This window comes from Lipophrys pholis (genome assembly GCF_963383615.2).
Source record: "Lipophrys pholis genome assembly, chromosome: 8".
NCBI lineage: Eukaryota > Metazoa > Chordata > Actinopteri > Blenniiformes > Blenniidae > Lipophrys > Lipophrys pholis.
Window position 1 is genome coordinate 29,030,651 of NC_137630.1, and position 72,089 is coordinate 29,102,739.

Consider the following 72,089-nt stretch of genomic DNA (forward strand, 5'->3'; position numbering starts at 1 on the left):
GTGTTTTTCTGCGCACAATCCCGCCCGGGCTCGTGCCTGAGCGCATCCGTCGAGGCGCACACGCACACCGGGGTTCGGGAGGCTGCAGGCCTAAATGACCTTTACGATTTTTTTTTAATATATATATATATATAAATATTTTTTTTTTTACGAAACGCAGCCGCCGACACTCCCTCACATTCTGCCGAGAGTCATCAATTATGCAGGGAACCCGCTCGCGCTGAGGTTGGGGGGGGGTTGGGGGGGGGGGGGGGGGGGGGGGTGAAGATAGCAGCAACAATATGGCGACAACCGCAGTTTCTCCCCGATCTTTTCCACATCTGCAGTCCTGCCGCGGCTCCCCGGATTCCCTGTGAGGCTTGTCAGGGTGAGTACCCCCCCCCCCCCGTTCGCCGTCGTTCGGGGCGAAGCGTGCATGGTGTCTGTGGGCGAGGGCAGCTTTTCTGTCGGTCGGTTCCCTTGCGGGAGCCTGAATGTCGCAGAGCCGCGCAGCTTTTTCTTTTTTTTTTTTTTTGGAGAGGTTGGACGTTGGAGGCAGTCTGCGCGCTCTGAGCAACCTCCCGCTCGGACCACAGGAAGGAAAACAGCGTTTTGTCAATCGTTTGGTGACGATCGAAAAGGATTTATTGGATTCCGTAGAGGGTTTTTTTTTTTTGGGGGGGGGGAGTGATTTTTTTTTTCTTCCCCCTGTTGAGAGAGAAAGAGGAGAAATGCCTTGTCGGTCAGGCTTCAGGTAGGGCGCAGTCCAACCGCTCCAGCCTCAATAAAACACAGAATTTAGACATTTCCCTCGAAATATGAGCCGTGTTTTTAATATCTGACGCCTTGTGGACGACATGATGATGATGCTTATGAATCAACATAAGGCTTCAGGGAAGGAGCTGATGCTATGTAAGTAGCCTGGTCTTCTTCCGATCATCTACGGCCAGCAAATGGAGATTCATTTCATTTTTTGGCAGCTCCCAGCCGGTCGTGCTTCTTGTGTTTCTCCTCATGTTTGTGACCGTGTGGTGTTTTTAGCTTTACACTCGGTGGGGGCTATCTGGTGCACAGATAGAGTTCTTATTGATTTGGCTTGTCGACATGGCTTCGCGGGTGTGGTGCGGATCCTTCCAAGACAACGCGCAAAAAAACGCACAGAATCCGGCAAACTCGGCATCCTGCACTGTAGATTAAAAGGGGGCGACACGCTATATTGATTCATCATGATGAAATATCGACATGACACGCGTGACTTTGACGAATCCGCGATTGCGTTTACCTCGGCGTGACATTTTCTACATGTAAAACCTCCCACTGCAGCAGGATGGCTTTGGCCACTTCTCTGCGCAATATAACCCCCAGCTCCTCTGCCAGGCTCCCCGGGTCTGATCTGTTGAATGAAATATAAAGAGAAAATGCACATATGATGTCGTCTGGAGGCCCTCGTCTTTAAAACAACAGCTTCGGTAAACAAGTTTCCATTTCTCACTGCGTCTGTGAGAACGGGCGAGAAGGTGCCAGAATGTGCTTGTTGATGCCAGAATGTGCCTGGATGGGAGCAGTGTGCGGCCCAGGAGAGTGGAGGCGCAACAAGACGGGTGTTTTTGGTCGTCATGACTTGATAACAGTGGCGAGAATTTTAGGGATGAAGCTGGGGCCTGAAGGCGTCGAGAGGCGAAGCGCGCACCGGGAAGGCCTGCACGGTGGAGAGAGAGCTGAACGGTTTTTCCAGACAGATCGGTGATGACCCCCCCCCCCCCCCCCCCCCGTCCTCCTCCTCCTCCTCCCTCCTTCCTTGCACCCTCCCCTGCGTGCGTGCACTCACGCGTCCGTGCACACGTACATACGTGTTTGTGTGTGTGTACGTGTGTGCGTAATTGCGCGCCCGTGCGGTGCTGAAGCGGACAGCGCCAGCAGAGCAGCAGAAGGCTCCGAGCCTGCGAGGTTCCGGGGTCCATTTTAAAAACAGACGCCTCTGCTCAGAGGCTGCATGTTTCCCCGGCGTTTTCTCTCAACAACACAGAGATCGAAGGCTCCTCTGTGCGACTTCGGCTTTTTTACACGTCGAGCATTTTTAATTGGAGGCGGTTACGCAAGGAGGGGAGCGAGGAAGTGACCGGCCCGGTGATTCAGATGGGGCCGATTTGTCCTGCTTATGCTGCACACACCTTTTCTCTCCACCAAACCAGAGGGTTCTGTTATACTGCTCTTCCCAAGTCAAATGATTTCATTCATTTTTCAGGTGTGGCCTCCTCTCCTCTCCTCTCCTCTCCTCTCCTCTCCTCTCCTCTCCTCTCCTCTCCTCTTCCTCTTCCTCTCCTTCTACTCTGCCTCCCATTAGAGCTTTGACACCGATGTCCTGCAGCTCCAACAGTTGTCGTGTAACCTTTACCCATGGAAGTGTGCTGGAGAGGCTTTACTGAGTCATGCAGCCATTAGATGTTCCGGGTTTCCTGTCAGCCCGTCTGCAGCTATTCAAAAAATCATAAGGAGTGGAATCCCTAAATGGGTTGCTTGTGTTGTGTGCCAGAGGTTTCATGCTCATCTTCTGGATCGCTGTGAATTAGAGACACGCTGATGTTACTTGGGCACAAATGTCTTGTCGACATATCAGTGACTGTATAAATGTGTGTAGGCAAAGTTTCATAGCTTAGCAAATACAAAAAGAGTGTACTGAATACATGATATTCTGGTATTCTCCATTCTATTACAACTCGTGAAATATGTCGATTTGTAATGCCAATATGCTTTCAATGTGAAACAAGGCACGTGCTTTATCATCTGTTTACATTTTGAAAAAGACAAACCAGCAGTTGTGAAGCTTGAAGCCATCAACATCACCTTTAATTGATAAGGATGCACCAATATGACAGATTTGGCTGATACCGATATTAACCAATATGATGTATATTATATATGAAAAGGCATCATGCATAATCATACTTTGTAGATAATTAATAATATATGGAACTGTTGAGATGTTTTGCTCTGTTTTTGGGACAATTTGTGTATGGAATATGTACACACCGATATTCACATCAGCTCATATCAGTTTATCTGGCCGATTAACGATTAAACAAAAGAGTCAAATCGTCCGATTCCGATATAGAAGCCAATATTTCATGCATCCCTACAAATAAAGGCTGTGGACTCGTCTCAGGTTCAAATTGTTATTACGTCTGGTGAAGCTAAACCATGGTGGACACACCCTCTCTCACCAACATATTAAAGCAGGAGCCTTAAAGAAAGTAAAAGACAGTTTCTCGTTTCTGCTTTAGATCCTCTAGTGTCGTTAATACAGTTTGTTTTAGCTTGTGCCATTTTAATGTTGATGACTTCAAAGCATTCACTGCTTTTAAAGACTCCATCTGTCAATCCGTGATGAAGAAATATACATTATTGAACACGTTATGGTCTTAAGTGGTAACTTCATAACTAGTCTCTTTATTCATGTTGACTAGATCCAGAGAGTAGATCAGGGGTGTTAAACATGAAGCCAAAAATAAGCCGCAAGAGCCTCCAGTCACTGAAAACAATATTCAGTGGTTCTAGAAGTTGTTTATGTTGACGTTTCACTGTATTTTTCACCAGAAAGTATCATTTAAATTGTATTTATAGAAAAATTGTAGCAAATTATGGTACTAATTGTTTAGTTTTGGGACAAAGAAAACCTCAATTTAAAGCTTGTTGTTGCACTGTTTTACCCGTCGAGATGAAATCGGCCCCTGAACTTGAATAAGCCCGACACTACTGCTGTAGAGGAATGCTGACTGAAAAATATGAATTCCTGCTTGTGTTGTGTAATGAACCGATGATATACAGTAGTGATCCACGCATAAACTTTTTTTAATGAAGTTTAAAATTCTCATGTTTTGCTCCCGGCTGCATGTTCAGATGCCAGGAAGCGTTTTGACCTGGAGCAGAGCTGCGACGGCGTATCGCCACTGTCTGTGTTCTGCTCCATTTGATGCTTTTACTTTTTCAGGAAGAAAAAGAAATGTAATTTTCCGATGTGAATTTAGCAAACGATCAGTGTGGCCGTGTGCAGAACGTGATCCTGTGTACTGACTGTGACCCTCCCGCCTGTTGCAGAGCTGCTGCCGTGGATGGTACCAACCTAGAGTCCAAGTAGCTGCAGGATGAAAACATGGCTTTACCCCTTCTTGCACCGCCAGGACCTGATAGCTTCAAGAAGTTTACTGTGGAATCTTTGGTGGTCCTTGAGCAGCGCATCCAAGAGGAGAAGAACAAGAAGCCGCCGAAGCAGGACAGCAGCTACCGAGACGACGATGACGAGAACAAACCCAAACCCAACAGCGACCTGGAGGCTGGGAAGAGTCTGCCCTACATCTACGGGGACACCCCTAAAGGAATGGTGGCGATACCACTGGAGGACCTGGACCCATACTACGTGAATTCTCAGAAAGTGAGTCTGGGAAGAGTCTGTGGCATCAAGCGAGGCAGAGGATGTTTCTGATGTTTGGTTTCTCTCTGGCACAATCGAACCCCCCCCCCAAAAAAAAAAAAGATTCCAATGAGGCCATTTTTCACCGGCTCACATCTTGTGATTCATCAGGATTTAAAACCTCTAAATGGAAAGAAATGTGTAAATGTTATGACTGAATATATGAAGAAGTCTCTTATTCTGACGTCCAAATTGTCCAGACAGCCGCTTGCCCTCACTATGAGCCTCAATCTTCTTATTTTAAATTCATTTTCAGCTTAAAAGTCTGGAATCGATTTGTTGCAACCAATAATGATTTTGTCCATTTTGAATAGAATAAAGCCAAAAATGTGATAAGATAGCGACGGATTTTATTTTTAGAATCACAATTGAGAGTGCTGCAGACTTTGTGTCCTCAGTAAATTAATATGACGACCATATGGCTGCAGTTCTAGTTGTAAGAATGTTTCAGATTATCAGTAAATGGTTCAAATATCCTATTACACTTTTGGCAAGTTACTACCTTATCGGTTTCATCACATTCAAAATGACTAAAACCTTTGCAGTATTGGTTGTTAGAGGATTTCAGTATTTTGATTGAATCTGGAAAAGTGCCGCAAAACACAAAATTGAGGACATTGAATTGATGTCTTATTCGAAGTTTGGCCGATTATCCGAGTGATACCCGGAGCCGAAGCGCTTCACGTCGCCGCCTGTGACTTACAGGTGCGCTTTGTTTACGCCTCCTTTAATCTCATAATTGAGGCTGCAGAGTTGTAATTACGTCCTTCCCTCCCGGACGACCTTCGGGGAGGGCGAGCGCCGGGCTCTCCAGCCGCCGAGGGGCTCGTGTTCGTACCCCCGCTGGGCCGGCAGGGCTTTGGGGAAAAGGTCAGGGACAGTAGCCATTGAAGGGATGTTGTTCACACATGGCAGACTTCCCTAATTGTTCAAAAATTAATCTGAGGAGGAGGAGGAGGGGACAGCTCGTCTTGGAGGCGACACGTGTCTCTCTGGGGTTCCTGTCATGTCTGACGCCGCCAGGTGACCTTGAAAGTCTCTCGGCACCGTCGGCTCAACTGTTGCTCCACAGGAAGGTCCGCAACGTAACGTGTACTCGCCTGAGAACGTGTGCCGCAAACGTTCTGCTTCAGAATCGACGTCAAATCTGTGGACACGCAACAATCTTCTTTGTTGTTCTAAAATGGCTGTGCTCTCGCCCGAGTATTAATCGAGATGCAAAGTGGGCTGTGGCGTGTTTTATCACCGGACCGAGCGGCGATCCTGAAACCTTCTACCATGGAAACAATGTTTGTTGTCTATTTTTAAACAAAGAATTATGTAACGGAAGTGGCATTTTTATCTGGAATGCTCTCCTTCCAGTGTGATACTCGTGTAAATGAAGCCGTACTTGTGTAACACCGTGCGAGTTAAACCTTCGAACACACCAAACTCTACCTGGAGGAGACGAAACAAGACGCTAATCGTGTGTGTGTGTGTGTGTGTGTGTGTGCGTGCGTGCGTGCGTGCGTGCGTGCGTGCGTGCGTGCGTGCGTGCGTGCGTGCGTGCGTGCGTGCGTGCGTGCGTGCGTGCGTGCGTGTGTGTGTGCGCGCGCGTGCGATCATCTCCGTCTGTCCTCGTCTTCTACCTCTCCGTCTCCACACGGTGCGAGCTGACTGTTACGTAACCCACCAGTCCAGCGCTCAAGGATTCAGACACGATTCAGATGACACGTGACAAACATGACCAAAAATCTGCGGTACTGTTGATTTAGTTTATTTTAAGCTGATTGTCACACACTTCACTAGTGTTTTCCTTCCATTACGTTTCAGTCACGGATGCATGCGAGTCGTGTTTGGCTCCTTTGTGCTCTTCGCTCTCGGCCTTCACCACCAGCAGGCCCGTCGGCTTCGGCCAAAAAACAAATTCTAATTACGTCCCTCAATCTCGCCTCGTCCTGACGCCGATCGCTGCCGTGACGTCAGATCAGGCGGTGACCTTGATGGCGGAACCGTCGCTCTGTGTGTCTTTGTCACGGAGGGGCCGGTTGGGGATGTGTCCTCTGCAGGAAGGAGGAAAGGGGGGAGTGGGTGTGAGGAAGGCTGTTCGTCTTCTTCATGACAAGTCCTCCAGCTGAGACGAGGGGCTGGCGGGCTGATGACGCAGCGTCCAGCCCCCCACCCCACCCCTCGCCGCCGTGCTGCCGGCTGGAGCCGGGCTGTGCCGGGTCAGGCTCGGCTACGCTGTGACAGGCCAGGGGAAGACGGTGTTTTAAGGAGAGGGGGATGAGGGGATGAGTAAAGGAGGGGGGGATGAAGTGGACGACGTGTGCACGGATGCATGAGCACACTGGCTCTCCTTCTGGCTGCAGCCAGAATCACTGAGACGTGTTTGTCTGAGGACGGCACGGAGAGGGAAACTAAAACATTCAAAAACAAGGTGACAGAGCCTCTTTCTCAGGCTTTTATCAACCCTGATATGGAAATACTTTTTTTTTTTTTTTTTTTTACACATTTTATTGAGTATTAGAAGACATCCGCCCCCGACTGATTCTGGACTAATATTTACAGTGAAATCATCGCAGATGTCACAGGATTACAAAGTGTGTGTGTGCGTGTGTGTGTGTGTGTGTGTGTGTGTGTGTGTGTGTGTGTGTGTCATGGTGCCATAAAACGCCATCCGTTTTGGGGGGTAGGATGGATGCAGATGCTGCAGCCGACCCCCTCCGGCCCCTCCCCTCCTCCACAGCCTGCTCCTGCCTGCCTACCCCCCCACCCCCCAACCCCCACCCCCCATTCTCCAGCTTCCCCTCTCCTCCCGCTCAGCTCTGGACTATGAAATTTTCAGTAGCTTTGCAGCAGTTTAGTCATGCGTTACAGAAAAAAGACTTCCCACATCCACAGCAGCCGTGAGGCTGGACGACAATGTCTGTTACTCATTTCCGTGCCTCCAAACGTCGCCCGGTGGGCGGTGGCATGTCGGTCGTACGTTTCCCCTCTGCCTGCCAGACGTCACACCGGCCGCGTTATTTCCAGTGATTTCTTTCTTTCTTTCTTTCTTTCTTTTTTTCCCCCTCTGCCTCACTGACCTATTGACGGAGCAGAGTGACGATCATCAATCACGTTTATCGGCGCTGACTCGTCTTCAAGTCTCACGAACTTAAAGACACGCGCCTCCTTCCCGCTGGAGGTGCTTAGATTACATGCAGTCATGGGACCATGAGGATTTTCTCCTCCTCCTCCTCCTCCTCCTCCTCCTCCTCTGCAGGGCTTAATGTAGTGAGGGATGCCTTGTTAAAAGCACAAGGGCCCATATCACTTGTGCAAATGCACAGTTTCATTAAAGTTTCATGCAAATAGCCATGTTTTATTTAAACAATTATGAGGTTGCCCACAGAAAGTGGCTTGCCGGCTCCTTTTGGTTTTTCCCTCTTCTCGAAAGCTGCTACAGCGAGAGACGCCAACCTCAGAAACATCCCGCCGGCTGTTTACCAACTATGCGTGCCACGAAAACAAAGAGTCGACCAGATCATCGGTAAACGAGCGTCGTTGCTCTTTCGCACGCGGCGACGGCTCACGATGATGTTCTGACCCCTTTCTGTGTATTTACACTCTGTGTGACTGTTAATTAATCCTGCTTTCTCTTTTCTGTCTTTTCTCTTCTCTCCACAGACATTTATAGTGCTAAATAGAGGGAAGACAATCTTCCGTTTTAGTGCCACACCTGCCTTGTACTTCATAAGTCCTTTTAATCCGGTTAGGCGAGTAGCTATTAAAATTTTGATACATTCATATCCTTTGAAACGGTGTCTTGACAGAAGCGACAAAGGGTTTTTCTGTTTGTGTGTATTATTCATGGCGACGTGTTCCGTCTCCCCGCCGTTGATGCCTTCACATGGCAGAACGTACAGTGCGGCGTGCGGTGGCCATTTTATCGGCGAGAGGAGAGGCTGAAATGATGAGTCACCCGCAACAGATAAGCCACGTTGGATCGCCACAACGAGCCGCGACTTGATTGAAGACAATCAGTAAATTTAAATAATTTTACGCAGATTTCACAGCTCAAACCAATAACCGTGATGTTTGAAGCAAACGCGTTTTGGGCTTTTTTTCTTTCAAGATTTGCCGCCTGCGTTACCCATAATGCAACTTCAGTTGATTCCATTAAACACAAGCTTTCCTCTCAGATGATTTATCTGGTCTGTTGATCGATGATTACATTACAAAAAAAATTAGAAAACGGAATATTATCTCATTGAAAACTGTGAAACTTCTATTTGTATAAGATTTGATGAATGTAAATTAAATATTTGTAGTTTTTAGGATTAAAGTAATGAAAATCAGAAAATCTCAACATATTCTCTCATATGTTCTCTATATTTGAGTATAAACTGATTGAGATTATCTCAGTTTGGCTCGACTGCCTGGAACGAGTTGGACATTTGGAAGAAAGATAATTTTGCTTTTTGTGATAAATCAACTCCAAACTACACTCAGTTTTAAATGTGACTGAAGTGAAAAGACTTAAAATGTTTATCTGCATGCACTGTACTGCTTTTGGAAGCTAAATAAATAAAATAGAATTCTAGTACCGTAATTTCCGGACTAGAAGCTTCTTGTTTTTTATTGATGGATTTTTATGGGTTAATCACCGTCATGCTATGGGCGATGCATTCAGGTGCATCACGTAACTTCCAGCTTTCTTTTTTTTTTCTTTTTAAATTTCACAAAAATATAGGTTCTTCATCGGAAGTGTCTCATTAATTCTAATAATTAAAATTAGAACAAAATCAGTGAAATAATAACATAGAAATTAGTCGGCACGTTAAGATTTTTTAAGTAAAACTGTTCCAGATACAGATTTTGATCAAATAGATAAAAATCTTATCGTGGGGTATTCTTTCAACTCAATTTAATTTATTTTCCATAATAAAAAAAAAGAAAAAATCGTGATCTCATTACACTTTACATTTAAATAAATGATAAACTGCACAACAATTCCTGGTGAGACAAAACCTAAACTGCAGTTGAAAGCTCTTTCAAACTAAAAGTAAAAGGGAAGTCTTTGTGTTTTTAGTTGACTTGCTCTGCTGACTTCCTCCCACGGCGCCACATTCCAGAACATTCCTCTGAAGGTAATCCTGAGGTTTTCCCGGTTTCCTCTCCGCTGAAAGCGCTGCAGCATTGAAATGTCCCACAGTTCTGGTCGTGCCATTGTAGTCCCACTAAATATACACCGCTTGAATATTTCATGGCTACAATAATGGGCTCTGTGGCGGCGGCCGCACATAACTACCCTCTGTTAAGTGCTCTGGTTTCATGGTATCGACTCTTTGCTGTGAAGACTCGTAGGTTCATTTAAAAGCTTTAGATTGTTTGAGATATGACAATTGTTTTTTGTTTATTTTTCTTCTGCAGTCGTTGTTTTCCTTAACCTGCTCCTCACTCTTTTCAGCATGATCATTATGTGTACTATTTTGACCAACTGTATATTCATGACCTTTAGTGATCCTCCCGAGTGGTCAAAACAAGTAGAGTAAGTACAGATTTCATTTATTCTCTCACTGTTGTGATGCGTCTCATCAGTCGTTTTAACGTCCCGTTTGGCTTTAATGACAAACTTTAACTCTTTTGTTCTTCATTAAACACCAACTAATAAACCATCGTTATTGTTATTATTATTTTGCTGTGAATCACATCTTAAATAAGACAAATTATTTATGAAAATTGCGTCATTTAAAAAGAAAATAATTACTCCAGGACAATATTTTAATCAGATTAATTGACACAATTAACTTTTGTCGGGTGTTATGAATTTGAAAGTATCTTCAGATACAGTTAAATTCAAAACATATTTAATGTTTTCAACATTTCTAGGTCAAAAGATTAATGGAAAAAAGAAAAAAAAAGAATTGGTGGGTTTGTTTGTCTCGTGATCAGTCGTCTCTGATCCAGTTTTTGTTCATTTGCTGAACTTAAATTTGATTTAAATCTCCTTCAAAACAACCATCAAGTCAAAAGTTAAGGTCTCAGTGTCTTAACCTTCTGACTGTGTATTTATATTTATTAACAGCTCCTTATGTTGTTCCAACTACAGCTTGTGTTTTATTTTTTCATAAAATTATGCACTTTTTTTGTGGCTGGAAATGTAATTCGATTAATATTCCTCAATGTCTGCACACAGAAATGACATTTCACAATAAGTGAGTGCGTTGGGTTTGTCCGTCCTAAATCTCCTTTGTCCTCCACGCCGACCGCTTCATTTTATTTTCTAAGCTAATGAGGATGCAGACGGAGCTTTGATCCGGCGCCGGTGAACTGATTCTGTCAACGCTTTCTTTCTTTTTTAGGTACACGTTCACAGGAATTTATACATTTGAGTCTCTTGTAAAAATCACTGCGCGAGGATTCTGTATAGACGGGTTTACATTCCTACGAGACCCATGGAACTGGCTGGATTTCATGGTCATTTCGATGGCGTAAGTATCCTCCTTGTTATCATCACTCACTATTGAAACGGATGAGATGATACTGTCACTGTGGGTTTTTTTTAGCTGACGTGTGACTTAATGATTTATCTTTCCGTCTTTTCTTTGCGTCTGATAACTCATCTTCCCGTTTCCTCCATTGATCTGAGACTTCTCTGCTCCTTCTCTTTGGGAATCGAAGGTCTCCATCCGACACTCTGCGGCCTCCCCGATAAACAAAACGCCCTCACTCTTCAGCGCCCATTCATCATCAAATCCACCTCCCTCTTCTTGTTTAACTCTGCTCTTCATTCACCTTTTCTCTTACAATCCCCCCCCCCCCATCAATTCGAGATGTTATACCACAGAATTATTATTACACTGCGCGAGTGCTTCTATACCCTCAAATCGACAAACGGCTTCCTGTGTGTGAACTGATCTTTTCAGCCTCTCTCCGCATGTAAATAACGAGCTTTTGTAACTGTGGTTTGATCCTGCAGGTATATAACAGAGTTTGTAAACCTAGGCAATGTCTCAGCTCTGCGCACGTTCAGGGTGTTGAGGGCATTGAAAACTATTTCTGTAATTCCAGGTAAGCCAGGATGGGGCGGGGAGGGGGCGGGGCTGGGAGGGAAGGGGGCGGGGTCGGTGTTAGGTGTGTCGTGTCTTTCTTTCCTTTTACCTTCCACCCTTCTCCTCAGTGGACAGGCTCTGTGAGTGGCGTCGTTTTCCTCCTGGTTCGGTGGTGTCGTGCTCTTTGGCGTGTGTGGTTTTTGTCATCGTGTTTGTTCTTGTGTGTGATCCTTCCCCTATTTCAGATATATAACAGAGTTTGTGGACCTGGGCAATGTATCTGCGCTGAGAACATTCAGAGTTCTCCGAGCATTGAAAACTATCTCTGTCATTCCAGGTGAGACTCAGTTTAAACACTAAGGCTGATCCTCTCACCTTTTCTTTTCTACTCACTATTATTATGATTACAATTATGATTTTAAGCAACAACAACAACAACAACAGCAACGGAAAAAAAAGAAAAAAATTGGAGACAACCATTTTTTGATTTATTTTTCCTCCAAAATTATCAAAAATGGTACTAATACATTTTTGATAGGCTTTGCAGTCTCCTCTAGGGCGTACCAAAGTGTCTGCACTCTCTTCTGCCCCAGTAACACACTCATTAGGAGGATTTATCCCAGGCAGCTCCCAGAAGACGAGCAAATACCCTTTTCTGTAGCCGAGAAATCAGGCGATTGTCGTTAGAATTCACCAGACGTAAACGGACTGCTCAAATTTCCCTTCATTCCTCCTCTTAGAATATCAGTGTTTAGTTTAACGTATAAAAAAAACTGGCAATTGAATTGGAAAGAAAAGATTCCTGTAACGGGAATCCCAAACGAACCTCGTGAACGTTGTAACGACGAGAGAAAGGGCATAGCTGGTAGCCACATCCCACAGAATACACCCATTATTTATGCATGAAGACTGCCAAGCCTAGTTTGTGAACATATCTCTTATGCTGCATGATGCTTTTCGGTCACTTGCTTTTAAGATATTAGCCTACCAAGAGCTTGGCTGACAAATGGCATTGAAAGTTTGATTTGCCCTCTTTTTTTGTTTTTTTTGTTTTTTTTGTGTTGTTTTTTTTTCTTTCTTTCTTTATTTTTTTTTAACTTTCTTGAATGATACACCACGCAGAAAAAAGAAACGGTGTGTGTGCACATTTGGGGGAACAGACGGGACGACCTTCCGGCGTTTCTGACTGACGCTGATCGCACACGGTCCACCTGCTGATAGACAGAGTTTGAACATAGTTACTCAGAACAGATGCTGTTAATGGAAAAAATGTAAGTTCATCGCTGAACGAGAAGGAATCAGACTTTATAGTTTATGTGGCTCACCGGAAGATGAGGAAAGTGATGCTACTTCCGTGTCAGTACATGACGTTATTGCACTGAATTGTCTACTTATAGTTTAGATTCAAGATTCAGGAAACTTTATTTATCCACTTGGGGCAATTTAAAACAGCACACACTGAGTAGTAAAGTAAAAAACAACCATAAAAACTTAGTAGACACCATAGTATAGAAGAAAGAACCCATAAACCCCATCCTAAATATCATAAATACAGTGACTATATACATAAACAGATCGTTTGTTTTACTGATGTTCAATTAAAATAAGTAAATTCAAGCTTAATTAACGTCTTGTTACTTCAGGACCTCCGTCGCTTCCTGAACCGTCACAAAGTTCTTCAGAAACCTCTATAAATAACAGCTCTGGGCCTGCTAATGTGCAGCACTGTTGGCTTGTAATTTGACACCAGCCTCGGTGCCTCATCAGTCGCTGCTGTCCAGAGAGGCACAGCTGAACTGAATGTGAGCGGTATATGAGAATACTATCTTTAATTGCAATACATTCATTGTATCAAGTTGAAATCTGGTTTCATGAGATATGAAATCCAATAATATGTTTGTTTTTCTGAACGGGCTCGTGGGATGCTAAGAATGGGGGTCTTTCTAGACTATTTAAACCAGCGGTGTCAAACATAAGGCCAGTGGGCCAGAACCGGTGTGCAAGAGGCTCCACTCTGTCCAAACCACCAAGATAATGGTAAAAATCTCAAAGAAAATATAGATTTATTAACAAATTTCTTACTACTAGCGGACACAACACAACCCTGAGGCCCGAGCTGAGATGTTGACGTGAAGGCTCAAAGCCATGCTGTCAGGGTGAGGTTGTAAAAACACCCAAAATACGAGTTTTCTACCTATCCAGGTCAGAAAACCAGCAACATGTCTAATGCAGTTTAAAACGGATGCAAAAGCAAAACCGAGTAATACAAGAGCAATCAGAGCCTATAAAAGCTTAGAAAATGAATCCTGATCCAGAATCCGGATCCGGATCATCTCCACAATTTTATGGAATCCTTCCACGGCCTAATATCAATCTGTGGTGAAAATATCGACAATATCCGTGCAGTAGTTTTGATGTAGTCTTGCTAACAGACATATAAACAGATAAATATACTCCGATGATGAAACCTCCTTAGAAACTCACTGGATGATAATCTAGATCACCAACAAGACTCAAGGTTAAACCGGGCTGGTTTTGTTTCCTCCTGTTGCCGGTGGTTTAGTTAGATATTCGGCGTACCGACACGAAAGCAGCATCGATCTCATCTTAACACTTTGCCACAACTTAATCTTTGAAATTCTGAATTTAAATGAAAAATAAATAAATAAAGATCTTGTACTGATATTTTGTAGTCCAGCTAATGTTATATTTCACTCGATGGGATCTTCTCATGCAATTCTACTTGAGAAGATCTCACTTATAACAATAATGGACCAGTTTGAATCGGTCAGCCTAAATGTAAAGTGTGTTTTTATAACACTGGAGGTGCAGATGGTAAAACCAACTGCACCTGTAGAGGCTGAACAGAAAACGGATCAGGGGGGGGTCCCGGTCTATGTTTTGAGTTCCCGGGCCGGACCCGTGTGACCGCTGCGCCGGGACGGGAAGGTAAAGCGATGAGACAGACTGCAGGGTGGAGGTATGGGGAGTCGCTGCTTTTCCTAATGACACCTCACACAAGACAGTTCAAGAAAGTGCCGCCGCCGGCGCTGGCATTGAATTGCTCCTGTTCAGCCTTGGAGTTTAAATGACCTGCATGCGGTTTCCAGCCCCTGCCTGTGCCTCTGTCCCTCCTCTTGGCCCCTCGTTGTGCTGCTGTGCTCTCCTCCTGATGGACTTCCTCTCACTTTTCCACAGCCTTCCCCCTCGATTTCACTGCCTCCACTATCGAAAAGCCAAATTTATCCCGCTGGCACGCGCTCCTGATTGGGCTTTCTGTCGCAGTGTTTGGATGAGTCTGAAAAAGAGTGGGAAGGCTTCTGAATATTTCTCGTTTGTTGTTTCTAGAAATGTTATGTACGTCAATTTTTGTCCAAGATATATTACTACTCAGAGCTAAAAACTTTTGTTCAATTCGAAAGGAATTCTCCTAAAGTCTCCCATTAATTGGGTTGATAAGTTCATTTTAAAACATTATTGTTTAGGTTGGTAATTCACTTTTTTTTTTAAGGATAATGGTTAAAACAAATTGAGTAAATTCACATTAAAATGCAGATTTAGAATGAAAATTTCTCATAAATAGTAATAATAAAGTAATTTTTAGTAGGAGTAGAAACTCCAGGAGCGTCAGCAGCTCCTGCATCACCTGTGTGGTTTCTGTACGCATGTGTGTGTGCGTGTGTGTGTGTGTGTGTGTGTGCGTGCGCGTGTGTGTGTGCCTGCTTGCGTGTGTGTGTGTGTGTGTGGCTACCCTCCAGGCCTGAAGACCATTGTGGGCGCCCTGATCCAGTCAGTGAAGAAGCTTTCGGACGTGATGATCCTGACCGTCTTCTGCCTCAGCGTCTTCGCCCTCATCGGCCTCCAGCTCTTCATGGGCAACCTGCGCCACAAGTGTGTCATCTGGCCAGTCAACTCCACGGAGAGTTACCTGGCCAACGGCAGCAAGGGCTTCGACTGGGACGACTACATCATGAACAAGAGTAAGTGGCGGCGGAGGCGTAATGGACGGTGACCTGGCGGCGGTTCAGCCGCATGAGTCAGCCCATATGCCGGATCCAGGAAACAATATGTCGCTTTGGCTTCGGCTTCACTTGCAGGGGACTCGTCTTAAATGAGCTGAAAACGAACTCGGGGATTTGTGTGAATGGATTTACAGACAGTTAGTGCGGCTCACTGCCTAAAACTCCCCAACTCTGGTCGCCACGTTTTGGTTGAAAAGTCACCAAATACATAAAAGTCAACTTTGAATATAATATAATACATTATAGTTAGATTTTTTTTTACGTTTCCCTCCTCAGCCAATTTCTACTTCCTGCCCGGTCAGTTGGACGCTCTGCTCTGCGGGAACAGCTCAGACTCTGGGTGAGTCCATTCGCTCGTCTCCCGTACCGTCCTGCCAGGACCTCGTGTGTCTCTGCTGGTCGGATAGTGCCCTGTCATGACTCATCCTCTGCCTCTCCCTCCCTCCTCCCCTTCAGCCGCTGCCCGGAGGGCTACACATGCATGAAAGCTGGGATTAATCCAAACTACGGCTACACCAGCTTCGACAGCTTCGGCTGGGCCTTCCTGGCTCTCTTCAGGCTCATGACGCAGGACTTCTGGGAGAATCTCTACATGCTGGTAAAGCAGATCCCTCAACAAGTTTTCCAGCTTTTTGTTTTCATGATTAAACCCACTGACTCATCAAGTTAACCACCTTTACAAATATAACGTCCATCCATCTCAAAACCACTTTATGTAACTCACACAGAGAAACAAACACTCACATTCAACCCTTTAATCGTGCACTTTCCCAGAGAGGAAGAACAGCACTATACGTACAAGATGAGATAAGCTACGCACTCCTGAATACATCTGCATTAAATACATTCAATTAAAATCATGTACAAGGGCGGAGAACAGCCGAATGAAGCTGTAAACAAATAAAATATCCAAATATATCTGCACACTTGGATACTTTTTACTTTATGTGTCGTTTTCTCTTAATATAATATAAATTTCTACGACGTTAGTGTTTTGATAACACAAATCAGAGTCAATAGTAGAAGTTTCCGTGACTTTTTAAGGTCTAATTTGCTGCTATTGCTGAAGAAAACATCATGAGTACAACATTAACCGACAAGCTGTTTCCCAGATGAAGAAAATGTCTATATTTTCACAAAACCAAACAGTTATTACCAAAATCATGACAATCTCAACATAAAGCCAATTTTAATGAGACTTTTTCGTGCAAAATACAACGAAATGTCCCCCCATAAAAACTTCTATAGCTGTTGCATTGTGGGTGTTTCTACAAACTCACCCTGACAGCATGGCTTTGAGGTTAGTTTGATAGAAAGAGACATCCAGGTGTTGTTTTGTCTGCTACTCTTAAGGATTTTGTTAAAAAAAAAAACTATATTTTCTTTGAAACGTTTACAATTTGCTTGGTGGCCTTTGTGGACCGGATCGGAGCTTCTTGTGGGCCGGTTTTCAAACACACGGGCCTTATGTTTAACACCCCCTGATCCAAGCTCAACCTTTTTCACCTTTTTCTTTTGCTTTATTTTTAGTATGTGAGTTCACTTTAAATTCTTAAAAATATCAGCGAAACTGAAAGAAGAAAAGAAAAATGAAAAGTTTCACCAGTAAAACCGAATTCAGTTTTAAAATTCCCAAAAGGACTTTGCAGATTGCAGAAACTGAAATAATTGTCTTTTCACCGACAATGTCAGATTTTGTATTTGGGGGGGGAAAAAGGTGGATGTTTTAAATTTCGGAGCGCAGCTCCGTGTTGTTCTGGTCTGGACGCTGCGGTCCGGCCGCTTCCATCCCGTCTGCCTGACAAGCTGCTCCGCTCTGAAATGGAGGAGACACTCGTGCCTCCACCTCGCACGGCGGCCGAGTGGAAGGAAGGAAGCATGAAATATTAACAGCTCAGGATTACAGTACGGCCACTGAGGGAGATGAGATCTGATGGGAGCGTCGCAGCACGTATTCATATTCTGCTTCTTTTCGTCTTCCGACCGCACACGTCTCCTCTCCCGTGGTGCCTCGTGTATTTGTGACTGTTTATCGACGCAAAGTGAAATAAGAACTTTTCCTCTCTGTCGTATCATCAGTTAAACTATCTCTAAGCACACGGACATCGTACAGCATCGTAATTAGAGTCTGGAGTTCTGACTGTAAATGTTATGTTGCATACTCGTCTCGGCACTACATGTAAGTGGATTCATGATTTATGTGTGAGGGAATTTCACTTTTCTATGTGAGGCAGTCTTCAGGATGAAGATCCTGAATGTGGCAGCATCACTGGAGAAATCGGGTTTCATTACGAAGCGGTCAGACTTTTCCAGACTTTTCCTTTTGAGATTAATTCAGGGGTGGATTACAAACCTTCTGTAAGCTACAACCAGTTTATTTGTTGGGGTCTTGCAGCTCTGAGTCTTCTTATATTCAAATACTTGGTTGTTTGAGGATCTTTCAAGACAATTTAAAATGGTCAGAATTAAAGTCAGAATTTAAAACAAAACAAAACTTAAACTTTCATCTGTTTACCGCAGATGTTTCCTCCTGTATTCTCGAACTTATCAGTGAGCGAGGAATGTAAAAGTTTAAGGTTCCCCCGAGATCTGTTCTATTAATTTCTTTAAAATCTACATCCTTATATTTGCTTTATTTCAAGTTGTGCACATGACAAAATACAAAGTGCATTATTGCGACTGAATGAAATAAGAATAAAGCAAAACAAACAAACAAATAAATTAAATAATAAGAATAAGTAAATGAACAAATGAATAAATGGCAGACAATTCTGAGAAAGTTCTTTCTTTTTCAGTCCGGTCGACACCAAAAGACAAATAATCTTGGGTTCAGGAATATACAACTTAAAAACCATGAGTGACTTTGATATGTTTTCTTATACATTTTCTTATTTTTACCATATTTTATCTTAAAAAGTTGACAATAGACACAAGCAATTGTGACGTACCACTTATGTATTTATATATAAAAGAATAGCTTCAACAGCCTGTTTTCTTTTCCCTTTATATAATAATCCCAACATGAAAACTGGACAATCACATGTGAAGAAATTCATAGGTTTGAGAGCAAGTCCGTGGAAATAGCCGACATTAAACTCAAAACTAAATGAATGTTGATGTTTTTAGACTTTTATGTGGCCTAAAAACCTTCATTGTTGAGGAGACTCATGTCGGTATAGAAATCTTCTCCACACTGAGGACAGGTTGACCTCCTCCTACTCGTACGGACTCGCACACTGATTATTAATGTTTACCTCCTACAACCTCACCTCCACCCGTCTGAACTGTTCCTTTAATGAAAGAGTGACGGGATTATTTTCTCTCCACGTCACTCTGTGTCCTCTCCGTCAGCGATGAGCTTGATTCTGGCGTCCAGGTGAAGGACGAGAGGTCATAAGTGTCTCCTCCGTTGTTTTCTTCTTCCTCCCCTCTCCTGACAGACCCTGAGAGCTGCAGGAAAGACCTACATGATCTTCTTCGTCTTGGTGATCTTTGTGGGTTCCTTCTACTTGGTGAATCTGATCCTGGCTGTGGTGGCTATGGCGTACGAGGAGCAGAACCAGGCCACCATGGAGGAGGCCCTTCAGAAGGAGGAGGAGTTCAAGGCCATGCTGGAGCAGCTCAAGAGGCAGCAGGAGGATGCGCAGGTCAGTTTTATGTAAGACGGGAGGATGAACTTATTCCCGAATCGCATCTCGACATGCTTCTAACTTGACCCGCGTTGCCTTCGCCCCGGAGTAGACCGCCGCCATGGCGACCTCTGCGGGCACGGTGTCGGAGGACGCGGTCGAGGACGACGGAGGAGGCCGTCTGTCCTGCAGCTCGTCCGAGATGTCGAAGCTCAGCTCAAAGAGCGCCAAAGAGCGGCGGAACCGAAAGAAGAAGTGGCGTCAGAAAGAGCAGGAGAAGGAGAAAGGAGACAGTGAGAAGTTCGTCAAGTCGGAGTCGGATGACGGCAGCAAACGGAGCCGCTTCCGCTTCCCTGATAACCGCCTGGGTCGAAAGTCTTCCATCATGAACCAGGTGAGGAGAAACGGCACCACTTGTTTGTTTTAAATGTTTGAATGAAGTGAAAAGACGTATTCTTCATCTTATCTGCAGATTTTAATTCCTGCCTCTGAAATCTGGTGATTTGAATTTGGAATTCAAGTCAAAAGTTAAACTTCTAAGTTAAACATATCCAAGTTTTTTATCAGCGCAGTACCCGCAGTACATGCAGACTCCACACTGAAAGGCCCTGGCTGGATTTCAACCAGGACGTTCTCACTGTGAGGCAAGAGTACGAACCACTGCACCACTGTGAACACTAAGGAGCGCATAGTGGCCGGAGATTTAAGAGCACATGTCCAGCTGCTGAATTATTCACAGTGATTACATTGATGTTAAAACCTCACTTGGAGCTTATGAAGTGTTTACAGTACCGTGCTCACAAAGAGAGACAACGATGGCCGAGCTGCATGTTTCCTCCGCTGCACATGCAGAGGTGTCGTCTGTACCTCGTGTGTGTGTGTGTGTGTGTGTGTGCGTGTGTGTGTGTGTGCGTGCGTGCGTGCGTGCGTGCGTGCGTGCGTGCGTGCGTGCGTGCGTGCGTGCGACCTTCACAGTGTAAGAAATCTATGACCTAATTATGCACGACTCTCCTCTTCATAAAGTCACATGATTGCTCCTCCTCTTCGGGGACAAAGTCCCCCGGCTGCATCCAGTTTTCTGACAGATGTTTTCTTTCATCTTGACCTCCAGAACTGATGACAGACATCATCAGGATGATGCTGCAAATCAGTTGTAATTCATCTGTCTCTCTCTCTCTCTCTCTCTCTCTCTCTCTGCTCTCTCTCTCTCTCTCACACCTTGTCCTCCACCTGCCTCCTCGCCTCCAGTCCCTCCTGAGCATCCCGGGCTCGCCCTTCCTCTCCCGCCACAACAGCAAAAGCAGCATCTTCAGTTTCAAGGGGCGCGGTAAGGACGTGGGCTCGGAGAACGAGTTTGCGGATGACGAGCACAGCACCGTGGAGGAGTGCGAGGAGCGCCGCGGCTCGCTCTTCAGCCCGTACCGGCGGAGCAGCTACAGCGGCTTCCACGGGAAGAGGAACAGCACGGTGGATTGCAACGGCGTGGTGTCGCTCATCGGCCCCGGGCCCGGTGGACGCCTTCTGCCTGAGGTGAAAATAGATAAGGCAGCTACTGACGACAGTGTAAGGAAGTCAATGAGTAGACCTATCTAGGCATGGCCCCCCCCCTTCTCGTCCGTTACGTTTCTTTCTGGCTCTCTATCCTCTGTCATCTTTGCAAGTCCGTATGTATCTCTTGGCTAAGCGCTCGCGCCTCCCCTCCCCCAGCCCCCGCAGTGTATGCTGCCCTCCGACAGTAGGAACAGGATGGAAATATGAGACATAATCAGGGCAAAATATACTGGAGCCAGCCCGGCACTTCATAGGTTAGTGATACTGGGTCTGTTAGTGACTTCCAGATGATCCTGTTGTTTAAACTGAATGATGTATTCAATGTTTTGACTGTAAAAATCTATTTCCTTCATACATGTTATTGTACTCACAGCTAAAATTATAGCAATCACCTGCTTCCCTATTGGCCCATACTTCAGAGCTTGGTTATGAATTTCTAAGTGTGACGGCACCAAGTTTTTGTTGTTTGGAAGAGTTTTTGTCAACAAGCTCTCTCTAATGATGTTGATGTCTTCCTCCAGGCGTTCAGGTCCTCTGCTCGCCTGTGTGGGTAGAGCTACAGTAGGAGGCGGAGGAAACAGAGGGAACCAGCACTGTAGAGCCTCAGACATTTCTATCCGCTTTCTCAGTTCCCCGATAATAGCCTTCGTTAGGAGACACACACATACACATATTCGCACAAACCAACCTATCAGGCCTTTTTTAACAAACGCCTAAAGAAACAAAGGAGGGCTGCTGTCCTTGTCTGTCTTTACCTCTCTGTTTTTCCAAACTCTCCCTGGTCAACCTTAGCCGATTAGTCGTGTCTCATTCTAGTTAGCATGGTAGATTAGTAGTGCAAAGTAGACCGAGCATGACGTAGACTAGCAGAACAATGGCTATGATGTCTGTAATCTCCTCTCCTTCCTTTTGACTTGGAGCATGCCTGTGCATGACAACTGGATGGATCTGAACTACCTGCCTTCATATGATCTCTTTACAATGCTCTTGACTTGATGGTTGCAATATAAATTGTATGGTTTCAAAGTAGGAAGATACACTAAAGCGACAAATTTGCAAGTGACATCAAAATGGCCATATTTGGGAGACATTTTGTAAACTAGCCTGATAATTATATTGCAATGGCAGCAAAGCCTCCATTACTGCATGACAGGACTGAACGTGCACTCATGCAGAAGCAGTTCTCGCTGCACACTTATCTCACATTCCATTTCTTATCTAATTGGGATGAGCTAATTACATTCAAACACAATTAGGTCAAGTAGCCCTAGAACCACTGCTCCCACTTTGGCTGAGACCTGCATGCATTTACAGCATACACACATCTTACTTGAAACCAGCATTGAGATAGAAACGAATGAAACACCCCCCCTCCCACTCACCCCCACCCCTTTAGCAAATCTCAACCTCGACTACTTTCTCTTCCCAATTCTGTTGTGCACTTCCCTCTGCCGGCCACGGTGGTGATGTGGGATGGTGTTCATGTCCTCTCCATGGGTGCTTGATTCTTCCTCTCCTCCTGACAGCCGACTACTGAGGTTGAGGTGAAGAAGAAGCTGTCGGGCTCCCTGATGGTGTCTGTGGACCAGCTCAATACCTCCTTTGGGCGGAAAGAGCGGGCCAACAGTGTCATGAGCGTCATTACCAACACACTAGTGGAGGGTACTGCCACTTTAACCCAGCTATTTAACCTGCTCTCTCATTATTCTTTAACTAGGGCTGCTCTCATTGATTACTTTGACATGAATTTCCTGCTTATCTGCTTTGCATATCCAAAAGTACCAGATACATACAATGCATACAATTTTTTCCTATCATATTTTATCATTGCATGCAGTTTGCTCGAGCAACGCCACTATGTTTGGTATTAATGTTTGATTCGCGCTATGTCTTCAGAGCTGGAGGAGTCTCAGCGCAAGTGTCCGCCATGCTGGTATAAGTTTTCTAACACATTCCTGATCTGGGAGTGCAGCCCCACGTGGATTAAAATCAAGGAAATAATGAACATGATAGTCATGGACCCCTTCGTGGACTTGGCCATCACCATCTGTATTGTTCTCAACACCCTCTTCATGGCCATGGAGCACTACCCCATGACCACGGACTTTGAGGATATGCTGTCTGTAGGCAATCTGGTGAGTGTCTTTTTTATTTTTATCCGCTTTGCTCGTAAAGAATCATCACTTCTCTCAGCAGCTCCTGCAGAGGTGTTATTTTTGGGACTGTAATTGGCAGCGCTTTCATTGCCTGTTCGGAGTTAAAAGGGAAAAAGAAAATGCTGTCAGACCCTCCCCTGCTGTTTCCTTGTTGCCATGGATGTCTCAATTCCCCACACACACATGCATACACATGCTCCCTGTCTTCCTCTCCTACCGCTCTTTCCCTCTTCTCTCTTCTGGTTGAGCGGAGCTGCTGTTTGTTTCAGTGGGACCGGCCTGCCGCTCCGCTGGTTGTTTGACTGGTGGGAGGCCTGCATTAATATTTCATGGAGCCTGATCGATGAACAGCTCTAAAATGGTGCCTGAATCATGGCCCAGAAAACCCAACCTGGCTAGTTTCATCTTAAGTCTCTGTTTTCTGTTTGCTTTTTTTTTCATTAAGGAATGTGAGTAAATCTTAGCACGGTTTTAATTCTTAGTATCATGGACATGTACACTTTGTTCAAGCCTCCAGTGAGGAACTGGGCTAAACCATCCAAGTCTAATCATACTGAGCAATCCCTTATTGTATGTATGTATTTGTGTGCATGTATATGTGCTTGGATAGGAATGTATACCTGAAGCACTGAATCATGTTATTCACCATGTCTGCTCCAGAATGGAATTTCAGGAAAAACCAAAGGGCGGTGCAGGTGAAACACTGTAGGTCACCTTGATGCAAAATGAGTCATGTTGTTACGCACGTACGCACACACAAACACACAAACACACACGTTATGCATTTATTCATTATGTGGTCTCAGTGATTGAGGGAAGCCCTCAGTAATTGATTAGAGTTACAAGACCGCAGAAGTGCCATTTCATCCTGACTGACTAAGACATGCACACAAACACACACACACACACACATTTCTACTGCAGTTACCATAGTCATCATTTACAATATAATGAGGTTTTCATTATCGTCTGTCTGCAAATTGACAAAAAGAGCACCACAATTCTTAATTTTCATGAAAAGAATGTTGTTAAAGCAATTGGCTTTTGTTGACATTTGTTGTCTTTCCTCCTTCCAGGTGTTCACGGGGATCTTTGCAGGAGAGATGCTTTTCAAGCTGGTGGCAATGGATCCGTACTACTATTTCCAGGAGGCCTGGAACTGTTTCGACGGCTTCATTGTAACGCTGAGTCTGGTGGAGTTGGCTCTGGCTGACGTTGAAGGCCTCTCCGTGCTGCGGTCATTCCGATTGGTAAATACACGTTTGTTCAGTTACAGATACAGTAGGCTGGAGCAAGTTACCATTTGTACATTCAAAGTATTCACATCCATCTGTCCATTCATCCATTCAGAAGAACGGCTCCCATATTCTTTTCCTTAAAGCCTGCAGGTCCTCCACTCCGGTGTCATTAAAGTGAAACCAAATATTGATGGACGCACCAATTTAAGGAACATAGAGATGCAGGAACTTAAAAAAAAAAAATTATAGAAAGTGTCTTATTAGATGTATGACTTCATTTTAATAACTTCAGAGCAGGTAAAGCCTGGGACACCACTGTTTTTAACCGTCCATTTATCAACCCATCTGTCTCCGCTCAGTCATTTTGACTAAAACTCGTCCGTGAATCTCATTTCCTCCATTTCACTCCAGCTGAGAGTCTTTAAGCTGGCCAAGTCCTGGCCCACCCTCAACATGCTGATCAAGATCATCGGTAACTCGGTGGGAGCTTTGGGTAACCTGACTCTGGTGCTGGCCATCATCGTCTTCATCTTTGCCGTGGTGGGCATGCAGTTGTTTGGAAAGAGCTACAAAGACTGTGTGTGTAAGATCGCCGCCGACTGCGAACTCCCCCGCTGGCACATGAACGACTTCTTCCACTCCTTCCTCATCGTCTTCCGGGTGCTGTGCGGCGAGTGGATAGAGACCATGTGGGACTGCATGGAGGTGGCGGGCCAGGGCATGTGCCTCATCGTCTTCATGATGGTCATGGTCATCGGTAACCTGGTGGTGAGTGTCCAACGCTCTTAGAGTCACTGTTCACTCTGCGTGTGAGGAAACATTTGCACATCCAGTAACCGTTTTCCTTGTTTTGTGTGTGAAGGTGTTGAACCTGTTCCTTGCCTTGCTGCTGAGCTCATTCAGTGCTGACAACTTGGCTGCAACGGACGACGACGGCGAACCCAACAATCTGCAGATTTCCGTCAAGCGCATAAAGATAGGCATCGCCTGGATAAAAGCGAAGGTTCGGATTCTGGTGGCCAGTCTGCTGAAGAAACCGCCCATGGAGGACGAGCAGAAGCCTTTAGATGACATGTACGACAAGAAGCTGAACTGCATCGCTAATCACGCCGGGGTGGACATCAACCGCGACCTGGACTACGCCAAGAACGGCAATGGAACCACCAGCGGCATCGGCAGCAGTGTGGGGAAGTACATGATCGACGAGGACCACATGTCGTTCATCCACAACCCCAACCTGACGGTTTGCGTCCCAATTGCTGTGGGAGAGTCCGACTTCGAGAATCTCAACACGGAGGACTTCAGCAGCGAGTCGGAAAACGAGAACAGCAAAGAGGTCAGTGAGACGAGTTGACATGCTTCTCGTAAGTGACAGTACACGTTTCTTCCTTACTTGTGAATAATAAATCTACCCGTGTTGTTGTGTCGTCAGTAATCCTCAGATACTCTGTTAAGTCCTGGGCGTGGCTGGTATTTCTGCTCTGCTCAGGCACTAACATAACTCCATTATTTAATAAAGCCATCTAGAGATTCAGGCGGACAGTGAGGGCGAGTGGATCTCTGGCGATGCATTTGGATGAAATCCATTTAAAACACTCTCAGAACAGATCATCTTACATGTGATATTTTATTTGAAATGATGAGATGTTAGAAGCGCGTCTATGGTCAGAAACGTTCTGTATCTTTTAAACATCGAGTTAATTCTGTTTGGGGAAAAAAGAAAAGTTACTAAAGACATCGGCTCTTGGCTCCGCAATTAAATCTGCAATTTTTCACTCAAGCTGTGATTAACAGTTTGTGCATCTGTGTGCAGTCATGCCTCCGTGCACTTCAGTGCTTGCTCACACATTTGTTCGCCTGCAGCTGGACGACACCAGCTCTTCGGAGGGCAGCACCATCGACATCAAGCCAGACGTGGAGGAGGTGGTGGTGGTGGAGACGGTGGAGGAGTACATGGAGCCGGAGGCATGCTGGACAGATGGTGAGACTGGTGACACCTCTGCTCCCATTACCTGCGTTCCCCCGGGCTGGGTAGGAATCAGAGGGCAGCAGGGTGAAGGACACTTTGATTATGAAGGCTCACTCAGCCATGGTGGCTCCATTTATCAAGTCTGTTCGTCTGATGCTGACACTAAGACACTGACAGCGCAGTGACAGATAACTTTTTTTTAATGTTTTTTAAATATTAATAGAAAGAAACAAGTAACTTTCTGTTTCATGCCTCTTATAAATATACAGTATGTGCCTTTGCAATGTGATTAGCTTTGCATAGCTTACGTCTGCGTTGCTTTCAGAATAATCAAACCTTTAACTAAACCTTCAGCCTGGTTCTGCTCTGATGAGCTTCTCCTGAAGCAGAAAAGCTGGTTTAAATCTTTTGAAGCCATTAAGTCTTCCAACTCAAATAAACTCACAGGAGTATTTTATCTCATCTTCTCCTGCGTCCGCTTCATTAAATGTCATCTCTTCCCCTTGTGCGTCCTCAGCTTGTGTCGCCAAATACAAGTGCTGCGATGTGAACATCACGATGGGGAAGGGCAAGAACTGGTGGTTCCTGAGAAAAACCTGCTACCTGATCGTAGAGCATAACTGGTTTGAGACCCTCATCATCTTCATGATTCTCCTCAGCAGCGGTGCCCTGGTAAGGAGGACCGACGGAAACAGCAACTGACCATGAAGTGCTTTAAAATCTTCATTTTGAGGATTAGAATTCATACTTACTACCAGGATGTAGAGGCGTTATGGCTTGTCAAGTTGCTTCAGATTTGGTTCCTTTTACTGACTGGACAGGAGCAGAGGAGGGAACAGAAGTGAAAAGTGTAGGTTGATTAATGGACTGTACCATTCATCAAACCAGGGGACTTTTTGTGTAGGGGGCTGCTTCTCCAATGAAAACTAACGAAACTAAACCGCCATAAGTGCAAAGACTGCTTCAAATCCACCGCGTCACTCGTGAAGTTCGTTGTAATATTTGACGCAGGACAGATTTTTTTCCCCCCGCCTTCCTATAAATCACCGTCTGTCATCAGCTCTCTACGGCGCCTTCGCGCTGTGTACGATTTCATTAGCAGAGCCGTAAATCGTCACATGTAATATTTCTGCCTTTGCCGTCTCCCCGCAGGCCTTTGAGGACGTGTACATTGAGCAGAGGAAGACCGTCCGGATCATTCTGGAGTACGCCGACAGGGTTTTCACCTACATCTTCATCCTGGAGATGTTGCTTAAGTGGGTCGCCTACGGCTTCGTCAAGTATTTCACCAACGCCTGGTGTTGGCTGGATTTCTTCATTGTGGATGTAAGTCCGCCTCCTGCTTCTTTCAGTGTGTGTCCCAGACAGGATTTGTCACTTGTTTCTGAACCACACCCAGTCCAACAGCGGCACATGCAGATTTATAGCCTCTCCAATGCTAATTTTTGCAGCGTTTCCTGCTGCAGTTACGTTGGTTATTTGGCTTCATTAGATCGACACAAACATTGTATTCACCATTCTGAATAATGATTTTAAGTTCATGTGTTGCTCTCGGCTGTCTGTCGGGTGTGGTTAAGTTTGAAAGGTCAGGTCATGAATTAAAAATGTGCTTGCATTAGGTGAGCGCGCATGTTGTCTACAAATTAAAAAGCTTCATTTTATTAGTACCTTTTTCGGGACGGTGTTTTACAAGACTGTATCGCAGTCTGTCCATCTCAAGTGCACACATGCCTCAGTTACCTTTTACAAGGGTTAGGGTTAGGGTTAGGGTTAGGGATTTCTTCTTCTCTGAGAGGCTTGAATATGTAAGACAAAGATCAACCTCTGATAGAAACCATATGTCTGTTTCCTTATTTGCACATTTCTGCCAATGTTGGAGATACATTTATTTATTTTTAACGCAGCACAGATCTAAATACGAATTAGAATAAATGCACCTATTTCTTAATGAAGCAACCATATTCAAGTAGTGCTCAGAGCGACGTGTCAGCGATGTTTCTGTAAAGCTGTCTCTGCCTGTGTTTCTGACCTGTACGACGTTTGATTAGTGCCTTTGTCCTCTCTCTCTGTGTACTGCTCTGCTCCTCGTGTCAGTCAAGTCTGAAAGTCCAGATCAGGGATTCACGACTCTATTCTCCGGCAGCCACACATGTCTGTCTTCGGTGTTGTGGAGATATCTGTTCCAAATTGATCAGATATCGTCGCCATGTGGGAGAAATAAAGGAAAGGGGGGGGAGTCTAAATTCCCAGTGCTTCTGAAGTATGCTTGCATGCTGAAGCAGTGAGCTGCACTTACGAATAGAAGACGAGTGAATCCTGACTTCGGACTTTCTCCTTGAACTAACCACCTCTCCGCAGTGTCCAACACCTCAGCCAACACCCGTGAATGGACTCCTATCAATGGCCAGAGGCTGCCATGTTGGTTCATTATGAACTCCGGTTCTTCTGACCCCCTGCAGCAAACGCGCAGCACAAACTTCACAACACGTAGACTCTAGTACAACATCTCACACTCCACATTCATGCATTTTGAAGAATTTTTTTCAAAATTACCAGCAAAAAAACCCTGCAGTAGCTATTTTGTACACGCAGAACACGATCAAGCTCTTATGTGTTGACGCCACACGACACTGTGCCGATTCTGGTCATTGCCACTGCAGACTCCCTCCCTGTGCTGTAGCCACACACTCGGGGCAGTGCGAGGTGCCTTGTCTCCCGAGTTGTTGACCACGTTAGAAAAAGTGACGTTCCCTCCTCCCTTCTTTCCTCGTCCTCCTTTTCATGTCCTCTTGGAAGTGTAACCTCGGGAATGTGGTGATTTTGTGCTGGGATGTAATGATGGTGGGTGACAGGCGGCTGGCGGTAAGTTTGGTCTTCACTAGCGCTCCCCCTCAAAAAAAAAGACAAAAAAAAAAAAAGCCAACCCGTGCTTGATGAGTCTGGGCTGTGTTGTGGCCTGACCGCAGTCCTGTGATGTGGGAATGAAAATCATTGCCTCGGACTCAAACCAGGGGCGGGGGCACCATCATTAGACCGGCCTGTATTTTTCTATGCGTGTGAATGTGCTTGACTCTTTGTGTGAATGTGTTCCTCCTCATTTCCCGTTATTGTATTATTCAGTTTCCATTTGATTTGTATGTTTCTGATTTTTTCATTGTACAAATGTATTATTTTATGAGTTTATTATATCGGGTTAGAAATGCTTTGTTGAATATCAGTTCACATCTTTATCATCACATGATACATGAGGGAGTATAATTAGACTTCAGGAATTACAGTCTTTCTACTTTATGTATTCTCTCAGTTTATTTAATGACAGAACAGCCTGGGGAGGTAATTCTCGGCTGACAGATGTGTGAACAGGAGGCTGATAGGTGTCACACTCCACTCATCTTTCTTTTTCACTCAGGTTGTTATCATTGTTTTTGTTGTGTTTCTTCCCTTTGTTTTTAGTTGCTTTTATTTTCTGTTGCGTTTGTGCTGTCGTCATCATGGGATCACAGCCCCAGATGTCATTGGCCTTGCCTTGCAGAGCTCTGTGAGAAGGACGTTGAGACACTGAGGTCGCAGCCACACGGCTGGCCCGGCGGGGGGGGCCAGGCACCCCAAAAGGGGCCCTCCAAGGGGTCAGGCTGAAGGTGACAATTACCCCAAACACTGTAGATTAGATCAAGGCAAAATCTTCATTTTACTGTCTTCCCATCAGGATGGAGGGCCAAGCCTAATAATTTCTAATAAAAAAATAAATCACGTCCCAGACCAGGCGGTCCTTGGCTCAGTGTTTGAACAGTTTCCAGCATTGATGTGTGTTTACATGCTGACACCCTTCCTGCTGTCCTCTCTTTTGTTTTGTGCTCCTCAATCTTGAGATGGCTCGAATGCGTTCCCTCAGTCAGTCAGTCAAAATGAAGATTTTGCCTCTTTTAAAAAAAAAAAAAAAAACAACAACAACCTCCTTCCGTGACTTTGGTAAGCTTTGAATGTTGTGTCCTTTCTGCGGTGAGTTTGACCGGTTGGTGTCGGTGGCTGGTTGGAGGTGCTTTCACATGTGTTTATCGTTGATATTTGACCTTATTTGTGAGGAACTGGTGCTCCTTCTGTTGCCGTCCTCCCGGCTTCCAAACCAAGAAAACACTGCAGTTAGAGAAAACAATCTGTTTACAATCAATACTTTCTTCATGCAAAAAAAAAAAAAAAGACTATTACCTCTATTTCAATTGGTTGGACTGAAGTCCTGATGTCGTTACAGCCGATTCAACCTGCGTTTGTACTTCCTTTGCAGCCCGTAATGGCCATTCAGGTCACTGTTAGGTGACTTCATCAGACCGGGTCTATCATGCACTTTTCACCACAGCCTGAACAGCATTAGTGCTTCTTATTGACCACACTTCCCACTGACCATTTCCCCCTTGGTTAACAGTGCAACACCGTGTTCAGATTACATGAGCTTCACCGCCCGGAGTGATTACAAAGCCATAACCGCAACCACTTTGTCTAAACTTGCGCATTGATTCAAGTTTATCAAGTGAATATAAATGGATGTAGACGCAGGTTTCCTGAGGAAGTTTGACTGCAGAGATCTGACGGTGGCTGCTGCCGGACACGACCGGGGCTGGACCAGTTCCTCTCAGGTTGTGTGCCGTTACCGTTGTTAACTGTGTGTAACTCGACTGTACTCTGTGTAATTTTGTCCTTTCAGTGCCATCCAGTGCTAATAACTATATCCAGTGTGCCCCTTAACCTCCATCCCCGTTTCCCGTGTGTGTTTCATGTGACTGTGGCTCTCCTTTATGACTCTCAATGATTTGATGTCTGAGAACGAGAAATGGCAAAAATGACACACCTGTACATGTTTACTTGTATTCTTTCTCTTAGGTTCCGTTAGTTTGTCTGTCTTAGATTAAATGGGATTTTATGCCTCAGCCCGAGAGCGACAAGGAGAGACAATGTTAGAGGGGCAAGGGTAAGGCTCTCAAGTCTGTTGGGTTTTTATCAGCTTCTACAGGGTAACCTCTCTTCTACCCTCCCTCCCCGAAACCCCCTCCTCTGCTCTTCCAGTCCCTTTGCTTGTATCTTTACTAAATCATGTAGCACTCTTTTCTGCCTAATTTACCCTCTATTTGAGTCTTATGTCTCTCTCTCTCTCTCTCTCTCTCGCTCTCTCTCTCTCTCTCTCTCTATATATATATATATATATATATATATATATATATATATATATCTCTCTTTCTTTCTCTCTCTCTCTCTCTCTCTCAATCACAAATTTCTTTACAGGTACAAAGGACTTTTCACATCTCGTCAACTGCCCCAAATAACAGACAAACAATCCCTATGGCCTATTGCTACTAAAAAAAAAAAAAAAAAAAAAAAAACTACACACATAAAACCTATACTAAACATTGACCTTCTCTCTCAGTGTATATACATGTATAAATGCAATATTATACATGTATATACATGCATAGATTTATGTGTGTATGTCAAGCGACTCTCCGCCTATACCAGGGCCGTCTCTCTTCCCTAGTGGATATTCTCACTTCTAACAGTTTGGAACCTCTTTTGCTTCTCTGTTTTTGTGTAGGTGTCTATAGTCAGCCTTGTAGCTAATGCGCTGGGCTACTCCGATCTAGGGCCCATTAAATCACTCAGGACACTAAGGGCCTTGAGACCCCTCAGAGCCTTGTCACGTTTTGAAGGGATGAGGGTAAGATCCAAAGCTAAGCAGCTGATCCTTCCGCATGCCCATTCAACAGTTTAAAGCATGCTAGAACTGATCTAAAAACAAACTAAGAGGACAAAAAACAACAACCACAACAAAACCTCCCAAATCTATTGGGGGAATGGTTTTTAACGGTAAAATGAAAGCCAAAAAGTCACCTTTCCATGCGCAATCCTGTACCATGCCTTTGTTAGAGCGAAAGAATAAGTCATGATGCAGCTGGGAGAGTAAAGTAACAAACAAGTTGTGTTGCCAGCAGAGTAAAAACAAAAAAAAAGACATTTCAATTGAATTTCACTAAAAGAATCAAAACTCAAATTCATTTTGTTTGATGATAAATTTTACCCAAAGAGTAACAGAAGTAAAAAAAAAATTTTCACAAAGCTGCCTCATCACACAAGTGACAAACTTCCAAGTTTTGATTACTTCCTTTTACTTTGTTTCTTCTTGATTGGCCAAATTGAATGTGGAATTGGTCAAAGTCAACCCTAACATACATGCCATCTCAACGACCCGTTCATTTGGCCTGATTCTCAACCACTGCTTTCGATTGAGACCACCCCCCCCCCCCCCCCCCCCCCCCATCCTCCCCTCCACATACCCCCTCCACTGCTCCCATGAGCCCCCCCCCCCAGTTGCATTTGGCATCGAGAACAACCAGCAGGAGCCGAACCTGTCCCACTAAAACTGTTGACGGCTGCTAAACACCCGCCGGGACGAGTCACATGTATTTTTAAGAAATGACTCGTGGGACAGTCCCTCTGGACGTTTCAGCCGTCTGATTGGTCGTGACTGTGACTGGTGGTCGTGATAGGTTGCACCTGGTTGTTGTCACCCTGTAGCCCCTCCCCCGTCCCTCTCTCTTCCCTGATGTCATTCTTCTTTACCTCTCACTCTCCATCTTTATTCCACTCTTTATTCTGAACTTTTCCTCTTCACTTCAGACTCCCCCCCCCCCCCCCCCCCCCCCCCCCCCCCTCCACCCTTCACTCCATGTCGACCCGGTTCGGCTGGGCCGGACCGCTCTCCTGCTTGTCCAGGATCTTTCGGCATCAGGGACTGAAACAGAAACCACACACTCACAGTGCTGTGGCTTTGGGAGGAAAGTATTTGTTAAGCTTCTGCCAGCGTCACTTAGGTCTTCCAGGTTTCCGTCCTGGAGCCAGCTTCTTCATGAAAACTCATCATGATACTGTAATTAGTAAATGCATCATAAAAAAAAGAAAGTTTTGTTGCTCTCTTCTGGGAAATGCCGGCAGAAGCTTAGTAAATACGCCAGGCTGCCATTTCACACGAGGCATTATTGCCATTTCACCCGGCTTCCTGTTGCCTTCCACTCCCACAGGAAGTGAAACTGGGAGGCAACAATGGGCCCAGTTCAACTCTCACTTTGAGTTCTGGGTGGGCGGCGGCCCGTAGGTTTGACCTGCACCTCAGAGTTCGGACAACACTCTCAACCCTACACAGACAATGTGTCGCTCCTCGTTAGCACGTCCCAAAAATGACAGATCGGCAGGAGGAGAGGATGAATTGACTTTCATTTAATCACATGTTGAAAATTGGACTCAGTGATTCATCGCAGATATCCAGCGACTAAAATACGATGCTGTTGCACATTGAGCAGACATCAGTGTTTTTTTAGGCCCTGGAGTGTCTCCATGCTTGTTTTCATGGAGGTTTCACTGAAGCATTAAAGGCTCGCACAAACATTTTTGGGGCAAAAAGTTGTTGTCATTTTTGGGGTTGGACACCATGGCACATTTGCTTTAAGTAGAGCTTATTAATGCCAATACCGCTGCCCCCATGAATGAACTCATTCAGCGGGTGTGAGTGGTAAGAGAGGCGAGGGTGGCCCAGCAACGCAAAAGGGAAACAAAATGAGGAATTTGATCCTGCTGTATCAATTTTTTTTTTTTAACAACAATGTCAATGTTCATCAATTGAGTTACCATTTTGTTTGAACTGGAAATGCAAATTCGAGGTCAAAGCAATATGTAAATGAATAGGGAAGTACCTGAATGGAGAGATGACACCAATGAGAAAGAGATTCTGGAGAGTTAGAATGATGAGAAGTTTTGCATCCTCACCGGTTGAGTTTTACGGCCCGAAACCTTCGCAAACTCCCAAACGCAACTCAACAGCGCCGAACGAGCAGTGCAGCTTCAATTGGACACATTGCACTGCTTAACATGCAATGAACGTGGGCTGTTCTGACTTTCTACTTTGCTCTCTCTTTCTCTTAATGCTGCTTCGTAATCTCAGTCTTAGTTTTTGCAAGCAATGCATTGTACAGGAATGACTTCATCTTTAGCCGTTTTGTTTTTTTTCCCCCCTGCAGTTTCAGAAAATCCCCCTTTTTTTTTTCCTGACGAACCTGCTGAAGTTTTAAGATACACTAAAGAATTTTTCTAAAACTCATAATAATTTGGAATTGATATTTTTAACTATTTTGGGTGTTTGTTTGTTTTTTTAAAATGTATTTTAGAATTAACTTTTGAACCCCCCCGTGACCAAGCTGACACACAACCTCATCTCAGTCACACTGGATGTAAACAGTAGTCAGACACCCAAACAGTCACGTCAGTATCAGAACGGCTCGTCAGACGCAGAGTCGAGCAAAGCTTCAGCCACGATCTCCTTAGCCGCTATCTCTCTATCCACACATTTCTCTATTTATTTATGTATTGATTTGAGCGGTTCTTCAGATTGCACAATGCCATGTAACACGCATGTATTATAATTGCCGATGCACATTATGCATTTTTGAAAGCCATTTTCCCTCTTTCTGAGAATGCTTTCCGCACAGCATGGCCTAAATATTTCTCTTTAAACACTGAATTTTATGAAAGTGGATAAATTTCAACTCGAATCAAGCGACGAGTCATTTTCTCAGCGAGTGCACCGACACCACTGTGGGAGAAAGAAATTTAAATACGATTTGCAATTCTCTCTCCATATAAAGAATCCAAAGTTTTTTTTTATTCTTTTTTAAATCGAGAGATTTGAACATTTTCTACTCCACATGTGATTTATTTTTCTTTCTTTTTTTTTTTTTCTCCCTGATTCCCTGTCTTAAAAGCGCCGGCCTGTGAGGGTCGTGCACACGCTGAGAGAATCCTGCTCCAGAGCGCCTCCCCTGTCTGTTTGTAACGAGGAGGGAATATGGCTCCATTAAACGAGTCTGCCAAAGACATGCATGCTCAGCTGTCTGCCTGAGAGCTGCTGGTCGGCCTGCATAACACTGGTAGTGAGCGGTTCACTATGTGCTGAGCTTATTACTGGCAATGATAAACCTGTGGGGAATCAGGGGGGTTGTTAGATTCTGGGGTGGTGGAGGAATTAATCTTTTTTTTTTTTTAAATGTTTTACTGGGGATAATTATGGCAAAGAGTTTAGCTGTAGTAGAAATAATGACTGTCTGGGGTGGTAATAGTTGTCACTTCATATTGGTATGGCAAACACTGAGAGGGATTTTTTATTTTTTTTTAAACCTGAACTTATTATTTTCACTATTTGTAGGGTACCAACATTATGATATACATTTTAGTTTAATAATATTAATGCACCACTATGTCCTGTATAAGTGCAAAACTGCCCAAAATCAAACATATTCCATCAATTTAACTATGACTTAGAGCAACATTTAGCATTTATCCAGTCATTAACTTTCTATTGCAGATTTAGAAAATAAAAAAAAACCATATCAAAGATTCCATAGCCTGATAGTTATGTTATATAAATAGTGGATAGCGCTCACACCTCATAGCAAGAATGTTGTGGGTTCAAACCTGGGTACTCCGGTTCCCTCCCACAGTTTAGAACCCCGGAATGTGAATGTGAGCATGTGAGATCGTGTCTGTCTGTCCTGTAATGACCTGCTGACCCGTCAGGGTGTAACTGCCCGTCATCCTTGACCCTGGATATTGCAGGGGACAACATTAGGGTGGAGTTTGAGTCTGACGGAGCAATTGTGTGTTTTAGTTTGCACATTTTCAGCAACGCACAGTTGGTTTTGCTTTAAACTGTAAACATGTGAAAAAGATTTAAACACAGTAAGAAGTAGTTTGTGTTTCCGATCAGTGACAAACGTGTTTTTGCTGGATAAAAGTTCAATAGCATTTAATTGGCTTTATTGAAACACATACATCAGGTTTGGTAAACGATGCTGCTTCTGTTTATGTTGCCAAACTTTCCATTTTACCAAACCTTATGTTTGTTTATCAAAACAGATCAGATTTAATGAGAAAAAACAAAGTCAATGGGATGCATATATTGTACATTCGACATCCTGGACATGTGACTCGTATGGATTTATAAATGGGTCATCATCTGGCATGAGGGGAAATAGCGTGTGTGTGTGTGTGTGTGTGTGTGTGTGTGTGTGTGTGTGTGTGTGTGTGTCTGCCTGCTGCATGCGTCGACAGATCAAAGAGCATCTCAGTCACATCAGTGCGGCTGTAATTAGACTGATCCGGCGCTCCTTCCCGTTAATTGCCCACACTGCAGTATGAACTTCACAGTGGAGTGCAGAGATCATTTTCTTCTACGTCACCTCAGTAGAATTGAGCCGCTGCTCCTAAACACCACCTGTAACAAATACTCCAGTAGAATTTATTCTTTTCTTTTTTGCCTCTGTGTTCTGCCATAACAGTATGTAGTGTCCTATCAGAGGGGTTGAGTGAACAGCTGGTTGGTTTCGTGGTTCTCACACTCTCATGTCCTGTCTTCCCTGGTCTGGTCTAGGTGGTAGTCAACGCCTTGGTGGGTGCCATCCCTTCCATTATGAATGTGTTGCTGGTTTGCCTCATCTTTTGGCTGATTTTCAGTATCATGGGGGTCAACTTGTTTGCGGGCAAGTACTACTACTGTTTCAATGAGACTTCAGAGGAGTACTTCCCTGTCGACCTGGTCAACAACAAGACCCAGTGTGAGGCGCTCATTGCAGAAAACTTTACTGAGGTCAGGTGGAAGAACGTCAAGATCAACTTTGACAATGTTGGCGCCGGCTATCTTGCCCTGCTGCAAGTGGTGAGAGCGTCGCCCCTCATCTCTCTTCTGGCTCCATTTCTTCACTTTAACTTGGTTGTTTTCACTTTTCTTTTGGTGCTTTTCCTTCGCCAAAGTCTCCGTTGTTGGTTCAATCCTCATCTCTTTTCTTTTTTTCCTTGTTTGCTCTCACAGTTCAATGACGATGCCTGTTTTTTCACCTCCATTGTTTTTATTAGCGTGCTTCTCCACACTCTTTTCTTCATCCCTTGTTTCTTCACATGCAAAAGCTGTACCACTGGACATTCACCAGTTTAAGTATTATCTCAAGACTGTCGTCAAAATGTTCTTTGTATTATTTTGTCCTCCGATTCAAACATTATTTAATCGTGTCTCTCTTTTGTAAGGCCACATTCAAAGGCTGGATGGACATTATGTATGCAGCTGTGGACTCCAGAGAGGTAAAGTCGTGGTGGGATACTGTGAATCAGAGTGCCAGATTAACTCCCGGGTTAAAGACTCATTGACTTTGTTATGGAGAAGCAGCCTGACATGTTGAACTCTTAGTGAATTAAACTGAATACTTTCATTGACATTGCAGGTTCTAATAACTGGAATTCTCTGTGGTCAATGTGCACGTGCATACACAGATTAGTATTATGTTAGTGGACTGGATATAACGGACAGAAAATACTGTATACAGTTTGTCCTCAGGCCTGATAACATCTGGTTGGGTGCCTGCAGATTGGTCAGTGTTTGTCAAAAAAAAGAAAGCAGTGAACCAGCGACATTTTTCTTTACTTTTTACAGCTTTTTAAATATCAAACTGCTGCATTAATTTCTGCGAGGAGCCAAATAGCAGGGGTCATAATCTTATGGCTGAAAATGAAATAATGTAGTGTGCAGGTACAATGTAGAGTAGTTGTATATCTATTTTAATGCTTCAGCGTCTTTTCAGTGTGTGTAATTAATACCGCAACGTCCTCACTCAGTATTTTTGTCCATTCAAGGTGGAAGATCAGCCTGCCTACGAAGTGAACATCTACATGTACATCTACTTTGTCGTCTTCATCATCTTCGGCTCCTTCTTCACTCTCAACCTCTTCATCGGTGTGATCATTGACAACTTCAACCAGCAAAAGAAGAAGATAAGAGCCGCTCCGCCTCTTTGCATTTAGAAGATATTTCATTTTGTCGCGTCAGAGCATGGTTATAACCAAGTCTTTTGTTCATCCCTTCACTTTGGAGGTCAGGATATCTTCATGACAGAGGAACAGAAGAAATACTACAACGCCATGAAGAAACTAGGATCCAAAAAGCCACAAAAACCTATTCCTCGTCCACAGGTATTATTTAGTTTAGATGCCGTAGGTTCTTTAACATGAGATCCCTGTTTGTTCATCTCGGAGTCATCCTCCTGGTTTCCTCTCACCATCTAGAACAAGATCCAGGGGATGGTGTTTGACTTTGTCACGCAGCAGGTCTTCGACATCTCCATCATGATTCTCATCTGCCTGAACATGGTCACCATGATGGTGGAAACCGACGATCAGTCGGATGAAACGGAAAACGTCCTCTACTGGGTCAACTTCATCTTCATCGTAGTCTTCACCACGGAGTTTCTGCTGAAGCTCTTCGCCCTTCGACACTATTACTTCACCAACGGCTGGAATATCTTTGACGTGGTCGTGGTCATCCTGTCTATTGTCGGTGAGTGATGGAGACAAGGAGTCGTTGGGCAGGAATTCAATTCTGTGTCTCCTCCACATATGTAATGTTCTCTCTTTTTCCCCATTTTCCTTTCCTCACAGGCATGTTCTTGGCTGATCTCATTGAAAAGTACTTTGTGTCACCCACCCTGTTCAGGGTAATCAGGTTGGCTCGTATTGGCCGAATCCTCCGTCTGATCAAAGGGGCAAAGGGTATCCGGACTTTACTCTTTGCCCTGATGATGTCACTGCCAGCCCTCTTCAATATCGGCCTCCTGCTCTTCCTGGTCATGTTCATCTTTTCCATCTTCGGCATGTCGAACTTTGGATACGTAAAACACGGAGCGGGTATCGATGACTTATACAACTTCGAGACGTTTGGCAACAGCATGATCATTCTGTTTATGATCACCACGTCGGCCGGATGGGATGGATTACTGCTGCCGATCCTCAACTACCCCCCAGACTGCAACCCCAACTTGGAGAACCCCGGGACCTCGGTGAAGGGCGACTGCGGTAACCCCTCGGTGGGAATCTTCTTTTTCGTCATGTATATCATCATTTCATTCCTGATCGTGGTTAACATGTACATTGCCATCATTCTGGAGAACTTCAGCGTGGCCACAGAGGAAAGTGCCGATCCGCTCAGTGAGGACGACTTTGAGACCTTCTATGAGATCTGGGAGAAGTTTGATCCCACGGCCTCTCAGTTCATCACTTTTGCCAAGCTGTCTGACTTTGCCGATGCATTGGAGCACCCACTTCGTGTGCCAAAGCCCAACACCATAGAACTAATCGCCATGGACATGCCCATGGTGAGCGGCGATCGCATTCACTGCCTGGACATCCTGTTTGCCTTCACGAAGCGCGTGCTCGGCGACAGTGGTGAGCTGGACATGCTGAGGCAGCAGATGGAGGAGCGTTTCGTGGCAGCAAACCCCTCCAAAGTGTCATATGAGCCCATCACCACCACACTCCGACGCAAACAGGAGGACGTCTCTGCCAGAATTGTCCAGAACGCGTACCGCGCTCACCTCATCCGGCGAGGCATCATCTTCAAGCGCCACACTTTTACCAACAATAAAGTGGAGAACGGTGGGACCAACCAGGAAAAGAAGGAGAGCACGCCGTCCACTGCCTCTCTGCCGTCTTACGACAGCGTGACCAAACCTGACAAGGAGAAGCAGGATGACAACAAGGAGGATTGGGCCCGGAAAGAGAAAGACAAAAACCAAAAAGATGAGTGGGAATCCAAGTGTTAGGATTCAGTGACTCTCAAAATCGAATAAAACACAGTGAGATGAGACTCTGAGCCCAAATCCAACAAATGTAGAAAAAAGTGATCATTTGCAAGTGAGAAAAAAAAAAAAAAAAAACATACAAAAAAAAGTTTACATACTCAAGTACTACTGAGGCAATGTGGTTTCCTTTGTCGTCAAAAGACAGCCGAACCAAACACAATCAGTTTACCGTGGAACTTTTGCTGCATAGAGACGGAGTCGATAGAAACGAGGAACGAATACTGAATGAAAAACAGTGACTGACAGTGTGCTGGCCAATGGCACACTTTTCTTTAGGGACCAACTGCCACGGCACAGACATCTCCGCTAGATGATTGGAGAAATGCGAATTCCCTGCCAACCACCACGTGTGGAACCCCGCAGCAAGCCTGCGACGCTGCCGGACCGGATCACACAGATCCCAGCAGAACTGTACCAACAGTCTAATGGAGGGTCTGTTAACTCCGAGTTTACCATCTTTATTAAGAAGAAAACAATAGTCAACCAAGCAAGTTGAGCTTTGAAGGAGGGAGGGGGATTCCCAGAACCGTAGACAAAGATTTTTTGTTTTGTTTTGTTTGTTTGTTTGTGCTGAGTATACTTGCATCTTTACATTATTTGAGCAGCAAAAAAAAAAAAAGAAGAAAAAAAAAAGATAACATTTAGCCCATGTCACTGGTCTTTCCATCCTCTCTTTGTTATACTGACACTGAAAAAGACATTTTCTACATGGGCTTTCACACTGACCAGGTCGGGGTCATTAGTCATTGTTTTGACTTGGACTGAAGGAGACTTGCTCAGACCGAGTTCCAGATAAATAATAAATATTGTGCTCGTTCAATGCATAGAAATGACTTGCATGAAGGCATGTTTTGATCAGGAATCATGCATGAGTGATCATAGTCCACAAGACACTAATTCTCAGACCACTGCAGTGGCTTGACTCCAGGTTTGAGGCTGTCCACTGGGGAAATTACAACAACTATAAATGGAAAATGAAGATTTGGGGTGTTTAGAATAGTGGGGAATTAGTATTATTACAATCCCACCCTTCACCGGTTTTACTTTCCAGCCCGAAACCAAAACTTCAGGCGAATGAAAGATGTACTGTAAGCACTCAGAGGCAAAGTCTCAGTCAAGATTAGCCACCAACTCGAAGCAGAAAAGGTTTTTTTTTTGCTGCTCTGATTCCTATTAGAGTAGAAAGAGTGTGGATTGAGTGTTAGAAAGCAGAATATCCTCACGTTGAGGAAGCACAGAGTTGCAATTCTGTGTCAGTAGTCCTAATCCTAATCTGGGGCTTACATCTCTTTGTTTACGTGCATCCATCCGATTGTCACTTTTCTTACTTACTTGTGGCCCCTGTGACGGCATTGAGAGCAGGGGAGGTTTCATGCCAAGGAATTCATATCTGGCACCAGTCAGGGTCCTACGTGCTGCAGTGTCAGCAGGTCTCCACCCTTTACTGCTGTAGTTCCTGCAGAGGGGACAGAGTTATGCTCTCAGTTCTCTGTTTTTGCTTTTCCTTTCACTGATCTTTGTTGGGCTCGTGGAAGAACTGGAAACTGTGTTCAGGACTAATTCACCAGACAGTACTTCAGCTGATTCATTTCATTAAAGTTCCTCTTTTGTACTCCGTCAGGTCCACATCAGAAGTTCCCAGCCAGGGAGAACCGAGGCAGCGTTTTATTTATTTATTTACTTTCCCAGACAATTTGAGTCGCCAGCTTTAGGAAAAAGCCTTGACGTCCTTCTCTGATGTCCTTGTGATGCAATCATTCTCAGACAAAGTCTCTGATCAGTGAGAATGACACTGACCATAACAATAGAACCGAGTTAGATTATCACAAGGACATGCCTTGTCGTGCCTAGCATGTATGGAAGGTGGATGGCCACGAAGGGCTTGTGCTTTGGACTGTAGAATCAAATGGATTGTGTCTGGTGATTCAGGGAGGTGGATGGATGAATTTAAGAAAAACAAAAACACATCCTGAGTGTGGACCAATAAGTGGGTGGAGCCCCTCCCTTCAGGGTTTTTGACTGACTGCCATGAGAACCAGAGAGCAACGCGAGAGTGGAGGAAGAGAATCGTGCTTTGGTCTGAGTCAGAGTGCTGAAAGTCCCATGTTTGTCAGTGTATCATTGTGCTTTTGTGGGACCTCTTAAAACACTGTGTGGTGTTGGACCCGGGCTCGCACCATCTTTTCACACGTTTGCAGGCTTTCCGATGTTTTCACCTGCTTCAGAAACAATTTAGCCAGAGATGGAGGTAGAAAAAGCTAACACTCGCCGTGAAAAAAAAAAAACAAACAAAAAAAAAAACAAAACAACAAACATCAGCAGGCTTCACATAGACGCAGCTATGTTGTATAATAAGCTTTGTGGGTGTTTTTCATACAAAATATAAAAAAAAAAATAACTGAGGCTTTGTCAAGTGGTAGACAAAACACAACTGCCTCCCTCGGTGTTCTGCCATTTCTTTTCTACACAGGAGTGATGGTCCTTTTTCTAAGTGGATGACTGGACGACGCAATCTGGCATCCACTGTCACACCACTACTGCCATTTTGGTGTGTTTAACACTGCCTGTACCAGAATCCCCTGTACGTTAATAACTGAGGTCTGTTTACAATATGAGGTCTCTGAATCAGTTTGGCTGCTGCACACTGAAACCAAATACATTCCCAATGAGAACCACAGGAGGAGCGAGTAACGTCATCCAATTTACCCATGCTCATCTTGGATGTAATGTTTTAGAATGATACATTCACACTTGAAAAAGAAAAAAAAAAGACAAAAAAAACCCAACAACTAAAAAAAAAAAACACACAAAAAAATAAAACACAAAAACATATATATGTACAGTGCAGGCTATGATGTAAATGGCACAATCGCTGAAAAAGAAAGAACTTTTTGAGAGAAACTATAAATATTGTATTATATTCTTTTATTTTATTGGCATGCTTTGTTGTGTTTTTTGTAAATATGGGATTTTAAAAATGTTACTACTAATAATCAAAAAAAAAAAAAAGAATAATAACAATAATATAGAATGGCTTCCAGCTATGCCCTTTGTCACATTTGTTACCTTTTGGATTTTTTGAGACACTTTTCACTTTGTTGACGGAAATTGAATGAAATATAGATATTATATAATACAAAAGATATATACATGTATACATATGTGTCTATATGTATATACATAAAACAGAAGAACACTGTTTGTCACATTTGATTTGTGTGCAACACGTTCAGTGGATGTCTAAAACTGGTTGTTTCCAGCACCCTTCTTTGTTGGGGATTAGCTCGTGTGCGATGTTACTGGATGTAGCCTGATCATGACGAAAGGATCTTGTTACCAGCACATTTCTCACTAAACTGTCATATCTCTCACCTTCAGAGTATACAGGACACAGTCACAGACACAAAGACACACGAAGGTGACTCTCCTCACTGCCCACCAACTCTACCAGTGATCTCTTCCTGAAGGACGTCAGCTGGTGTGACTGACTGCCACATACACACACACACACACACACACACACACACACACACACACACACACACACACACACACACACACACACACACACACACACAGACACACACCCTGAGAGTCCACCCGACCCTGGGGGCCGGTTCTTTTCCCGTGCCCACACATCAGTGCCATTACAGCTCGACACACATGCAATCATGTACTTGCTTCTCATCCTCTCATTTCTTTTGTTGGACGGTTTGTTTCTAGTGTTCCACTCAATGGCATGTGCCTTTTTTCTGCTTTTTCTGCAAATTTGGATGTCAATGCCACACTGTAAAAAAAAAAAAAAAAATACATCTTTCCCATCTGTGGAGGGTGGGTTGGGGGGGGGATTGGGTAGGGCGGGGGGGCGACGAGCACAACATTAATCAGGGATGTCGAGTCAGAAATACTGCCGGAGGATCATGCAGACACCCCACGTCATCTAAATATTCAACAGTGTGTGATGTTAACAGAAAAACAGCTAACTCAAAAACTGTCCTGTTCTTAGTGCTATGTGTGTCACCCACTTGGCTTGTGAAAAAGCAGCTTGCCTTCTATATTTTTTGTTTTTTTGTTTTTTTGTTTCTTCTATATTTCTGTTTCCATCCGAAATTTATTTTTGTATCAATATTTGATTATAGGACTCATTCTTTTTTAGCATGGTTTATTATGAGCGTTTTTTTGTTTTTCGCTGAAAAATTAAAAAGTGCTTTTCAAACTGTTGTTATCATTTGACACCGTGATAAAAGAGGATATACAGTACAATATGATGGTGTGTTGCACAACCACTTGGACTCTTGGTAAGAATATATGAAAGATTGTCTTCATTTGAGCACGAACCTTTTTATTACCAATAAAGCAGCCTTCCAGTTACACCGTGTGTGTTGTATTTCTTTCGGCTGAGTTGATAAGCTCTCTGCCTTCTGGCTGGTTTCACATCCACTGAGTCCACTTTGAGTTGTGGTCACCATTTTGTGCACATTAGTTTTACTTTTGTGGTGCAGTACGTGGACGCACGAGGGTTAGAAAATATCCTGTGAAATGGAGCAGAGTGGCAGCGGAGTCCTGAAAGGCAGCTTTTCAGATGTAATGGGTTTATTGAATTTGTTAAGAGCCCCGTGTTAACGTCCCCCTCACAGGCAGAAGATCCACTAAAGCCCCGTCATTATTCAGTCCATCGGCGCTATGATGCTCTTGTTTGTGGTCCAACCATACAGTCAATAGCCCAGAGGTATGATGTTACAGTCATACCTTCAAAACATGAAGGGAGGAGAAGACAGCCACCGTGCAGGCGGGAGGGTTGGGGGTATTGATCTGTTTCTGCTTTTCATTGGTGTTAAAGATGAAGAGGAGAGGGACTATTTTTAGGTCTGTATGCTAATGAGTTCTACCAATGTGCACTCTGAATAGAAATAATTCCTCACTGGTGTCTTTTGTTCTCTCTCCTACCATATAAAAATTTTAAAAAGACTTCCAGGCTCATATCTGACTCCAACCCTCCTCCTCTTCCTCCTCCTCCTCTTCTCCCATCCCCAGTGTCCTATTTGAGATCTTTTCTGTCATGTACAGTTGAAGGCATGTAGGAAACCTGCTGCTTGTTCACGATGAGCCTCTCCCCTCCTGGTTGCACTGAAATATAGCAGGATGGCCGAGATTGCAGTGAGGCGGAGAGAGAAGAGAGGGAGAGGGGAGGGGGAGTCAGGGAGGGGTGGTGGTGGTGGAGCACTGCAGTGCAGATAAATTAATGCAGCAGTCGGGGCTGAGTCAGCAGCACACTCCCAGTTTGGCCCGGTGCCGGAGTGAGTCTGAGCCTGGGAAACCAGCTCCGCCGAAAATCACCAAAACAAAGATGGTCCGTCCCAAAATTACCGACACGTGAGCGGCAGGAGACCCTCTGCAGGGGAACTGAAGGTGGAGGAGGGAGCTGTCCGTGGTGCTGAAGGAGGAAGGGGGCTGTCTGTGGTGCTGAAGGAGGAAGGGGGCTGTCCGTGGTGCTGGAGGAGGGGAGAGAGGTGTCCATGGAGCTGGAAGAGGAGAAGGAGGGAGAGGTGTCCATGGAGCTGGAGGAGGAGCCGGACGACCTGCGTCCTCCTGCCCGGCTCGAAGGCTCGCAGCGTGGGGCTGGATCGGAGGAGGACGAACCCCCACCCACCACCATAAAGAAAGATAGATGTTCTCACCGTGCGGAGGAGCTCGACCTAATTCGTGAAGTGCCACACCTACACTCCCCCACCTCCCTCCTCCTCCTCCTCCTCCCTCCTCCTCCTTCTCTTCCTCCTCCTCCCTCTTAAGCTGCCCCACCGCATGTGTTTTCTCTGTGGACAAACCTGAAGGGTGTTAAATAGATTTATTTCTATTGCCTTCATTAAGTCTTGAGCAGAAGCATTTTTACGAATATTGATTATCTCATTGCGTTAAAAGCTGTTTATCACTATTTGCTCACATTCTGCAGCAGACCTGCTGGTAAATGTCACACAGATAGTAAGTGTGAACAGGCAGCAGTGAAAGGGGGTTTCCTACTATCTGCTCCCATTTCAACCCATGACTGAGATCAGAGGCTTGTGTTTGTGCTCCTCTGGCGTGTCCCCCTCCACCCCCTCCACCGCCTCCTCCCCCTTTCCTCTAAGGAGAGGAGGGAGCCCTCCATCATGGCTATGGCCAGGAGCCAGGAACTCCCCCTGATCACAGCTGTACCCTCATACAACTCACATTTCTCAATGAGAAACGAGGAAGAACCCCCCCCCCCCCCCCCCCCCCCCCCACGCCATCTCCTCCATCCATTTCCAACATACACGTGTACAATAAACTAAGACCCCCACCCTCAGTCAGTCACAGCCTGACGTTTCTCCTCACCAGCCCCCTTTAACCCCACAATGATGACTGACTCTGTATGTATTTCATGTATTGCATAACCTTATCGTGCAACAATGTAAGTGTGTGTGAACAAAGGATGTGCAATGCACAGAGAAACAAACACGTGCCCTCACAACAACAACACACCGCCTTTCGTTGGTTTTTTTAAGATTCTCCACATCAACTTGTGCTCCGCTTCATGTGTTGATCAAGCCCCAATTTTAGACCCGACAGCGCCCACTTGTGGTCATGTATATAAAGTACCCCGAAACAGCAGATCACGTCACTTTTTACAGTTCGATTTCAATACATAACGTCGCAGCGTTGTACAGTTTTATTTTCAAGTCTTGAACAGTCTGAAAATAACAAATGTGCAACTCAATTTCAAAGGCATACGGGTGAAATGACAATGCCTTTCCTCTTATCTTGTTCCTGTTAATGAGAAACTAAATAAATGAAAATTTATTAAGTAAATTAAATTTCCCGAATCTACATTAATGTGTTAACAAGGAAAGAAAGAAAGTATAAAAAGAAAGAAAGGAAACAAATGGCACAAACAAACCGAAAGCAAAATAACATGGTTTTTGAAAAGTGCTAAACGTATGATTTATCTGAGAGTGGTAAGATTACAGTGACCTTTATTGTCATCTTTCATACAGCGGACGTGGTCCGTCTATCCGAGATGAAGCATTCACAAAGATAAATCGTGCACACAGTCTGTATGAAGGCTCACACTTCGGCTGCAATCTGGACCAAATGCTCGTGACACCTGTAAAATAAGTACAAATATGTGGACGTCAGTGATCACCCACCCAGTCAACCCATTCCTACTGTCATGCACTGATACAGTCTGTCAATGAATCCGATGTCTTCTCCTCCCTCCGTTCAATCTGCAGTATAACAACTTCAAGTCATGCATCAAAAACACAGGTGCAGATAATACCCTTGCCCTTTGGCACAAGCCAGCCACTCCACAAAATATTTCGCCTTCAACTTGTCGAGGTAGTTGGTGAAGTCGCTGGTGAACGTGCCGTCTGAATGCCTCTTGAAGTGCTGGATGACGCGTTTTCCTTTTTCTATCTGAAATGAGTGCCAGCTGAGAGAAGAGGCAAGAATTTCGGCCTCTATCAGAAATGAACACGTCTGTCTTCTCACTCCTTTTGTGAACAGTTTTAATAGACAGCAGAATAAGTCTTAAAAATACCTTGACAGTCTGGTTTTATCCACAACCATCGATCCGGTGCTTGAACAGAGACACAGGACCATCATAGACCACAGGAGTAAGTTCATCTTCAGACCACCTGCCCACCACAGCAGGAAAAACACACCGATGAGCCTGAAATCATGAGCCAAAAGTTTAGGTGTCAATTAGCAAAAACTCACCTTGTGGAAATTTATCAACCGTTCAGTGAAGTGCTGAGTTTGCAGCCGCTGGCGGCAGATTATTTATGAAGGTGCAGAAAAACCCCTTTACATCTTGAAAAACCACGCCTCGAGGACACGCCGGAGGTGGACTTAACTGCGAGTACTGATTAGCTCTCACGAGGACAGCAGGTGTCCGAGTGTGACATGTAGGTCACCTCCCACACACGGTGACCCTTTCCCTCATTATGGCGATGTGGATCCTCGCTCATCTGAACTTGAATGAACTGTACTCCACCCTAAGGTCAAAGGGCAAAGCCCATTCACACCAGCTCTGACAGTAGCAGGTGGGAAGACATGTCATTGTGGTGTATGACGACAACAGTGACACTCCCTTCTTTGACATGTCGAATGCGTCGCAATTTTGTCAAAATTCTGTCTCTGCAATATTGCAGTGACTCTCAATTAAAATATAAAAACAGGCATCGCTGGTAAGCTCCTGCAAGTTGATTTAAAGTAAGAGTGTGAAACATGAAGTCAGTCGGGCCAAAAATGGCCCACAAGAGGATGCAATCCGGCCCATCAAACCACCAAGTGAATTGTAATAATTATAAAGAAAACTGTGATTTTATTTTAAACAAATTACTTAAGAGTAGCAGAACAATAAACACTGAGGCCTGAGCTGAGATATCGGTGATGCTGTGAGGAAAGATACCTTATCGCTAGCGAACTAGCCTCAAAGTCATGCTGTCAGCGTGAGTTTTTAAAACATGCATAATCCAATAACATTTCACTGTATTTTGCAACAGAAGTTTTCATTGAAACTGGCTTCATCTTGAGATGAAGACAAAATACAAGTTTGAGAAAATCACATTGAGCCAATTCAAGTCATTGTAAATGAGGATTACAGACTAGAACTCTAGGACATAAAGCTTTGTGACTTCCACCCAGCAGGCACATGGACGCCGCAGTTCCCTGGATGAATGAAGCTTTTTATAAATTTAAACACTACAGATGGTGATGACTACATTGTAGTGTCTTATTTTAAATTTAAAGAAGATGTAAGAAAAGATGTTAGACTTTCTAGTAAACCATTCGTCTTCTCAGAATAAGATTATAATGAGAAAACGCCAGGAGGTTTTAAAATCTAAAGAATATAATCAGATATACCAGAAACTAATATGATAATAATAATAATAATAATAATAATAATAATAATAATAATAATAATAATAAGAATAATAATAATGATACGCACATATTTCGAAAGATTGAACAATTTTAGAAAGACTGATGTGATTCTGTTGGGATGTATGTATTTAAAAAAAATGAAATGAAATAAATGTTTTAAATAAATGTATTAATAATTATTAAATTGCTGTTTTTGTTGTTTGTTTGTTTCTGTTGTTTGTATTTTTGCGTGTTTGTTTTGACATGTCTATAATGAATCAAAAATCAAAAATTAAATAAAAATAGGCCAAAACAGTATGTAGCTTCACTGAGAAAGAATATGACTTTTAACTGAAAATGAAGACTAATTGTTTTGTTTTGTTTTGTAGTTGTACACAGTCTATTTCCTTTAAAAAAAAAAAAAAAAAAAAAAAAAAGGTCAGTGTTTTTTTTAACAGAAAGAAACTTCTTCAGATGATTTGAGAAGATTAATAAAGGTAAGATCATATTTATTTAGATACTGTGGACAGTTTATGTGACTTTTGTTAGAATTTTAAAGTTGCTGTGTTGAACTTCAGTTTCGTGGTTCTTGAGGCCTACTAGCCGGGCTAATGCTAATGCTAACTGCTCGAGTCGGCCACAAAAGTCGCGACAAAAATAACGAGTATCTATCCGACTTGAATTCATGTAATTGCAATTGCGATTCGTTACTAGTTACTTTCAAAAGGAGCACAGCTTTACTCCTCAGTAAGTCTTAAAACCCTCATTTATCGGATAGTTCGGGTTAGCTTCCGAAGGCCGCTGCTTGTTTGTTTGTTTATACACGATAAAATGAAAAAAAAATAATAATAAAAACATGCAAAAAAATACATTTGGATTACAATGGGAACTATTGTCAGAGATAACACAAGATAGGAAATATACATAACATAGGAAAACTCACATTCAACCTGATGCCAGATCATATTTACATAGAATTTTCTCACATTAACATAACAGTCTTTATTCACTGTCCAGTTGATATTTGTACTGTATTGAATGATGCTTGTTAAATCATTGATTGGATGAAAGTGTCCACGTAAAACTGGACTAAACCCTTAAGTGAGCTGGGGTCAGCTCCAGCGTCCGCTGAGACTGAACAGGGTGAAGAGATATAAAGGAGGGATGGATGGATGGATGGATGGATGGACGGATGGATAGACGGATGGACGGATGGATGGACGGACACTGTTACAAAGTTGTTTTTTTCACATTTTAGATGTAGTGTAGTTCCCCTCCTGGCCACCAGATGTCAGAGCTGACCACAGCTTCCAGCCGCTCTCTTCTCTCGTCCAGAAGAGCTTTAACTCTTTTTGTCCTCTGCACGTCTCTTGGCTCATAAATCCTTTCCTGTGTTAAGAAAATGGGCAGAAGCTGTATTTTACATCTTATTTTTAGGAGTAGCATGAGAGCCGTACGTGTGGACATGTCGCACAACACTGACACATTGTCAATATTCACATTGATATTACTCAATTAAACAATTTGAGCAGTATTCAAGAGGCTTGCTTCTTGCAAACATTGATGGTAAAATTATATTTTTAGATGGATGATGTGGTGAGATAAAGCCACTGATGGGAAAAGCAAATATTTGAGCAGTTTGTCAGAAGCTCAGGGAGCATGTTGGGACGGTGCTGTGATATAGTATTCATGGAGATTGTGCAGGACTCACGCAGGAATATAGACTCACCTGCGTCCATGCTGTCTGTTCTCGCCCCCGAGGGAAGGCGGGAGAAATGTTTGAGCCTGTATTGGATATATTATCAGTGAGAATAGACATGGAGTTGAGTGCAGGGATCATATGGCCGAGGGTCACAGGGCCTACAAGGCGTTCCTCTCAGCTGCTGCTTGATAACTCGGAGCTGATTGATACATTAATATTGCATTGATCGGCTCCTTTTCTTCCTCAGAGGCACTTCTTTACGAGGCGCAGTGTGCATGCTTTAGGCGGAGGTTTGTAGTGCAGCATCGGAGTTTTGTCATTGATTTTATTGCTGTTTTTCCGCTTCATCCCACATGTTTATTTTTATTCTCTGGAGTGTGATTTCTTTTTTCTAGTCCAGATGGTAGCCACGCTCTTATAAAAACAACCAATCTTAAACTCCATCATGTAACCCGTATCTGAATGAATAGATGTATCTCTGTCAGTGTGTGTGTTACATAAAGTCTAAGATTGGTTTACATTGAAGAGGAGCTCCCACACACTGCTTCTCTATACATTGAGCCTCGCTTGAGGTTTGAGGGCAACGTGTGGGAATCACTAAGGACTCCACGCATTAGACAGTTCATCTGCAACAACAAACACTCTACCTGGTGAGGCATAACGGGGCTTTGAGTCACCACAGGAGACAAAACAAGTGAGGCTATCACTTGTAAACATCACGACTGAGGGCGGTGGTCTCCACTGGGATTTCTCCTTCAATTTATTTGGCCTGTTAATGACAGGCTATCAGATTCCTATCTCCCTTTCCTGCTCTCTCCCCTCCACAGCTCCCCTCTGTAGCCTGGAGGAACTGTTTTGGAGAGCATCTGGAGCCAGGCTGTTGAATAGGCTTCATTCTTGCGGGGCCTTGTGCTCCAGCGAGCATACTCGGGGCATTGGACGCATGGCCAGCGTCCGCAGAGGCGGCAGAACCAGCGGTGGGGGTGCTGGGGGGAGGGAGAAACAAAAGGCAAAAAAAAAACCCCAGAGCAGCAGCTCCCACTGCCGCTGAATCTTCTCTCAGTGGATTATTTGCTTACAAGCACTTTAGTATACATCAAATGTTGTTCAACCTGCTTCGGTGTCTCATTTCCCCCTCCCACACCTCCTCTGTGCTCACTTTCATTTCCTTGCAAATGGAAAATGATGGATGACGGCGTTCATGTGCCAATTGCAACCTGAACAGGAGAGTCTGATGAAACAACTCACTCCTGTAAGAGGATCCTAAATATTGAACGATGTGCCGCAGCACGGCAGTTTTCCCTCGCGGGGAATGGGAGGCGGCGTGGTGTAGCCTCGGTAAATGTGGTTGTGGAGCAGCTGAGGAAGTCTATTTTCTATTTTGGAGGATGTTTGCGGACAGCTGTGGTCTCAAACCTCGGCCACCGAGTGATTGCCGCTTACCCTCTTGTAGCCTCACACTTATTTCCTCAGAGAGGAGATTGTTTGGATGTTTATAAGATTTACAGTGAATTTAAAAGAAGAGTAAATGACTGATTCAGTACACACAATTACAGGATTTGAAACCAATTTGCCTGCCATGTGTAGGGGGGGATTTATTATTAAAAGTGCATCTCGTGTCATTCATCCTGTCACACCAAAATATTGCCATAATCGTTTCTGTCTGCTGAAAGTACTCTAAAATCCTCTTGTAATCTGTCTGGACAAAGTTGGACTGCTGTAACTGCTTCACATTTGCTTTGAAGACTTTCACACTTCCTTCCTTATTGATTGTGGAGCTGCGAGTGTGGCCTCACCTTTTACTGGTTCAGATGTTGAATCAATGTGTTTGTGTCTGTATGAGGGAGCTGATCTGTACCAGGTAAAGCGAAGGGTGGATGAAAGCGACGAGATAACTGTGCGCATATTTTCACGTGCGTCTTGCGTCCACTCGGTACTGCCTCGGCTGACAGTTGGACAAGTCAGACGGGACCCGGTGAGTCGGTGCGTGCCGGCTGTCATTAGCTCCGTGGGTTTGTCGCTCCGTCTCTGTGATGGACAGAAACCTCGGGACGACAACATAACTGCAGCGCGTCCAGGCAGAGAAGGCGTGAACGGCTCCCGCATTTCCCACTCTGCTGATCGTTCTTATCTGCCAAGGCAGAGAAATAGGGTAATGCCGGCCCCGCAGCTGTCAAAACACCCATTCTCTGTCCGTTTACTTGATGCATGTTCCTGGGTGATAGAGCTTAGCTAAGCTGTAAGAAAGAGGTTACGGGCTGTCAGAGCGCAATTTGTGCCCGTCTCTTGCAGAAGGTGGAGATCATTTGGGCTATCTAAACAAAACCACAAAAAGAAAAATTGAAGCATTTTAATTTTGTTGTTGTTGGTATATCATATTTCTGCCAAATCCTTGCAAATTGTCCCCTGTCCGTTCAGTCCATGTTCTGAAATCATCATATCAGTGCATAAGCCCTATATGTATCCCATTGTGATTTGGTTTGGAGAGCAGAAATGGCAGATTAGTCCTAAATCCATCCAAGTAGATTATCCACTCATCTCTAAAGCTCATGCATTGAGGGCTCCTCATAATTGCTGCTTGCAGTTTAGAGGGCAGGAGTGCCCAGCTTACCCACGGTCACAAGAACCGGACCGATGTGCTTCCTCAATGCCATCCGTGTCCGCTTATTAAAAGTGTGTTTGTCCCCCGTGTGCCTCTTCCCATTGTATTCTATCTGTCCGATGTTGGCCCGGGTCACCTAAACCCATGCAGGGGATCACAGCACAGTGTGCAGGGGGCTAAATGTTTACATACATTCATTTGACTTAACTCAGGGGTCTGCCGGCCAAATCCAAGGCTCAGCCCGGTGATCGGGCAGGCGGAGCCATATGTTATGCTTTTCAACATCCCTACAGTGAAGATCACGCCAGCAGGTTATGGATGGTAGTTAAGAAATATAAATACCCTTTCTGGGTTCATTTCTACTGTATCTCTCCCTGCGGGTAATGTAGTGTTTTAACAGTGGGAAGAACAACATGACAGTCATGTTTACTCTCTAATCACATCTAATAATACGAACCATTTCTGTAATGCAGGACCAGACGACTGAAGATTTAGACCATGAAAAGACTACAAGGCGCTTCAAGGTTAGAAGACAACTGAAACATACAGATGTTTTCAGCTCTGAGGGCTCGAGTGACTCCAAAAAGAAATATCCTGTAAAGGTAATTATCTTTCACGGGATTCTCATTCAATTAAAACTTCAATTGATGCACAGTGGATGCCCTTATTATAAAAGTGTCCATTTTCTTAATAAAATGACCTTGTCAGTAAACTATGCTCTTACTGAAATGAACTTGAACCCTGTTGATGGAGGCTGAGATGCTTTTTTTAATGTAGCTGATTGAATTTCTGTTGTTTATCGTTTCAAAATGTGCTCCAAGTGTAAAAAGCTCTTTTCTCCAGGATGCCTCAAATCTGCAGTTCAGTCGGTCTGAGTGTTCACGCAGAGGACCAGTCACTACTGCTTCTTAATATGTTTTATTAAGTTTCCATTTGATGTATAGATCAACAGCCAAGCAACGTTTGCCACACGCCGAGTCAGCAGCTTTTTAACAACACATCAAATTGCGTTAATTGCTTTCATTAGTGTACAGCAAGGTAAGCCTGATTCTGATAGTCAGCCATCTTTTTTCAAATCAATTTTTAATCAGAAACAAAGTAGTTTCACCACTGTGTGTTTAAAAAAAAAAAAAGTCATACAATTCATTATTGCAATCTGATCAAGGTGGCAAAAGCAACCTGCTTCTTTACCGTCACAATCGGATCCATTCCTCAAAGTGCATCCTTAGTAAAGTGTCCAAATCAGTAGCTGCTGTTATATGGACTATAAGCAATAAATACATAACAGTCACCACGTGATGTTTCATGACAAATACTGATGGTATACAAAGTGCAAAAGAGGAAACATTTCTTTCAAACGTATTAAAAAATCTAAAAGACTTTAAGTTTGCAATAGAAGCTAACAGAGTCTGGAGCTAACAAATCAAAAATTGTTCCTGGTCTTCCCCGTAAAGCAGGATATAGGCACATTTAAATAAAAAAAAACAATGTCACAGTCCAAGGTTTTATGGGATTGATGCACCGACTGAGGCCGTGTTTACATGACAACGTTTTCAAGTGAAAATGGAAAACTTTCGTTGCCTTTTGTGGGTCTGCTTCCATGACAACGGTGCTCGGAACCATTGATGGTGGAAACGCTGCTGCTGCAGATGCTCTAGTAGATTGACAATAACAACACTCCTCGGTGGTGTCATGGCTCCCAGTCCATGTTCTCCTGGGACTTGGTAGTTTTATAGTTGACAGTCACCTGTGATAACAATCCAGATTTGTTGTCTGTCCATACGAATGTCCGTGTCCTTCCATCGTTAATATTCATAGAGTACTGTTCTCCGCGCGTATGTGTGCATGATTTCATTACAAAAACCAACAACAGCACCCACTAGTGGCCCAACATGAAAACTACATATTTTTCAGCGTTTCAACGGATATCGTTTTCAAAAATGTTGCCGTGCAAATGTGAAACTTTTCTGAAACAAAAACTATGAGTGATTTTCATGTAAATGGGGCCTTCAGATTATAATGCTGGTGCATATTAACCGACACATCAATCTGATCACTTCATCAGAAAGTGACGCCGCTAAAACAGTCCGTGACCGTATAAAAAAATGAATAATAAGCAGTAGCTCCTGTATTCCCGTTACAGAATTGCTCAAATGCAGCTGCTGACATAGATTTCATCCTATGTGGGTATAGTGTGTAATGGCCTGAAGAGTCCCACACTGTTGGCATAGGTGGCGCTTTTGTTTTTGTTTTGTTTTTTGCTGACGTAGCATTTAGTTTGGGGTCAGGGTGGCGAGGCGTCGGACAGCATGCCGGAGAGTTCCCGGGTGTGAGAGCGGCAGCTTCGCCTCAGCGCTGCTATAATTCACCGAATGATTTAACAGCCAGCCATTGATCCACCTGGTAAACATTCATTGCTTTCAGACTGATTTTCCACTCTGTTTAGAGATCTCTCTCTCTCATGCTTATGCATTGGAATGTGTGTGTGTGTGTGTGTCTGTGTGTGTGTGTGTGTGTGTTTGAACTGAATGTTAACAGGCGGGTGGGGGTGGGTAACTGATTGGGGTCTGAGTGAGCGAGCGTTGGCAGAATGTGGTGGAATGAGAGGAGAATAGGAACAGAACAGACAGTGTGGTAGTAAGACACCGAGATGAAGAATTGTCTGCTTTCTTTCTCTCACCCATTAACCAGACAGGGTCATTGTTGCCCTCACTTCCCACTGGCACACTGTTGCTGTGACTGACAGGCCGACAAGCCGCCTCTGTAGGTCTGCCACATGGTGGGCTGATCAATGGGGAATGCAAAACGTCACTGCTTTGTAAAAACGGCTTACCTCAACTCTTTATGTTGCAAAAAGCTTTCACCTGCGCTTCACTTAACACTCACTTTAGTAATTGCTTTTGCGTCACAGCCCCGAGGCAAAGACACAACGTGCGCCGTGTTTTTAATCCTTTCAGATGATTACAAATGCAATTGATCCCGTGTTTATTGATTTCCAAGTTGGTGAATGTCAGATTTCTTGTTGCGTCCTTGCTGACTCGTGTTGTAGCGGGATGTTTTTATGTTCATACGAGCAGCTGCTGTGTCTGTAGTAATGAGTCCCTACATGACGGCAACTCGTGGCAGCGCACTAAGAGCCCCCCCACCCCGTCACTGAGCGTAGCCCCCATTCCCGTCTTGAAAATCACGTGCGCACCCACCAGCTGGGCAGAGCCGGGGCGGCAGTGGGGAACGTGCGGCGAGACGAGGCGTGTTGACCGGCTCTCACAGGCGGAGGCCGTCTCGTGGAATTCCAGAGTCGGAGCAGGAGGCAGAGAGGAGGCTGCAGGGGCAACAATGGCCGGGGACATCTGTCATGCGTGGCTGCACTCCCCTTTGCTTACAATGGGTCCGGGGGACCAGCCAGTGGTGTCTTTCTTTTCTCTCCCCTCCTTTCCGGGGACACTTCTGTCCCTTACAATGGGCCTTTTGTCCCCGCCTCGCTTTTTGCCAACGTTTAACCCTCCGAGCCTGCTCCTTTTTCTGCCTCTTCTCTCTGTCTCTACCACAAAACAAAACCACAACCATTCAATCACCTCCCTCTGCCTCTGGTTTTCATTATGACTTTTCGTTGTGCACTTTGCATGAATGTGTGGAAGGCCTCTCTATAAGCTGTTTGCGTTACTTGGATTGACAGGATGGGAATGGTTTGTGCAGTGGAATAAAGCCTCTGCAGTCCAGCACTCTCTCAGCACCGCAACCTATCTGATTTCACCATATGTGCGCGTCTGTTGAGTACAACAAAACATGACAGTAGCCTCTGGCACCTGAGACACTGTCTACACACTCTGTAACCGTAATGATGTCCTCTCCCAACCCGCCCCATTGTGTTTCAGCCGGGTAGCCGTGTTTTCAGGAAGTCAGGCCACTAAGAGGTTGTCATCACACACTTACTGCCCGTTGATGCGACACAAATCACTTCCCCTGTGTGATACCTGATTGATTATCAAACCTATGATGATGTTAGAGTCCCAGCTCTGCACTGACTCGGATGTAATTATACCCGGAGCTGTCCGTTTCTCAGTGTTTTCAACACTCATCAGCCTGATGTAAATTGCAAATTGATTTTTTCCCCCCGCCCCATTCTTAAAGACTTAAGGGGTTCAAGTCGGTCTACAATTGATTGGTCAGATTGCAATTTATTATTGCTGTCAGCAACAAGGCTTTTCAAGGGGAAACTTGGCAGTCCGTGGTGTAATCTGAACTCATCACTTCTGGTGTGCCAGCTTGTCGAATGTGAGGAACATCTGTTGCACAAAATCTGCTCAGGAAATAGTTTGTTTGAGTAGTTTTTATATTTTTGAATACTTGGTTTAACTCTTTTCACATTTGAATCATAGGCCCGGTTTACACTGAAAACATAGACGTTTTGTTTCATTTTGCCAGACCGTTTACTTGACATCAGCGCTCGGAGCCACTGCAAATGCAAGTTTTTGAGAACGGCTCCCAAAGTGGAACTTTTTTAAAACTGCTCTGACTCCATGTAGACGGCAAAACACTGCGACTCCACCACACCTGTAGTAAATAGTTCTACTGCACATGTGCAAGTAGATTGACAACAGCAACAATGTTTGCCTCAAGGGTGTCAGGGTGTGTTTTTGTTACAAAAACGACCAACACCCACTAGTGGCCAAACATGAAAACTACATCGTTTTGGGCGTTTACGTGTAAACGACAAAACGTTCCCATGTAAATGCGAATGAAAACGAATAATTATGCGTTTTCTTGAAACTTTGTCGTGTAAATTATAGAATGGTGTGTAATCATTAAAGTGTTTGTGGTAAACATTGTTCAGCTGTTAGCTTCAGGCTCTCAGATGAAGTGTTCAGCAACAGTTTAATGTGCAAACCGTAACTGAAGACAGATCTGTAGAGTTTTATAGTGATTTCTAGAGCTGTCTTGCAGTGATCGGGTTTCAGGTTGATTCCAGTTTTGATGAGCCTTTCAATGTAGAAGGAGGCTGCACAGTATTCTGAAAAACGTTGTGGAGGGATGTTGGTGGCAATATGACCGAGGAAAAATAAACATACGAAAAACTATGTCTTTCTTGCCTGTGCTCATTTTGTTACGAGTTCTTCTCCCACATGTTTCTTGCTGTTCTTTCAGCCTTCAAAACACTCGCTTTGCTCTCTCCACACACTTTGTGACTTTCACCACTGTTCTCTGCATTAAGAGTGGCCTTCAAGGGCAGTGGCGCTCCATCTTATTGGCCAAATAGTACACTGACACTGACAATGACAATCATGGAATCAATTTCTGGGAATTTACTTCTTACGTCTTTTGCAACATATATATTCATGCATGATGACATTGCAATAATGTGTGTGTGTGTGTGTGTGTGTGTGTGTGTGTGTGTGTAGGAGTACAGGGAGTTTTAACCCTTCACGACTCTCCCAGAGATAAAAGCAAGTGATTCTTTTTTTATTTTTTGTCTTCAACCTCAGCTGAACTCTCAAATAAACTTGAGTCTTTGAACTCCGCCTACATTCTTCACATGTGATCAAGACTTCTTTAATCCTGGCATCTTTTTACTGTTTTAGAACTGAGACCTGACATGGACTCTTTAGAAAAAAAACATACCTGTGATTCTTTCAACAAGACTTACGCTCTTAAAAATGAACTTATGACTGTTTAAAACACCTGGACTCATTTAACATCACATGCAGTTTGTAAAGCAGAACCAGACTCTTTGTATACTTCACATCTTTAAACGACACCAGGAATATTTAAAATCATACCCAGCTTCTTTAGTATAAACTTTTATACACCAGACTCTTTAAATAAGTGCATTTCTCACAGTTTTTAAACATTACAAGACAAAATTTGCTTGATCAAATGGTTGAACAGTTATCTTTACTATCAGTCACAGATGAATGACTGTGAATGTTGTAATAAGACAGATTACCGGGATAATTTACTTCAGATATAAATCTTTCTGCTTTGTTTTATCTTCACCGTGTGTCCTGAGCAACTTTTGAAACCGACAGCCTTTTAAAGGCCGTGCATGATTTCGGAGAAGATTTTCAACAGCGTTCCCCATCAGTGTAATTTACAGCCTCCAGCGCTTGTGAACTGCACTCCCATGTTCCATAATGGAGTAACTGGCGAGCGGCGCTGCTGTGTCCTGTCCTGGCAGCTAATTGCTGCCAGCTGCTAAAGGGGTCGGAGAACAAAGGGCTGTTTGAAAAGGTGATCTGTTGATTGGAGGAGCTGTCCGTCCTCCTTTTAATGGGATGTGCATCACATGAGATGTGGCATCTGTGTACAGCGCTGCCGCGTTCCAACACAAACACACACACACACACACACACACACACACACACACACACACACACACACACACACACACACACACACACACACACACGTCCCCGGGGCCCGGCGCACTGTAACAACACCAGCCCATCTGTGTTTTGTAGGAGCACCGCGAGATGAACTCGGGAGAGCGAACAACAGCAGTGGAGTGAGCACGTACAAAGCCGAGGTGGAGCAGGTCAGTTCACGTGGACGGAGAGAGCCTGGGAGGCGTGCTTTAAATTTTTTATTAGTGTCATGATTTCTGCCTTGACAGTTCATCACACAGATGACATGAATATTTGCAACACCCCCCCCACACACCCCCCAAAAAAACCCTAAAACCCGATGAAAACAGGTACATGAATTTGAGCCTCGTCTTATCTGCTAAACCAATCTTCCCTCTGCCTCTGCATACCTTCTTTTAACTCGCTCCAAGAGCAGGAGGGGGGGATTTTAGGAAGCAAATGTTTCATGTGAGTGGCTGAGTCAGTTGTGGGAGATAACATTCTTGTCTTTTCCCTGTCAGCATAAATATTTAAGTAAACCTGTCGGAGAGAGAGGGAGGGAAAAAGAGGGCAAGAAAGAGAGAGGGAGAGAGCGAGATCCCTGAATGATGGTTGTCTGTCAGCAGGGCTGTACTCTACGGCCATAACCAGGGCCACTCACATGCCGACAGGTCCTGTGTGTGTGTGTGTGTGTGTGTGTGTGTGTGTGTGTGTGTGTGTGTGTGTGTGTGTGTGTGTGTGTGTGTGTGTGTGTGTGTGTGTGTGTGTGTGTGTGTGTGTGTGTGTGTGTGTGTGTGTGTGTGTGTGTGTGTGTGTCTCACACCTCTCAGTGCTGTCTAGCTGATGGTCCAGCCCTTCAGGCGTCCTGTTATGACAGCTCACTCTCCGCCCTGAGAGACCTCATCTGGGCGTGCTCTGACAGGGCAGCCGCTTGGAATAGCTCTGATGAGAGGCGAGCGCAGACCTCTATCATTCTGCTGCTGCTCCCTGTCACTCTTGCTTTCTTCCTTTATTTCTTTGTTTCTGGGCGTGCATGCATGTCTGCTGTTTCTTCTTCTTTGTGCCAGAGTGAGGAAAAAAACAAAACTGCATTAATATAACAAGCATTTTTTACACACTGACCTTTCTTTGAGGCACCTAGAAATCTCTGGATTATGAATAATGTAGAAAATGCTCTTAGATCATTTAGCACAGGTTTGTTCAATTTCATGTTTTCTCCCTGCGTGCCTTTTTTTTTTTTTAAATGACACAGGGAAAACTCATAAATCAGTGTGACATACTAGCACGTTACAACATGTGTTAAATTTAGTGTGTACAGTTCTGTATCTTTCGTTGTAACTTGTTGAACCGCTTTTAAGATGGCCTTTTCCCACAGTTTTTCTCCTGGAGTCTGTTTCATGTTTTTGTTCTGTCGGCCTCTGTGAATTTATGCACGAGTTCAGAATGTCAATGGCCTTGTTGAGTTTCTTTAGTACATTTTAAAGATTTTATGAATGTACAATATTCTATATGAATATCTACATTCTTTACACATGGAGAGTGGAAAGAAAAAACTAATTATGAAATGTTACTAGAAATACAAGTTAAAATGGATGCTATTGGCTTTTAAAACACATGGTCTTGTTGTTGTTTTTTTTTACATTTTGAACAAACTTAACATTTTCACCAGCCTATTTGTGATTTATTTGTACTGTGGAGCTGTGACACGCTCACCACAAAGCAAAGTAAACATTACAGTATGACATGAACTCCACGTGAAGTCATACCACTGGAGGACTTGTACTGATTGACATTGTGAGGGTGAGATAAGGAGATCAGAGCAGTAAAAATGTCCTTGACAGAGGTCTGGCCTGGTTGTGGTTACCAGATCAACCAGCACCATCTGTGACAACCCCAGAAGCAATTATCCCATATCACATCCTCGCTGACCATCTATATTAAAACCTGCTCTCAACACCTGAGATTAACCCACCCTCGCACCTCTTCTGCTATAATCTTGCCTGTCTGCCGGCTCTCGTTGCTCTCTGATGCCGCTTGAGCCAATAGTGTGGTTCGGTTCAGGGTCAGCTTCTACTGTGTTCCGTGTATTCAGCCATGCTGCTGCTGCCCGTGGCCTGCTCTACAATCAGAGCTATGGCTGTCATAAAATGTCCAATAGCTTAAAATGACTATAAGCCATGTTATTACGGAGAGAAGCAGAGAACAGAAAGGGTTGGGGGGGTGGGGGGGGGGGGGTGGGGAGCTGTTAAAAGCAGCATCATGGACTTCTCCCTCAAATGGCACCTGAAGGTCAGTGGTCGGACACGGCGCTCCTACACCGGCCATGTTATCCAAGGCTGCTTCTCTTGGTGATGGATGAATGAACACCAGGAAAAATATTCTGCACGGGATTATTTTGACCTATTTAAATGTGTTTTGTCGTAGATGCTGGTTGAGGAGGTCGATCGCAGCTCCTGCTCTGTGCCTCACGTGGATCGTGGATGTTTCAGTCCTCGACTGCGCGCTCCATGAAACCTCTGATTTCACAGGTTCTGGCTTTATGGATGAGCCATTTTAAAACTGGTTGAATGAAATCAGTTTATATCATTTATACCAGGTATGCATGCATACATCAGAGCACGAGGTAGAAATATGGGCGGTAATCTGATTTATCGTCATCAGGTCATCGTTGCTTTCTGATAAATTGTGTCACATTTTGCATGATCACTGGAATAATCTGATAATTCAATGAATCAGGTTTTCAGCAAACAGTCTGTCTTTTTTGGAAACACTGAATGTTGACGAGAATGAGAGCAGAGCTGTTTTCCTCAGTTGACTACTCATGTGAAACATTACTTGTCACAGTAATTTCAGCAGGTGTAAATCAGTCTTATGTTAGATGGTAACAAAGAAAGCGAGCAAAGCTGCGACCCCATTGGTCAGGAAAGTAATTGAGTGGATGACAAATTGTAAAATATTACATCCAACCTGCGTTAGTTTAAAAAAAAAAAAAAAAAAAAAAAAAGGGGAATCATTCTATCGTAACATTTGTAAAACACATTCTCCCATCTGTAATCACACTAAAGATGATTTCCTTCGAAGAACAAAAGGCTCGAGGTGAAGATCTGTGAATTTGTTGCCACCCTCTCCACGCTGTGCCTTCATCCTGGAAACTGAGCAGACCTTCAAAGTGCAGAGGGCTGCATAGACAGCATGCTCACTTGTGATGTTGTCAAAGTGGAAGGTAGTGAAATGCCAGTGACAAAGAGCAGAGCTGCTTTGGCTTGTTGAGATTCAGAGGTGAATAGGGACGTGGAATTCAGTCCGCGCTCATGCACATGGCTTGATTGTGTGAAATGCTCTTCACTCTCTGCTGGACAATGCTCAAGGCTGTCCTCTTCCTGTGCACCGTCCTTGTCTTCTGGGCTGCAGCATGTGAAAGGTGCATTCATCGAAGCCCGATGTATGATACAGGGTCATATGGAAATGGTGTTGATGTACCTTTTCCATTCCGCCTCGAACGCAATATGTTGCTGCACATTATTGGGTTTTGCGCCTGGCAAACCCACACAGTCTTCTTGACGCTGCGTTGGGAGAAAGTTAAATGTAGGTTGGTTTCTGTGCTTTTTCTCTTCTCTCTGTGGGGGCTATTAAGCTATCAAAGATGTGGCCTGTGAAGAAATGCAACATTGTCCAGAGAGCTGGAGAATTCCTCTGAGCTGGGGGAGGATAGGGAGAAGGTGGTGTGTGTGTGTGTGTGTGTGTGTGTGTGTGTGTGTGTGTGTGTGTGTGTGTGTGTGTGTGAGTGTGTGCACATGGGGGGGGGGGGGGGGGGGGATTAGAGAACGGTTTGGAGGTGGACGAGTGGGGAGACGATGATGATGGACAGACACGGGGGAGCCCCCCCAGTATCAAAGCAGCAGGAATGTCGAGCGGGCTGGTAGGACCTGGAACGCTCTCCCAGCCCTCTGATCTGATGTGATGTGTGAAGTGGAGGGGTGAGTCAGAGCTTAGCACGGCACACAGCAACCCGAGATACAGAGCAGGCCCGCAGCCGTGCAGCTGGTGACCAGACTTCCACCAGAAAGGGCTGCACATTTTCTCTGCATGCAGACGTCACTGTTGTTGTTTTTCTAACAGGTTGTGTTTTGTTATGCATCGACAAATTTCCCTTTATTCTGCTCCAAAAGCGCAACAGAACATCAATAAACATTTTCACCTTATTTGTACCTCTTGCGAAACCCAAATCCCACCTTGATTAGAAAGAAAAACCACGGGTTGGTCGGTGATATTTCCCATTTAACCTGCTGCGGTGATCTCTGCGCCGTGTGCGGTGGTTAATATGTATGTTACAAATCTGCTGCTTGAGGTCATGTGCTGGCTGGAGACTCTTTGCCTCCACACCATTTGATTTCCCGCTAATAGACGAAGCCCAGCTCTTTGTGTCAGTGTTCAATCACAATGAGATGGGAGTGTATGTCTCCGACCTGACTCATATCGCTGTGAGCACACGGACAGAGACAGACAGAGAGCGACGGCAGTGCTGTCTGTGGTCAGCCATTACACAGATGCCTCAAGCTTTTACAGAACCAGTCCAATTATGGCTTTACATCCGCTTCTGCTTAAGTCCATTTGCTTTTACTTAATGCCCAAACTATTCCCTCATGCTTTGTTCTTTACTCTAAATACAAATCTTCTTGATCCATCTCTTTAGCCCCCCCCCCCCCCCCCCCCGAACATTGGCTGCAGGGTCATTAACCCACTGGAAATTTTGGCTTTGCTTCTCTCTTGCAAATTTTTTTTTTTTTTTATTTTTACCTTGGCTTGGAACAAAGAGAAAAACATTCAATAGTTATTGATTCTGAGACATACAACTTTTACTGGCGATCCCATTTAATCACAAAAGCTGATTTATTGTAGGCTGTCTGACAATCCCATTAAATTGCTGTCTAGCTAATCAAGTCAATTCTTTCTCCTGGAGGACTAATCTTTTATAGGGACAGCAGAACAAATCCGGGCAGCAACAAGATTGACGGGTAACTGGAAGGTTCAGGCTCGCTCATCTTACCATAAATAAAACAGAGAAAAAGTCACTAAATGATGAAACACCCTGATTTTGGGTGTTTATCTCCTCGACTAACAATTTAACAAACAGTTTTTTAGAGAAAGATCCTTTTAGGGAGGCACATACTTCACACTTTTATCTATATCAGGGATGTCAAACACATTTTAGCCCACATGCAGCCCAATTTTATCTTGAATGCTTCAGACCGGTAAAATAATGCCATAATAACCTTTAAATTTAAACTTAATCTTTGTTGTGATGCAACGTATACGTGATGAAAATGTCTATAGTTTCACAAAAAAAGCAAACGGACACTATCGAAAAACAACTACAATCTCAACATAAAGCTAATTTTAATGAAACCTTCTGGAGCAAAATACAGTGAAATATCCCCCAAAATTCTCCTACAGCTGTTGCATTATGCATGTTTTGAAAAACTGACAAGTTTGTCTTTGAGACTAGTTTGTTATTTCAGCTCGTTGTTGTGTTGCTTCCTCTACTGTTAACAAATATGGTAAAAAAGATAAATAAATCAACGTTTTCTTTGAAATTCTTACAATTTGCCTGGTGGTTTGGCCGGATTGAAGCCTCTTGTGGGCCAATTTTGGCTCATGAACCTTATGTTTGACACCCCAGGTTTATATGCTATAAAATACATATATGTGTGTCCCGTTCAAGTTTCAGAGTGACTTTCTGTGATTCGTTTCTTTTCGGCGCAGCTTTTAAGGTTTGACTGAGGTGACAGCAGCTGTAGCAGCCCCCCAAAGCCCCTCATAATGAAATTGTCCTAGTAAACCTTTACGCGTGTGTGTGTGTGTGTGTGTGTGTGTGTGTGTGTGTGTGTGTGTGTGTGTGTGTGTGTGTGTGTGTGTGTGTGTGTGTGTGTGTGTCTCTACTTTATGAGTCACCCGTCCATTGGACTCCAGCACATCTACTAAATGAGGTGGAAACCCAAAAGAAATGATGATGGAAACCTTGAGACGCATGACTGAATTTTATGACGTGCTTATAAAATGTCACTGTCTTGAGTCTCACTGAATAACTTCAGGAATGATTAGTTTCATTTTGAGACATTGTTTCTATCTTTTCTTTTTTACATATTTACACATTATATATTCCAGTATAGCAGTAATTCTCATTTTAAGGATATCACACCATTGTGTTATTTCTCAAGGGAAAATGTCAATTGTAACATTTCCATTAGAGCAAAATGTTGTTATCACATATTGTATGTGGTGTGGAGCTGTAATTGCCTGTTGTGGTCGTACCTTTAAGAATTCAATACTGTCAATAGATTACAATCCTGTGTCATTTACTGTTAGTCAGCCAAGCATGTTTCTTTTGATTGTCGTCTGCAGTGAAACTCTAAATGGGCTGCAGGGCGTCCACCTGCTTTGTGTTGTCAGTGATTATCTTTTCCTTCAGTGTGACAAACATCTGGGTTCCCACATCCACGTATGTTGAAGTCGACAAAAAGGTCCAATCTTTCAGACACTCATTGATCAAAAAGTGAGAACATTGTCCGCGGATGCTACACTATCTGCTGCCCGTGCTCACCGGTATGAACACAAAGCTCACCGTGCAAAAGTTAGCATTGTGATTTTAACTCTTTCTTAGCTGGAAACCATTAACTTCAGACCTTCAGGCTGTGGCCTTAGTGGTTTTAAAACTGTGTAGAGAAGTTCATCACACATTTCTCTGTGGGCCAAACAATAGTAAACTAGAACGGGCACTCGGTAGAGCGCATACCTTTGCCAACACCACATTTGTCACCATGGAAACCAAATGCAAGGTTGATCAATACAAGGTTATTTGATCCACCACACCACTCCTTCCATCATTTGTCATGGTCGATTGAATTGCTTCATGTTGTTGCAATGTTAAGGTTAAATGATGTTCTTTTCGTTCCCATTCGTTTGTGTTACTTGGACGCACCGTCAAGACTGAGTTGGCATGTGATTGGCTGAGAGTGGAGAATGGGGGCGGGGAGCGGAGTTAGCTGTGTGCTGCAGCCCTGAGTGACGGCTCTCCACGGAGCTCCAACGTGTCCACAATGGAGTAAATATCTTACCGCCCCAGGAGCTGTTTGATCCCAAAATCTAATGAATGATGACAAATTATCCCTGAATCGTTCATGCAATGCGGGTTGATAGTTTTTGCGAAAACTTGGCAAAATACATACATACATACATACATACATACATACATACATACATACATACATACATACAAACCAATAAATAAATAAATAAAACATAAAATTCGCCCCAACTTTCATTGGTGAATGTAATAATAATAAGCTTGAAAAAGTCGATATTTCAAAAATTGCTCCTGAAACGAAGCATTAAATCACAGTAACAGTTTTCTTTAGGTTAGTGTTTTAGGTCCCAGTTAATTCTCCATTCACGTGACAACAAATTCAAGGGCCCATTTACTCAACAGTGGTGCTCAGAGTCACTGAAAACGCAACTTTTTTGAAAACCACTCCCAGAGTCGAACTTTATGAAAGCGCTCCGACCCCGCTGGCACGTAAATGGGCTAAAATGCAACTTTCTGAAAATGCTCACGAATGTCGGTGTATTCTTGTCTGCACACGTGTGTGCAACGGCACCCACTAGTGGCCCATCATGAAACATTGTTGTCAGAGTTTCTGCCATTTCCGTGTAAATGGACATTGGTTTCAAAATGTCACCGTATAAATGCTTAACTTTTCTTAAAAGTGTAAGAACGACACATTTTGACTTCTGCAGAGTTTACTTTGTGACGTCATTGTCATGATGAGCTGCATCATCTTTTCAGAAAGGGCGGGATCACAGCGTCTCCGGGTAAAAAATGTTAAACTGCAGTAAGCACACTTAGCTCGTTCCATGCGGTTTAACATCAAATGGATGAGTTGATATGGTGGAGCATTGCTCCAGCAGAGTGCTTATATGGCTATTTTTGTATTTTTGGCTATCAATTAACAATAACTAATAATCAATCAATCATATAATCAAATATTCACATGCTTCCTTGCTGCAGACTCAAAATGGTGCGAGTGTCAGGCTGCTGATTAGGAAGTTGTTTGAACTTTTCTGAAGTTACAAGACACCACACTCGATCACATTTTTGGTTGAAGCCACCTAAATAAATTCACAACATTTACCGATAACCTAAAAATCCAGGTTTCTGCCACTGTTAGTTCAAGCCTATCACAAGCATCTCTGATCATTTTCAAAACTACCGTTCATACCTCCACCTTCATCTTCATATTTGAGATTGTTTTGAGGTTTGGCCTTTTGTCTGAATGACGTGCCATGTATTTTTCATCCCTATATTTTATTGAATTGTTTGTGGCAGAGCATCCTTGAACAGCATTAAACAATTCGATAAAATACAGTGGGGGGGGACTTTGTTTTTAAAGGGTTAAGACATCCCGTGTAGATTTTGTCCTGACACGCCCAATACACGCACAGGACAGAGTGCTGCCTCTGCAGGCTGCTCCAGAAATCCAGCTCAGCACCTCTGGACCTCGGTGGGGCGAACATCGATTTGATCTCCTCACTTATTCCTCGATTGACACAGACACACTGTGTCACAGCTCCTTGACAGAATAAATCTTAGTCAGTCCAAACAGCCGTATTGTCAGCAGACATTTTAAGGTTTTTCCTTTGGTCTTTATGGGGATTTTCGGCTCCGCGCTCAATAGCGACACATCTTAGCTTTAGATGGAGATTGCTTCTCTCCCCTTTCATTTGCATACTAAGAGTAGGTTCCCACTAGAAGGATCAAGGCGATCTATGTGTGGCCAATGCTGGGCTGCTGCCAGGAAGACTCTTGTCGATTCCATTAAAGGTGGGGCCAGATGTTTGTCATTACCTTTATTGATAACCACACGGTCAATACTGTGAATTATTCTGCTGGGACTAAGCTTTAGTCACAAGTTTCACCAGGGCCTGATCAATAGTGCACAATGGACAAGTACAACATGACCACACGTGAACTGAGAGCATCAGCAAAGCCATAGATCTGTTTCAAAGTTTGGTGGTCAGGTGAAGATACGAGCTGCTCACAATGAATAAAAGCTGCTGGGTTTGTTTCACAGAGATGGTTGGCTGTTTCCTCTTTGTTGTGACATGCGACCCTTCTTCCATGGATACTCTTTCAGTGCTGGAGTTCATCCAGAAACAGCCTCTTAAAATCCAAAGTAAACACTCTTGCATTATGCTCTGAGATCATTCTCTCATGAGAGGAATCGCTTGGAAAATGTGTGTTAATTTTGGGCCGATTTTAGACCCTCTGAATAGCTAATAACTCATCATGTTTGACCTGAGCAGCTGAACTGAGTCTATTCATTTTGAGTTTTAAAACAAAATGCACACTACCCCTGAGACTAAACCCTTGTGAAATCTTTAACTTCTCAGGGTAATGTCAACTCTTATTTTCCTGTTGTTAATACATTTCAGAAGTGTTTTCTTATCATGGCTGCAATGTAAACTATGCACTGAGTTTCTCCTCCCAGTGCTCTTTTTCAAGGACTTTTCTCTTGTTGTTGTTAAGCATCACACATCTGTGTGCTGTATGAGCTGTGGAGGAGTGGGTCTTTGAAGGTACAGGAAGGTTTTTCTTTGTGGTTAAATCCTTACAAAATCAAGCATGACCTTTCAGTGCTTCATTATATCTAGCTATTTAAATAGATTTAGTCATAATGGTTAGTTTAACTATTGGGTTGGATTCCATTGGAATCCAATGTCCTACTCTTTGGTCACCACATATTCCCCCTTTTTTTTGTGGGGGGGGGGGCATTTCAAGCCTTTTTATAGTTGTTAAAACTGTTTGTAGAAACTACTGAAGATCCTACCGAGGTTATTTGATTTGGAGATTATTAATGCGTGTCCACCCAGTGGGAGGCCCAGGACATGCTGGAGGCACCACATGTCTCAGTTGGCCGAGCAGCACACAAAGTCTGTTTTGAAATCAGTGAATGACGAAGCGAAGGACATTTACCCCCGAGCTGTCACTCAAAACCAAAGCGTGGTCTTCCTGTGTTACCTCGGCTTCAATCAGATGAACAGAAGAGCCCTATCTGACAGCAGAAAGCACATTTCGAGTGTGCGCACCTGCGCATCCATATCTTAAAATGAACTGTGGTGAGATGCATCTGTGGCGCGATGCGATCTTAAGATGACAGAAAGGGAATGAGCTATTGACCTATTAAAGCCAGGCTTTAGACAGTGTTTCCTAGTTCTTAGTTTATAGGTAGGTGTAATCGGCACATGTAGGCCCCGTTTACACTGGAACGGTTTGCAACTGACGTCCACATGGAGTTAGCATGCAGGCCCCCTAGTGGGTGCTGTTGTTTGTTTTTGTAATGAAACCACACACACAAACATTAGTCATAAACAATATGTTAAAACAATGTACAATGGCGAGTACGCAGACATTCGTATGGACAGGCCACCAATTTGGATTCCTGTTATAGGTGCTGCTACAATCTTAATGCGTATGAAGGATTACTATCTGGCTGATAAAATGTCAACAATTAACTTGAACATAGCCAAACTGACTTTCTATAAATTCCATGTCCACTCCCTACATGTAAATGTGAGTGGTTGAAACATGTACACGAAGAGCGCTCAGTGAGTGTCATGGTGGCGAAAGACGAGAAAATCTGTGCGAAGAAAAACTTTAGGCCAAGTCACGCCGGGGGCGGCTTCAGCGAGTCACTCTGAGTGATTTGTGGTCATTCCAGACAATTGTTGTGTTTCCACCAGGCGTGGCGCGTCGTTCCACTCCGCGAACTATATGTCTATTTTCAACACAAGCCAGACGGGACGCTGCCTTACAAAAGGAAGCATTTTCAACAGCTTGTATTTTACATAATTTCAACATTTTGTTGACAACAGACCAGAAAATGGAAATCCCCCCCAAAAACCACAAGGATCAAAGAGAAACGACACCAAAAAAAGGTCAACAACTGCTGCGCTCTGTCATTTGGTAGAAAAAAGGGAGGAAAAAATGTGATGGTGTAAATCAGGGGCAAGAGAAAGAGCGCTGTTGTTTGGTACAAATTACGGCATACTAAAATGTTTGTTCATTTACTGCAAGTGAAATCGTTGGAGTGCACTCTCAACATTGCATGCTTACTGAATGAAATGCAGCCCTGCATTGCGGGTTTGGGAGCAGGATTTCACAGGTTCGAACCCCACGGCTGACGGGTCACCACTGTGAGTCCCTGAGAAAGACCCCTGACCTCCATCAGTTCCCCGGAGCGCCGTAATGTGGCCAAGCCGGCACATCCTAGAAATAGGATGGGTCAATGCGGGAAAAAAATGGAATTTCCCTAAGGGGATTAATACAGTGTGATTAGTTAGTTGGTTATATATTTTCACTGAAACGTGGTTTAAAATGTTTTCTACATATCTGTGAGCAACATCGCATTGGTGTGTTGAAGTAATTTGTCCTCCATCAAATATTTTCGGACCGCCCACGGCAGTTCAATTCAGCCTGGAAAGTGCAGCACTGAAATCCCAAGCAGCGTGGCGTCCAGAGCTGGACTTCCCTCCGGTGGCTGTGGTCTGTAGGAGGAGGGCACTGACAGCACCCTCTGAATAGACGCTGAGTCGCCGAACTGGACCAAAATGTAATTACCTCTCGCTCACAATGTCACACTGCAGACCTGGGCCTGACAGCAGCCTCAAAATGGAACACGCTGGGATTGAATTAACCTCCAGCTGGTAACGGCATTGGGGTGTGTTTGTGTGTGTTAGTGTGAATCGCTCCTACACCTTTTCCACAAGTGCAACTCGGATTTTTCAGGAACGTCCGCTGTCAGATTAGTATACAGCACAGTTGTGTAAAATGCTTGGGCAAGCAGCTCTGTTTTGTGGCATTTTGTGACTTTTGGCCCAACCAGCCGAGCACAGGAATCAGCCCAGACCACTGAGTAGTGGAATACGCTCTCACACTGTGATCCTCGGCTTTCTGCTCATGAAAACTAGTAGCACATATAGCATGTGTGCCCTCCCCACATCCCCTCTGACTTTCATAGACTCATTGCTGTGATAAGCCAATAGATTCAATAGCTGCAGCACTGTTGGAGTTGGTCGGTCCTGTTGACTGACAGTAATTTGCTGGTCTCAGTATAAACCTTTGTCATAGACTTTAACATCCAACAGATTATGTGCAGCCACTTATTGAGATTGATTAATATTTTCATGATGTGATTTATTTGCTGGGGAGTGTACAGTATGCGCTGCCTGAATGGGCTAATGTAATGTAATGGGGACTTAAATGAGCCATTAATCTGGCAAACCCAAGGGTAAAGGGACAGCACAACAGGGATTCAGGGAGCATGATGTAACCAAGATGTAGGGAGCTGCAGACCATCGCAAATTATTTTTGATTTTTGAGGTTGCTTCTGTGCAAGTGAGTCTTCATTTAAATTGCTACATCCATTAAAAGTCTAGAATTACTTTGTTTTATTGTCTTTTGTGTGAAAGGTTCAATCAAAAACAGCTTATTCACAAGTGTATGTCAGAGGCAGACGGAGGCTTTACAGAAGGATACCAGGTGCTCGAAGATCAGAAATTGAAAATTGATATAACAGTGTGGAGGAGAGGGAAGCGAGGTGCTGATATACAATTATCCATGTGAGGCGTAGGTATTATAAATGACCCTGTGAGGCCAGAGAAAGAGAGGTCTGAGACAGTGAGCTGTCGGAGGGGGCTTCCTGGCTGTATAATTGAAAATCATTCAGACAGCTGTACAGTTTAACCTTGGAGGACCATGT

The 72,089-nt window shown here is 44.1% G+C and overlaps 1 protein-coding gene across 1 annotated transcript; it reads left to right on the forward strand.

The window, feature by feature from the left end:
- The first annotated feature begins 247 nt into the window (after positions 1 to 247).
- On the forward strand, positions 248 to 42,013 carry scn8aa (sodium channel, voltage gated, type VIII, alpha subunit a). The gene is made up of 27 exons (XM_080468631.1): positions 248 to 367; positions 4,075 to 4,408; positions 8,099 to 8,217; positions 9,873 to 9,962; positions 10,777 to 10,905; positions 11,712 to 11,803; positions 15,225 to 15,446; positions 15,765 to 15,828; positions 15,945 to 16,086; positions 18,929 to 19,135; positions 19,230 to 19,511; positions 20,366 to 20,680; positions 22,195 to 22,330; positions 22,565 to 22,803; positions 23,901 to 24,074; positions 24,474 to 24,830; positions 24,925 to 25,398; positions 25,926 to 26,043; positions 26,549 to 26,703; positions 27,184 to 27,357; positions 31,613 to 31,735; positions 36,494 to 36,778; positions 37,144 to 37,197; positions 37,747 to 37,884; positions 37,978 to 38,082; positions 38,176 to 38,446; positions 38,548 to 42,013. Exons 2-27 carry the CDS (start codon positions 4,130 to 4,132, stop codon positions 39,705 to 39,707), a joined length of 5,904 nt encoding a protein of 1,967 aa, XP_080324757.1. The 5' UTR covers positions 248 to 367; positions 4,075 to 4,129; the 3' UTR covers positions 39,708 to 42,013.
- The last annotated feature ends 30,076 nt before the right edge of the window (positions 42,014 to 72,089 follow it).

Coding starts and splice junctions, on each gene's coding strand:
- scn8aa (XM_080468631.1), top strand. CDS start 4,130: ATGGCTTTACCCCTTCTTGCACCGCCAGGACCTGATAGCTTCAAGAAG. Junction 22,804..23,900: donor TGCTGTCTGTAGGCAATCTG/GTGAGTGTCTTT, acceptor TCCTCCTTCCAG/GTGTTCACGGGGATCTTTGC. Junction 37,198..37,746: donor CAGCTGTGGACTCCAGAGAG/GTAAAGTCGTGG, acceptor TGTCCATTCAAG/GTGGAAGATCAGCCTGCCTA.